General features: G+C 47.8%; 1 protein-coding gene across 1 annotated transcript; it reads left to right on the top strand.

The window, feature by feature from the left end:
- Positions 1-36,707: 36,707 nt before the first annotated feature.
- Positions 36,708-56,723, top strand: LOC142817556 (uncharacterized). The gene is made up of 7 exons (XM_075894599.1): positions 36,708-36,843; positions 37,432-37,673; positions 42,108-42,223; positions 43,405-43,534; positions 44,490-44,663; positions 52,913-53,038; positions 56,502-56,723. Exons 1-7 carry the CDS (start codon positions 36,708-36,710, stop codon positions 56,721-56,723), a joined length of 1,146 nt encoding a protein of 381 aa, XP_075750714.1.
- The last annotated feature ends 15,366 nt before the right edge of the window (positions 56,724-72,089 follow it).

The following is a 72,089-nucleotide window of genomic DNA, read 5'->3' as shown; positions in this document are numbered from 1 at the left end:
TCTGCAGCCGGTACCAGAGCTCTGGCGTCAAAAGCTATGGGTGGAACCTCTACCCCGTAATATGAACCCTGACCTCCATCCTGGCCGTAGACTAGCACGCGCCGCGGCCCTTCATACGCGACACTCCGATCGTCCTGGTGTTTTCTACGTGGACGTCTCGGGTCCCTCCCCCTCGGGTCACTTCACGGCTGCCGTGATTACAGAGGGCAAACACGTAGATGGCCTCTCCTTTCGAGCAGACACAGTAACGCACGCTGAAGAGGTTGCCATAGCTTTGGCCGCCTCTAACCCTGCCTCACGCACCATCCTGACGGACTCGCGCTCGGCCTGTTCTCAGTACCTTCAGGGTTCCAATGCTCCGCTGGTGGCTAGCCTACTACAGGCAGCCTCTTGGCGCTTTAACCCTCATCCCATTCGTATAGTGTGGACCCCAGGCCACTCGGGCCTGCCCGGCAACGAGGCGGCAAATGCCGCTGCCCGCGCTTCTCATGTCCGGGCCGTTGCCCCTCCATGTCCCGAGACGGAATCTGGCAATACCAACCTGACGCGCTTTCGCGAAATTTTGGCTTATTACCGGGCTTCGCGCCGCCTCTACCCGGACCCCGCACGCGGTTTGGAGAAAGCGGACGAACGACTGCTACGCCGCCTGCAGACGAACACCTTTATAAGTCCGGCGGTCGCCAGGCACTTTTTGCCGGAAATCAATGGCACCTGCTCGACCTGTCATGTGCTCGCCGACACATATCACGTCGTAGCATCGTGCCCAGTTAATCCCGTCCCTTTCTCATCCCCTTTTCCTATCCCAACTAGAGAGGCTTGGGAGGAGCACCTGCTCGGCTGCTCTACCTTGGCTGCACAACGCTCCTTGGTGGAGCGCGCACGGGCAGCTTCCAGCTCCACTGGCGTCCCGGAATAGGGTCTTGCCACTCTAGCACGCCGATGGGCCACGTCGGCACTCTCTAGTAAACTTTTTCTGAAATAAATGTTTTTTACCACCACCACCACCACCTGCGAATATATATGGCAGGACCGGTGCCTGGCGTGGCAACGCCGGCGGGACGCAACAAAATCAACGCCAGCGAGTCCACGCACCGCGTCCCGTTAAAATGTATTGCAGCCTTGACTGTGGCATGTAGTCATGTTCTCACATGATGCGCATCTCATGATTATCATGCTTGCACCAGTGACATACCTTCGTAATCTATTGGCGACACGAAATAGTGAATTCGGCATAAGTGAAGCTCGCGAAAGAGCCTCGAGCGCATCGTCAGTGTGGCATATAGTCGTGTTGTTACATGACACGCATGTCGTGATTATTATGTTTAGATGTGTCATTCACATATGTCGTCAGATCACGTCGCGTAATACCGTGTTCTGTGCATGTGAAGCTAGCAAGACGGCCGTGAGCGCATCATGAGCGTAGCACGTAGTCATGTTGTTACATGGGACGCATCTCATGTTTATCATGTTTGTTCCAGTATCATACCTTCGTCATCCATTTACGTACTTTAATACCAACTTTGGTATATGTGACGCTAGCGAAACGGCCGTGAGCGCATCATGAGCGTGGCATATAGTCATGATGTTAGATGACACGTATATCATGATTTTCATGTTAGGGTCTGTCGCTTGTGTTCACTATGGAATCATGCCATATCATACCAGTTTTGCAACATGTCATGTGAACAAAACCACCGCAAGACCTGCAGGACCATGAAGTGTAAATCTTGACATTCATGACATACATGTCATGATTTTCCTGTTATGACTATTCAAAGAAGTTCTTTATACAATCATGTTATGTCATCATGAGTTCGGCATCGATACCCTTATCGAAACGGCCAGAAGAGCGAAAAGTCGTAGGCGGCTAGATAGATAGATAGATAGATAGATAGATAGATAGATAGATAGATAGATAGATAGATAGATAGATAGATAGATAGATAGATAGATAGATAGATAGACAGATCGATAGATAGATAGATAGATACGCTCAAGGTTGCCAAAGTTCGCTAAGAAATGCTTGGCATTTAATATTATCATAACGCACAGATTGTAACATTAAATTTGAAGAATTCTATTGTCTGCCACAACGAGCGGTTTCAAGAAACGTCGTGCTCCGCTCCAGTCGCAGAGCGAAAATTGTGGACCGGCCGCGGTCTAAGTGAAAAGAAACCGCCATTAGGGGCGGTTGCGAACAGAGCAATAGGAGCGAACGGAACTATTTTTTTTTCGCTGCAATCATGGCATAAGAAACAGCATTTACCAGACAACAGTGCGCCTCTCTCTTTTCGCTACAGAGGGACGCCGGACGCGCTGAAACGCGCATGCGTCTAAGCAACGCAGCGCGGCGCGCGCCTGCGACTATATGGCAACACCGGCGCCTGGCGTGGCAACATCGGCGTGACGCGACAAAATGAACGCGCGCGTGCACGCGCACCGCGTCACGTCGAAATGTATTGGCGAGTTGACTGTGCATGTAGCCATGTTCTCAGATGACACGCATCTCATGATTACCATGTTTGCACCAGTCACATACCTTCGCCATTCATTGGCGTCGCGTAATACCGAGTTTGGTACATGCGAAGGTAGTGAAACGGCCGCGAGCGCATCCCAAGCGTAGCATGTAGTCATGTTGTTACATGACGCGCATCTCACGTTTATCAGGTTTACACCTGTATCTTGCCTTCGTGACCCATTCAGGTCTCGTAATACTACATTTGTTATAAGTGAAGCTAGCGAAATGACTGCCAGTGCACCATGAGCATGGCATGTAGTCATGGTATTACATGACACGCATCTCATGATTATCATGTTTCACTAGTCACATTCCTTCGTCATCCATTCACGTACCGTAATACTAAATTTGGTATATTTGACGCTAACGAAATGGCCGCGAGCGCATCATGAGTGTGGAACGTAGTCATGTTGCAAGACACGCAAGTCATGATTTCGTGTAAAAGTCTGTCACTTGCGTTTGCCATGCAATCATGTCATACCATACCAGTTTTGAAACATGCCATATGAGCGAAGCAGCTGCAAGAGCTGCAGGACCATGAAACGTAAATCATGAGATTCATGATAAACATATCATGATTTTCACGTTATGACTAGTCACATGTGCTCTTCATACAGTCATGTTTCACCATACCAACTTTAGTATTGATACCACTGTCAAAACGGCCAGGAGAGCTAAAAGTCGTAGGTGGCTATACATATATATATATATATATATATATATATATATATATATATATATATATATATATATATATAGAGAGAGAGAGAGAGAGAGAGAGAGAGAGAGAAACAGATAGATAGATAGATTGATAGATAGATAGATAGATAGATAGATAGATAGATAGATAGATAGATAGATAGATAGATAGATAGATAGATAGATAGATGTGCTTAATGTCCCCGAAGTTCGCTAATAAATGCTTCGCGTTTAAAACACGACCGATTACATTGAGTCATAACACGCTGATTTGTTTCCCTTAGGGAGCACTTCGGGCATGTTGCTGACAGGACCATTCTCCACCTTTCGAGGGCTATCAAGGGTAGGAAGTACACTCCATCCCAGCCTCCACATGAAGTCCTGGAGGTGGTCAGGCAGAAAAGATGCCGTCGGCGTGATCCAAAAGACACGACTAGAGCGAGTGCGTATTCCGGAGAGAGTAACGGGAGCAACAAGCAACAAAGCTGCTGTTGTGTCAACAATAAGATTGTTCAACACATCTAACCCAGGACAGGTCGACTCAACATGGCGATAAAATGTTACAACTGCTGCATAAAGTGGAGTACATCTTACTGATTGTGGGCCCCTGTTAATATATGCATTGAATGCCGAAGGTGAGTACCTAAATGATATTATGCGAATGCTCGCGCGGGGGATTCTTCTCCCTGTACAAGGAGCAAAATAAAGCGTAAGGGCAGTAGCCAGCAGCGTATGGACACTAAAAGGAAAGCAACGCCTTCCAGGAAACACTGGTGTGCTAATGCAACAAGAGAGATTAACTGTGTGTTTGGAAAAAGTTGTTAACGATTTCGAGTACCTGATACTCTACTATGGGAGAGAAAAAAGCCGTCACGAAGGCCTCACCCACAACGCGCAGCAGCACTGCCAATGAACCCCAAGCTCGTTTAAGAGAATTTTATTTCCGGATATATCATACACAGCTAATGTGCACACATACAAATGGACAATGGTGAACGATGCGTATGTACAGTGCAAGCTGTCATATACAGCGAAAAGAACCTATTGCATATGCTGTGACGTACAATGCAAAATTGTACAACAGAGACAGGACATTCATGACATCGAGATTATTAAACTTAAATAAATAGTAAGTCTATGTGAACAAACAAGGGGGGGGGGAGGGGTAATTCACAGTGTAGGGTGATGCTTAGCATCACCCTACACTGTGGGGACAATTTGCTCTCACGCTCAAGAACAATATTTCACAAACAGGACATGTTTCTAAGGAAGAACAGGAAAGTACACACTGTAATGTGACAGTCGTACTAGCTCTAGCCCACCTTCTCAATGGCGGAGGAAATCCAAACTCATGTCATTACCACCTGGTCAATAAAGAAACACAAAGCCGACGTTACAGAGCACCCTGCAGTGTACATATGAAGAAAACTATTGTTGGTATCACGTGTTTGTGTGTGTGTTATTTTAAAAGCATTGCTGGAAATGCACAAGTAGGCAGCGTTAAACTTCAAAGGTACAGAAAATGCTTTGGGAAACACATGTCCTTTAGACTAATTCATTCATTTACAGAACTTGATGCGGAACGGTTTGCTGCCTGGCTCCAAAGATTGAACGCTACTCGACGTTAGCGCACGCACACACGTTCGCACTGCAGAAGATAGGCCGCGGATTGAGTGAAAATTTTACGTGAACAATTCATAAGCCATAGAAAGCCAAAGCAAAGCATGTTGGTGCTGCGACTCTGGACAGGCTAAGACCCCCAGATAAAACACGTTCTTGCTTTTTCTAGGCGCCTTTGGACAGGAAAGGCCGAAAAGGTGGCTTGATGTGCTCGTTCGTCTCCGCTCCCTCCAGGGTGGAGACAAGTAAGTCGTGTGCTACCGTGGTCGCCATTACTTCTTCTCCAGTGCGCACTGCAAGCGCGCGGCTATGCAGCCTTTTGATCTCGAGTAAAGGCACTTTGTGCGGTAATTGCCTTATTAAACGCTAAATTGTTCACGGATGTTGGTAGTTAAGAGTTTTTAGGCAGGCATCTCAACAAATACTATTGAATGTTTTGGGTGTGAAAGCGTTGCAAAACGCATTGATCCTCACTGGCCGCGCAGTAACTGGGCTGCCGCGGCTGAGTGGTTCTCAGCTGCAGACATGACTATTCACTTTTATAGTTTGCGGATGAATATACTCGTTTGTGTGCATGCGTGCGTGTGTTTGTGTGTGTGTGTGTGTGCGTATGTGTGCGTGTGCGCGTGCGTGTGTGTGTGCGTGTGTGTGTGGGTGTGTGTGTGTGTGCGTGTGCGTGGGGTGTGTGTGCGTGGGTGTGTGCGTGTGTGTGTGTGTTTGCATGTGCGTGTGTATGCGCATGTGCGTGTGTATCCGCACGTGTGTTTGCATGTGCGTGTGTGTGGGCACGTGCGTGTGTGTGTTTGCATGTGTCTGTGCGTGTGTATGTGTGTGTGTGCGTGTCTGTTTTTGTGCGTGTGTGTGTTTGCGTGTGTTTGCGTGTGTGTGTGTGCGTGTGTGTGTGCGCGTGTGCGTGCGCGTGTGTGCGCGTGTGTGTGTGCGTGCGTGTGCGTGTGCGTGTGAGTGCGTGTGTGTGTGCGTGTTTGCGTGTGCGTGTGTGTGTGTGTGCGTGTTTGCGTGTGTGTGTGCGTGTTTGCGTGTGCGTGTGTGTGTGTGTGTGTGTGTGTGTTTGCGTGTGCGTGTGTGTGTGTGAGCGTGCGTGTGCGTGCGTGTGTGTGTGCGTATGAGTGTGTGTGTGAGAGAGAGAGAGAGAAAAGGCACGACAAGTTAGCTTTATTCAGGCAAGTTATGGATGGGGATCACTGTGTATTTGAAAACAGTAATAGAAAGTGAGATTTTGTGTCAAAATAAAATGTGGTGCAATAATTCATCTAACATTGAGGTTCAGAATATGTGCTTCTATGTACGTCTTACATTATTTCACCTCAAATCCTCGAAGTTCGACGCGCAGTAATATATTCGAAGCATTTCTTAGCGAACTTGGGTGACTGTGAGCGTATCTATCTGTCTATCTATCTATCTATCTATCTATCTATCTATCTATCTATCTATCTATCTATCTATCTATCTATCTATCTATCTATCTATCTATCTATCTATCTATTCGCTTACGACCTTTAGCTCTCCTGGCCGTTTCGATAACGGTATCGATACCAACCTTGGTATACCTTCTCTTGGCTGTATGAGGAGCTTAAGTGACTGGTCATAACATGAAAATCACGACATTTATGTCATAAATGTAGTGATTTTCATTTCATTGTCTTGATGCGCTTGCGGTGGTTTCGTTCATATGACATGTTGCAAATCTGGTATGGTATGACATGACCGCATGGCCGACACAAGCGACGGACGCTAACATGAAAATCATGACATGCGTGTCACGTAACAACATGAGTACATGCCACATTCATGATGCGCTCGCGGCCATTTCGCTAGCTTCACATATACCAAACTCGGTATTACGAGAGGTGAATTGATGACGAAGGTGCGTGACTGATACAAACATGATAATGAAGAAACGCGTGTTATGTAACAACATGATTACATGCCACACTTATGACGCGCTCGCGGCCGTTTCGCTAGCTTTACATATGCCAAATTTGGTATCAACTCAGGTGATTTAAAAGGAAGGTAAATGACGCATCCAAATGTGATAATTATGATAAATGTGGCATAAAACACATGTACGGCATTATTTACCTCCGCCTCTTAACGTTGTGCTGACTTTGAAGAGGCATATCAACATTCCTCATTCGTGCTTCGCATATCATCGATTCCCACTGTACGTTGGATCAGCCAATTTCTATCTATCTATCTATCTATCTATCTATCTATCTATCTATCTATCTATCTATCTATCTATCTATCTATCTATCTATCTATCTATCTATCTATCTATCTATCTATCTATCTATCTATCTATCTATCTATCTATCTATCTATCTATCTATCTATCTATCTATCTATCTATCTATCTATCTAGCTGCTTACGTTTGGGTGCTCTCGTGGTCACCCCCTTGACATGGCGTGAACCAAAATCAGCATGGGAGGGTAAGATGGTTTGACGAATATGATGTGCTGGTCAAGACATGAATAATTTCACAATATGTCACGTACGTCGTCTAACACTTCCCGGCAAACAGTGGCACATACCCACGGGCGGGTATGTGTCACAGCTGATTGACACCTCATATCTACCCAGGGAATCCAGTTAGTTATTCTTAATGAGCAGCGGTTATCTTGTCTGCGAGCTACATGCCTGGCCCTTGTTCATTTCCTTTTTCTTGATTTCAACTATGATATCCTTAACTCCCGTTTGTTCCCTAATCTACTCTGCTTCCTTCTTGTCTTTTAAGGTTACATCTATACCATTTTCACTTCTATTGCTCACTGCGTCATCCTCAATTAAAGCTGAACCCTTTTTGTAAGTCTCCCGCTTTCTGCTCCATAGCTAAGTACCGGCAAGATGCAGCTGTTATATACCTCCCTCTTGAGGGATAGTGGCAATCTACCTGTCAAAATTTGAGAGTGCTTGCCAAATGTGCTCCACCCCATTCTTATTTCTTTAGTTACTTTAATCTCGTGGTTCGTCTCCACGGTTATTACCTGCCCTAAGTGTACATAGTATTTTACAACTTGAAGTGCACTGTTACCTATCTCGAAGCACTGCTCACTTCCGAGGTTGTTGTACATCACTTTCATTTTCTGCAGATTAATTTTAAAACCCACCTACCTGCTCTCTTTGTCTAACTCCGTATACATGAGTTGTAACTCGTCGCATGAGTTGCTCAGCAATGCAAAGTCGTCGGCGAAGCGGAGGTTACTAAGGTACTCTCCATTATCTCTTATGCCTAACTGTTCCCATTCTAGGCCTCTGAGAACCTCCTTATGATCTTAAGTGTAACTAACTGGATTCCCAGAGAAGGCAAGCGGGTTAGGGGGAGACAGAAGGTTAGGTGGGCAGATGAGATTAAGAAGTTTGGTGGTATAAATTGGCAGCAGCAAGCACAGGACCAAGTTGACTGGCGGAACCTGCGAGAGGCATTTGTCCTGCAATGGACGTAGTCAGGCTGATGATGATGATGATCTACCTACGAATGATGAGAACACACTTGGTCAATTTTAACGCGTTGGCGTTAAGAAATACCCAACATTGGTAGCGTCGACTCGACGAACTTTAATAAGAAATGTCCGAGTCGAAGCTGGAATAGCCCCAAGCATTCGGCGTGGCAATGAAGCATTTTATCATACAGCTACACCAGGTCTCGGAACTACTTTTCAAATAGACGCTAATCTCCATGAAACGTCAATAGTGGTTGCCGTGCTGCCTAACTAATTTTATAATGATTACATATGTACTTTTTCGATACAGCCGTCACGTCGGGTTAACGTCAATTGTTATTTGGCGATAGGCGCTGAATTTCATTTAGGTAGCAGCGTCCGGGGCCAGCATCCTCGCGAGCATCGGCGCTTCATATCAGATTCTGGTGTTGCTAATACGCAAGTTCCAGTTGGCATCGTTGCGCAAATGGCAACAACTGGTTATAAAAACATACGCAACTCTTCAACGTAATTATGTGCGTTCGACATTTGTGCATATGTTTAGCGTAATTTCGTGACGTGTCGCTCAATAAACATTCGGTGGATTCCACGAACAGTAGGAAACGCTGATATGCGAAGCACGAACGAGGAAGGTTGATTTGTCACTTTAAAATCAGTACAACGCTACGAGGTGGAGGTAAATAATGCCGTACATGACTCCCGTGTCATCATTATCATGTTTGGATGTGTCGCTTACCTTTTTCTACTATTCACGTCACGTGATACAAAATTTAGTATATGTTGAGCTAGCGAAATACCCGCGACCACGCTATGAGCGTGGTATGTTGTCATGTTCTTACATAACAGGCGTGTCAGGAGTATCATGTTTCTACCAGTCATATTTTGTCATCCATTGACGTCACGTAACAACAAATTTGGTATTATGGAGCTAGCAAAACGGCCGCGAGCACATCATGAAGGGCCCAATATACGCCCATGCAGCGTTGACGCACGCGCAGGCTGGGCACAGCGACGCTACGTTAGCAAAACGCGAGCCCTCTATAGTCTCACGCCGGGTTCAGCCAGCGTCTGTCGGCGTTGATGATGATGAAAAACATTTATTACAAAAGAGAGAGGTATGGGGCCAAACCATGACCCTGCTACATGGTCGGCGTCCTTAGTCCGGGACACCACATGACGAGGCCCCTACTCGCGCCCGTCTCACCAGAGCCCGTTGAGACTCTAGTGATGAGCAGTTGAGGAGGGCAGTCTCCCATGCCTCTCGGGAAGGTGTAGGGGAAGGGGGTAGGTGGGGATTTTTCGTACATGCCCATACCATGTGGAAGATATCACACGTCTCCCCACAGTGTGGGCACCGCCCATCTGTGTTCGCATCGAAATGCTTTAGGATTGCAGGACAGAGTAGAGTACCTGTCTGCAGGCGCCTTAGAGTTCGCTCTTCCGCCTTACTCAGCCCCTTTGCAGGAGCCGGGTAAAGACGGTGAGTGTCACGATAATAGGTGAGAATTTCTTTGAACCGCAGCAGCGGTGTATTGGCCTCCGAGTCATAAGAGCCAAGGTGAGGAGCCCGGTGGGTAAGCGCTCGGGCGGCCGCGTCAGCGGCCTCATTACCTCGTAGGCCCTGATGGCCAGGAGCCCATACGATGCGTTTCGGGGCTGGATCAGCGAGAGCCCGTTTTAGAATTTGGCTGGCTAGGGGGGATATCTCTCCCAGCAAGTAATGAGTACATGCTTTCCTGGAGTCCGTGATGATAACTTTCGAGTTGGGGTCCACAGCAGCAAGCGCTATCGCGACTTCCTCAGCGCGCTCTGGATTTTGTGCTCGGAACGAGAGCCCATTGACATGCTTTTCCCGGTGAACTACAGAGGCCGTGTAAAATCCCGTGGGCGAAGGCCCTGCTATATCTACGTAGAATACACCAGGTCGGGAGCCGTGTTGCCTCTCAAGCGTCCGAGTCCGCGCCTGTCTTCTGCTTTCGTGCGTGTGCTTATCCATGTTACTGGGGAGTGGAGCGACCGAGAGCATATGCCGCCACAGTTCCGGAATACGCTCCGCCTCCTCTGCAGTGCAAGTGTGTTGTATATGTAAGCGGTTTAGCAGGCGGCGCCCGGGAGCCGTCTGCACGAGCCGCGTATATTGATTCATAAGGTGGGCCTCCCGCAGCTCCTGGTAGGAGTTGAGCACACCTAACGCCTTCAGTTTGGCGTTGGAAGTGGCCACCGGGAGATCTAGAGCTCGTTTAGTAGCCTTCCAAATGATGGCATCTATTCTTTCGTCTTCTTGCTTGTTAGTGCGAAGGTATGGGACGGCGTAGAGGATCCGGCTAGTCACGAAGGCATGCGCGAGCCGAAGCGCGTCCCTGCCCCGCAGACCACCCCGCTTGTTCGAAACGCGGTGGATCATGCGCCCTACCTGTTCGCCTATTCTCTTGAGTTTCGCTATAGTGGAGTCCGGTCTGAGTCTGTGGTGAATGAACAGGCCCAGAATCCGGAGCTCCTCCACCTCTCTGATGGGAACCCCAGACAGGGAGATGTGTATGGCTGACTTATCTCTTGGCTTCGCTCTAACGTGCAGAAGCTCTGATTTGTTTGGAGCACATTGGAGTCCACAATCGTTGGCATACGCCTCGACTATGGATGCGGCCTGCTGAAGGCGTTCCTGCATTTCACCAAGGCTCCCTTCAGTGGTCCAGATTGTAATATCGTCGGCATATACTGCGTGTTGTGTGCCTTCCACCCCGGCCAATTCGCTTGGAAGGCGCATCATAGCAATGTTGAAAAGGAGTGGTGATAACACTGCTCCCTGTGGGGTACCCCGTGTTCCCATAATGTACGGGCCATATTCCTCGTCCTCGATCCGAAGAAGTGCCTGGCGTTTAGAGAGAAAATCTCTGACATATGCAAAGGCCTTAGCCCCGCAATCAGTGGAGCTCAAGTTAGCCAGGATGCTGCTGTGTTTAACATTGTCGAAAGCCCCCTTCAGATCAAGGGCGAGGATGGCTTTATCATTGTGTTGCATACTTATGGGCTGTATGACGGCCCTATGGAGCTGGAGAAGGACGTCCTGTGCAGACATGTGTGGGCGAAACCCAAACATGGTGTCTGCAAAGAAGCCCTTGCCCTCAAGGTATGGGGAGAGGCGATCCCGTACCATCGTCTCCATAAGCTTGCCCGCGCACGAAGTCAGTGATATGGGCCTCAGATTTTCCGTATTCACGGCCTTGCCTGCTTTGGGGATAAAAGTCACAAGTGACGTTTTCCATTCGGAAGGGAGTGCACGGCCGTCCCAGATCTCGTTCATGTATTCCAATAAATGGAGGTAGGCTGTGTCAGGGAGGTTTGCCAACAGCTTTACTGTTATGCGGTCCAGCCCCGGAGCCGTACCCCTGCGCATTTTAGCTAAAGCCGCTTTAAGGTCATGCAACTCAAAACGGGCATCGAGTTGGTGGTTAGGCTTACCAGAGTACGTGTACGCCGGCCCAGGCGGGTCCTCCGTACGACAGAGATACCTATCGCACAGAGCATCCGCAAGCTGTGCCGGAGTGCCTTGGTACCCTTGCAGAGCTCGCCGGAGCTGCTTCTGCGCCTCCCCTCTCGTTTGAGAGGGGTCTATGAGACTGCGAAAGAGACGCCATGTCCCCTTCGAGCTCATCTGACGAGCTGCGGCGTCGCAGCGGGCTATCCAATTTGAATCTGAGAGTTGGGCGGCATACGCTGCAGCTTGTTCCGTGAGTTTGGCTATGCGGATACGTAATTTGCGATTAGTCTTCTGCTTTTTCCAACGTTTTGTTAAGCTTCGGCGCGCCTCCCACAAGTGTAGGAGGTGATTGTCAACTGCGGGGATTTCTTCGTTGGTTTGGAGGGTAGTAGTAAGTCTTTTCTGAATGTTGTTTACGTGTTGAGCCCATTCTGCATAGCCTCCAGAAAATAGTACGGGAGGGATAGTCTGATTGCGAAATTGGGTCCAATCGGTCAACTTGGCTTGACCGCATTTTTTATGAGCTGACTTTTCCAGGAGTGTGACCCGGAGAAGGCAGTGATCACTGCCTAGAGAATCGCCCAAGTTCTCCCAGGTAGCATCCTTAGCGTTTTTTACGAGAGAGAGGTCCGGACACGTGTTACGGGTTACCGAGTTCCCCACTCGAGTGGGGTACGCCGGATCCGTGAGCAGCGTGAGGCGAAGGGTGGAGATAAGCTCCGCCAGCTTACGTCCTCTGGCCTTCTCGTAGTGATAACCCCAGTGAAGGCTGGGAGCATTGAAGTCTCCCACGATCACTAAGGGGTCCTTGTCTGCCAACTTGATCGCCCGGAGGAAGATTTCGCTAAAAGTTACGTGGGGCTTATGCGGGGGGCTGTATATATTTAGGATGTGTATTGACTGGTCGCGACGTCTGAGAGGCAGTACTCTGACCATTGTGTATTCTTGTTCAGTACTTAAGTTTAAGTCGACCTGAATCGCGGTATATGCCTTGTTCACCAGGATGCATGACGAGGGCCCCCCCTGGAAAGTGCTATAGCCAGAGAATTTAACGTTCAAACCGGGCTCCTGCAAAGCAAGCAAGGCGGGCATGTTTCCGAGGGACTGCAAGTAGAGCTGGAGGTGCGACTGTTTTTTCCAGGCTCTAAAACCCCTGCAGTTCCATTGTATAATCTCAAATTTTTGTAGATATTTAGCTTGTTTATTAGATCGGCTAGCCATCTTTTAGTATTTATTTACGGTGCAGAGGACCGGTCCGGACCTGGAGCCGGCCCCGAAAAGCCTTCTTCTGCTGCCTGACGGGAGGCCGGCTTGCGCTTAACCTGCGGGGAGTCGCTCTGAGTGGTGTTTTTAATTTGGGCGATAACCCAGGGCTGCATGGCTTTAAGAACTGAGTTAGAGACCTGCGCCACAATTTCGGGAAGTGCTTGCGTTAAGGCTGCCGTGAACATGTCCTGAAAGGACTCGCGGACTGCCGACATGATTTGAGTGGGGAGGGCTGCCACGCTCGCCTCTAATTGCTCGGTTTTATGCTCTAGGGACTCGATGCGACCGATGGATTCGGTAATGGAAGCTGGTCCAACTACCGTGTCCGCGTGCTGCCGCGAGACGCTAGTGAGGCGGGATGTGACGGAAGAGCCGTCATCCCCGTCCTCTGCCTCGGCTTCCTGCACTGGCTCGGATGACCCAACCTGCTTCGCTTCTAATTCCTGAATTTTGCGCGCAAGAATTTGGTTCTGGCGCCTGAGCTCCCCTATCTGCTGCTGTAGGGCGGTTTCGGTAGGGGAGGGAGAAGAGGAAGGTCCAGAGACTGCCCCACCCCAACAGCTCACCTGTGCTCGGACGGGTGTCAAGGGTGGGAAGTCCTTGACCAAGGCAGGAGGCTCCAACGGGGTCCCAGGCTTTACATTGGTGGAGTGCCCGGTGTCGGTCTTCTTGAGTTTTGGCTTATTCGACTTGGTGGCTGGTGCTTTCTTGGGGCCAGTCTTGGGCGTCGGAGCCTGTTTGTTCCCCCCCCCGTTGTCCTCGGCTTGGATACGCGTGGGGATCCCGACTTGACCGGCTGCCGGAACCGTCCAGCACAACCGGGAGCTTCAGTCTTGTGGCCACCGCCGCAGAGGAGGCAGCTCGGAATGCACTGGTGTTCCGAAGGGCCGTCAGGAGTAGCTGCAGGTACCTGAACGCCGCAGCTTGTGCAGCGGCCGGGCTGCGGGCGCGGGCAAGTATCTGCTCGATGGCCCACTGTGCCACAAAGTGGGCATGCAGGCACTGTCTTCTTATACAAGCGAACAGGGAGCCGCTCGCAGTTGTATAACACCGTCCGTGGCACCTTGGTCCCCGCGAAGGTGATCACCGCAACCGGGGTGTCCCCAAGCTTGCGCACAGACACTATATTTGGCTCAGCACTGAGCTTGCTTTTCACAGTTTCGGACGTTTCGTCTTGAGAGACATGCACGATGCCCCGACAGAACTCACCGGAGAGTTTGGGATGTCCCCGGAATGTTAGGTGGCGGCCCCCGACTGGCAGCTTAATGTCCCGGAGGAGTCTCTCGGCGGCGTCCACTGATTTGAGCGTGCACACAAGTACATTCTGATCCCAGAGGGGCCACACCGCAAGTCCCACACTTGCGTCGGCTCCGACGATGCTGCGGACTGCAGCGCCGGCTTGTCCAGGACCAAACGTGGCCTTGAGGTCGAGCGTCTCACGCGGTTTCAACACCACTATGATGTCGTCTTCTTCGATGCGCGGCGTGTTCTTCGGCCGCCACTGGAGTTGCTTGGCGCGCTGCGAGGCGACGCTCGGCGCGTTCTTGCCCTGTGCTTGCTGAGGGCGAGACGCTGCTTGTTGTTTGGCTGCAGGAGCCCTGGCGTCTCTCGACGCCACTGCTGTGTTCTTCCTTCCGCGCCAGACGCGGACCATATCCTCGAGGTACTCTTCCTCGGTTGGTAGAGGTGTCTCGGTTTGAGCGGTATCCATCTGTATTATCTGTAGGGACTCCGGATCGTAGCCGGTGACTTGATTTGGAGACGCCATTACCGGGGAAACCCCGGGCAGGGCCAGCGCGGCCCTTACTGCGGTTAGGCTTAACTCCGCGGTGGTTTGGCGAAAGCTTCAAGTGACCAAAAAAGGGTCAAAAGACGGCCCACCTTGACAAGACGTGATGTCTTCGGTTGCGGCTGACGTTCTTGGAGACGGTGGTAGAAGGCTTGCAGGAGAATGACTTGATGTGACGCAAATAATTGCGATATTTCACAGTGCCGACGTGGTATGCGACCGCTCCCGTCGATCGACGCCAGCGCCCCCCTCCGTCTGTCGGCGTGGACCGACCGCAACCGGTGCGGAATTCGACATGCTGCATTTCACGCCGATGCGTTCCCCAAAACACACTGTGTATGTCTCTTTTCGTGACGGGGGGGTGCCGGATGCGCTGAAACGCGCGTGCGTGAAAGCAACCCAGCGTGGCACGCGCCTGCGAGTATATGGCTGGACTGGCACCAACATGGCATGGTAACGCCGGCGGGATGCGACGAAATCAACACCAGTGAGCACGTGCACCGCGTCACGTCGAAATGTATTGGTGCCTTGACTGTGGCATGTAGTCATGTTCTCTCATGACACGCATCTCATAATTATCATATGTTTGCACCAGTCATATACCTTCGTCATCCATTGGCGTCACGTAATACCGAATTTGGCATATGTGAAGCTAGCGAAACGGCCACGAGAGCATCAACAGTGTGGCATGTACCCATTTCGTAACATGACACGCATGTCGTGATTATCATGTTTGAATGTGTCATTTACCTATGTTGTCCGTTCGCGTCACGTAAAATTGAGTTAGGTACATGTGAAGCTAGCGAAACGGCCGTGAGCGCACCATGAGCATGGCATGTAGTCATGTAGTTACATGACACGCATCTCATGATTATTATGTTTGCGCCAGTCACATACCTTCGTCATTTATTCACGTACTAAATGTGGCATATGTGACGCTAGCAAAACGGTTGCGAGCGCATCATGACCATGACATGTAGTCATCCTGTTTCATGACATGGATGCCATGATTTTCATGTCAGGGTATGTCGCTTGCTTTCGCCATGTAATCATGACATGCCATAGCAGTATTGCAGCATGCCATGTGAACGAAAGCACCGCAAGAGCTGCGGGACTATGAAACTTAAATCATGAAGTCCACGACATACATGTCAACATTTTCATAATATGACTGGTCACATATGTTCTTCATACAGTCATGTTATGCCATACCAAGTTTGGTATCAGTACTATTATCGAAACGGCCAGGCGAGCTAAAAGTCGTAGGCGGCTAGATAGATAGATAGATAGATAGATAGATAGATAGATAGATAGATAGATAGATAGATAGATAGATAGATAGATAGATAGATAGATAGATAGATAGATAGATAGATAGATAGATAGATAGATAGATAGATAGATAGATAGATAGATAGATAGATACGCTCAAAGTCGCTGAAGCTCACTAAGAAGTGCTTCGCATTTAAAAATTGCAGCACGGTCACTTTACATCCGCATGCATGTTTCGCATAACGTCGATTCCCAGATACGTGGGATCTGTGGAATGTTTTTGGACGGGCAGCATAAATGTCCCTATTTTTTTAATATAAGCGCAAAATGCATCTGGTGAAGCAAACGCAATAAAAATGTGACGACAGCGCCCACAGATTGGACGGTTAGGTATATAGTTCGCTAAGACATGCGAACTTCGGTGACTTTCAGTGTATCTATCTATCTAGCCGCCTACGACTTTTAGATCTCCTGGCCGTTTCGATAATGATATCGATACCAAACTTGGTATGACGTAACATGACTGTATGAAAAACATTTTTGACTAGTCATAACATGAAAATCATGATAAGTGTGTCATGAAAGTCATGATTTAAGTTCCATAGTCCAGCCGCTCTTGAGGTTATTTAGTTCACATGGCATGTTAGAAAACTGGTCTAGTAGGACAAGATTTCATGGCGAACACAAGCGACAGACCCTCACATGACAATCATACCATGCGTATCATGTAACAACATGACTACATGCCACGCTCATGAATCGCTGGTGGCCGTTTCGCTAGCTTGACTTGTACCAAATTTATATTAAGGGACGTGAATGGATGACGAAGGTTTGTGACTGCTGCAAACATGATAAACATGAGATGCGTGTCATGCAACAGCATGACTACATACTACGCTCACGATGCGCTCGCGGCCGTTTCGGTAGCTCAACATGTACTAAAATCAGTATAACTCGACGCGAACGGACGACACAGGTAAATGACACTTACAAACATGATAATCACGACATGCGTGTCATATAACAACATGACTACATGGCACACTCATGATGCCCTCGCGGCAGTTTCGCTAGCTTTACATATGCCAAATTGGGTATTATCTGACGTCAATGGATGACGAAGGTATGTGACTGGTGCAAACATAATAATCATGAGATGCGTGTCATGACTACATGCCATAGCCAAGGCACCAATACATTTTAAAGTGGCGCGGTCACGTGCTCACCAGCGTTCATTTCGTCGGGCTACGCAGGCGTCGCCACGCCAGGCACTGGGCCTGCCATATACTCGAAGGCACGCGCTGCGTTGCTTTGACGCATGCTCATTTCAGCACGTCTGGCGTCTCTTCGTCACGAAAATAGGGAGACGCAGTGTTGTCTAGGTAACGCATGGGTGCGATATGCCAGTCATGTACGGCATCATTTACCTCCACCTTGTTACGTTGTGCTGATGTAAAAGTGATATATGAACCTTTCTTATTCGTGCTTCGCATATCATCGATTCCCACTGTACGTGGTGTCCGCCAATTTTTTCGCTCTCGTACGATTTCTCCGGCGACCGATAGTCTTACAAGTGGATCACGTGTCCTGGTACTGTCTACACTTTCCTGGTACAGAACAATACTTCGGACCTCGCTGACGCTTCCGTGCGGTTGCTTCTGCCATCGCCGAAAAGCAGCGCCGGACAGCGAGCGTCTTGTTACAGCGTGCCAAGCTGACGGCAAGGCGCTTAACAACACGAACAGCTGATACAGCTCACGGAAACTCAAACGGACGTGGACAACCACCTCCTCCATCTTTGGCAGGCCCGCCGCAGCCTCACCAAACGATGGAAAAAACAGAAACATAACAGACGCCTCAAGAAACGCATCCTAGAACTCACGGAGCAAGCTGCGGAATATGCTGCTCAGCTAGCCGACACTAACTGGGTGGACAGGTGCAACACGGCTGCATGCCAGATGTCTGGTCGCAACACGTGGCGCCTGTTTCGCGCTCTCATCGATCCAACACAAACACGCACGGAAACTCAACGTCACTTACATAAGGTCATGCACAACTTTACAGGAACGACAACACAGCTGGCAAACACGCTCAGGGACCGATACCTGTGCACCACCAAGGACCCCCGGACGGCCGCATACTCCTACGCAGGCAAAAAGAACACGCAGTTGGACACCCCGTTCCAGCTCCACGACCTCCAGGCGGCCTTACGCAAGATGAAGCGTGGCACTGCACCAGGGCGTGACCAGGTTACGGTCAAACTGTTGGCCAATCTTCCCGACGCAGCCTACGCCACGCTCCTCAAATACATCAATAGCATTTGGGACGGAGAAACTCCTCTCCCTCTTGAATGGAAATCAGCTCTCGTGACCTTCATCCCGAAGGCAGGTAAACCTATTGACGTGGAGAACCTTCGCCCCATCTCCCTCACGTCTTGTGTCGGCAAGCTGATGAAAACGATGGTGCGCGACAGACTCTCCGAGTTTCTAGAAACACAGCACACTTTTGCGGACACCATGTTTGGATTCCGCCCTCAGAAGTCAGCCCAGGATATACTTCTACAGCTCCACCATGACATATTAGATCCTGTTGAATGCCCCCACAATGACAAGGTAGTCCTGGCCTTGGATCTTAAAGGAGCATTCGACAACGTGAAGCATGAGGTAATCCTTGACCACCTCAGTCGGACCAACTGTGGTTATAAAACATTCAATTATGTTAGACAGTTTCTTACAGACCGTCGAGCCTACATACGCATACAAGATGAGGAACATGGGCGTTACGTCATCGGCTCGAGGGGAACTCCTCAAGGCGCGGTCCTCTCTCCTCTCCTATTTAATATAGCCATGCTTCATCTTCCCCCCAAATTGGCTTCTTTACCAGGGATACATCACGCTCTTTACGCGGATGATATCACGATCTGGGCCACGCAAGGTAACCTGGGTCACATGGAGTCATGCCTGCAAGCAGCAGCGACTGTAGTCGACGACTACGCAACCTACTGCGGACTCCAGTGTGCCCCGGCTAAGTCAGAATTTGTGCACGTACGTCCCTCCCCTCAGGACACAACTCAGCTCCATATCAGTCTTCCCTTGGGACCGATCCGTGAGGCCAAGGAGATCCGCGTCCTTGGCCTCTTCATACACCACCAACGCAAGGCCGACACCACAATAGCCAAACTTCGCACGGTGGGAGACCAGGTGGGCCGTATGGTCCACCGGGTCTCCAACAAGCGGGGCGGATTACGAAGCAGGGATGCAATGCGGCTTGCCCATGCTTTCGTAACGAGTAGAATACTCTACTCGACTCCCTACTTGCACCTACGCAAACACGAGGATGATCAACTCGAGGTCATCCACCGTAAAGTTATCAAGCGGGCTCTCGACCTCCCTATCACCACGTCCAACCAGAGACTTCTGGCCCTAGGCGTGGTGAATACCTACCGGGAACTTCGAGAAGCCCACCTCGTTAACCAATACACGCGCCTTGCACAGACCCATTCCGGTCGCCGCCTCTTGGACCGAATACACATCAAACACGATTACTATATTGAGGAAAGGGTGAGAGTGCCAGAACCTTGGAGACGCGCCCTCCGGGTCCGACCCCTTCCCCGCAACATGTCCAAAGAAAACCACAGTGGTCGCCGCCAGGCGCGCGCGGAAGCGTTGCAGCGACACTTTGGTCAAGAGGAACACGTGTGCTACGTGGACGTTGCCGGCCCGCACCATGGGGGGTGGTATACTGCCGCAGTCATACACAACGCAAACACCGTAAACGGGCTCACTTTCAAAGCCTACAGCGCAACACACGCGGAGGAGGTTGCCATCGCTCTGGCTCTCACCTATCCCTCTTCTAAACATATCATCACCGACTCACGAGGGGCCTGTCGGAACTATCAGCTAGGGTGGGCTTCACCGCTTGCTCAGCGCATACTGGAACCTAGCTGCCGATACGTTAATCCAACTCTGCGAAATCTGGTTTGGGCACCCGGTCACCAAGGACTCAGGGGTAACGAACAGGCCGATCAGGCCGCCCGCGCACTCTCTTCCCGGGCTATCTCCCTGTCTTTGAAAGCCTACTCGCAATCAGACAATTCGGCCCTTTCATTCAAAGATATTACCAATTACTACAAGGAGGAGCACGGGCGCTATCCAGACTCTTGTAAGGGACTGCATCGCGCTGACGAGCGCCTCCTTTTAAAACTGTTTACCAATACTGTACTGTGCCCGGCGGTGCTAAAACATTTCAATTCATCCTTTGATGGCACGTGCCAGTTCTGTGGTGAGGTGGCTGACACCTTTCACATCGTGTGGGCGTGCCAGTCTAATCCATCTATCCCCCCCAACCCCAATCCCACGAGAGAGGACTGGGAGGCGGCCCTGCTCGGCTGTCAAGACCTGAAGGCCCAAGAGGCTCTGGTTCAACGTGCGCGGGCGGCGTTGCTTGCCAATGGAGCCCCGGAATAGGGGTTCCACCTAGTGCTGTGAGGGTAGGAGGCCAATAAGGCCCCAACCCAATCACCTCTCTGTAACCATTTAATGGTTATTAAATGTTTTCACTACCACCACCAAGGCGCTTGCCGTCAGCTTGGCACGCTGACGTCAAGCGCCTGACGTTAAGTTGGTGTCAAGCGTCAGCTTGGCACCAACTCTAGAGCGCGTGCCGTACGTGCACCCACTGTGGCGAAACACACTGAATAACCTGCATCTCTGCCGCGAATATACCCATAGCTCCCCGACCTTGCCGCCAGAGCCACACTGCGGTGTTGTCATCACTTCGCAAACTTGAGCTTGGGGTCCCTACAAAGCTTCATTTATTACATCTAACAAAGGGTGAGAGCGAGTCAGGGTATGGAAATCACTATCACCGTAATATAAATTGCGAAGAAACTTAGGACGCCCACACATGTGATATATTCTTGGCCAACCTTCCAGTGTGGGCACGAGCCATATGTGAATGGCTATCATTGTCATCGGCATCCCACCAGTGGTCATGGAAGACGAAGAGGAAGTGGGAGACGTTTAAAACGGCTTGATACCTGATCAGAGGCAGCATGTTCAGCAGTCACTCATCTTATGAAGGTACGTGAACAACCACAAATCGATTGCCATGTTCCTTATGTGTAAGTTATTCGTAGCAGTAATTTGAAGACACTCCACGCAGTTGAATCACATCATGTTACGGCCTACACCATGAGCGTATATCATGTCACACAAGAATATTGCTTTGAAGATAGCGCAAATAAATACAGTTACCGCGCAATTCTTCATTAGATGCATAAATGACGTAATAAACGTTACTCTGCGTAATTAACTAGGAACGACTTACACTGATCAAAGTCTTTTAATGGCATCTCTGACTGCTCGTTTTATAGTGCCCTAGAGCGCTCTTTTGAGAGAGAAAAGTTGCGTCTTCCCCTTTCCTCAAAGCGCTCTCCTGAGATAGAGAAGTACCTCTTTTGCTTTCTCTCGCTCTCTATCTCTCTCACTCTAGTGAGCGCTCCAGAGCGCTGCGAAATGATTAGTCAAAGTTTCAGAGATAGCGTTAGATGCGAAGCATCTTATAGCGATGGCATGTCCCAAGTTGTCATCGGCGTCCGCATTGACACTGCGTATGCTCAACTCTTCTCCTTCCTTCTCTCTAGCAGCTGTGCGTTACTCTCTCCACTTTTCTCCTACCACCTGCTTGTGCTCGCTCCCCCCTCTCTCTCTATAGGCATCCATCCCAGTGACACTGCCCCTGCGCATGCGCGTCCCCTCTCATCTCTCGCCTTGCAATGATTAGGCAGTACCGGTGGGAGATTGCTCCTGTGCGTTGTTGAACAACAAAAGTTCAAAACGCACGCGTTAACCAAAAGCAGAATGCGAGTCTCAGTGTTCATTCGGAGTCTTCTCTCATTGCCCATTAGCAGTAGTCAGACGGTAAGTTGGGCCAGTTGGTTAGGATCCATCGTGAACTTCTTTACAGCGCAACACCAGAAAAAAAAACACAGGACGTGGAAGGAGCAAAAGAGAAAGAAAAGACGGCGCTGACTCAGAACTGTTGTTTATTGGAAAAAACAGGGTGAAAAGTATATATATAGGTACTAGCAGCCTACATCACGACATGCGCACAATACGAGGTGCACCGAGGTGGCGTTGTCACACTCATGGCAATAAACAACATTGGCCTAAACAACTTAATTCTTTTTCATGCAGTGTGATGGATGGTTCACTAATGCACTTGCTACCCCTAATCTTTATATGATATGCCTCAGCGATTTCTCTTGTTAGCTGGTTAGAATGCTTGAAGATGATGGTGGTTCTCTCAAAAATGGGACGACAACCGCATGTTCCTGCAGATGAAGTCGCACGATCTCTTGAAGAGATAACTCAAGGAATGAGTCTGCAACGTTTGGCAGCTAGCGTAAAGAGGGAGAAATAACTGGAGTTGTGAGTTTTCTTTACGGGGAAATCGCACAAGGAAGACATGCCTTTCAGGGCTATAGTCTCGAAAAAAGGTCGCTGGCAGTTAGATGTTTCGCGTTTTCTGCAAAAGAACCTAGCACGCCTGAATATTGTTTACCCTTTCCGCATACCGAATTAGAATTCTGTGTGCGAGTACCACAACAATAACTCGATGAGCCTACGTAGCGCCTTCGGTGTCGACGTGGAAAATTTATATTATTCCCTTCCGCATCGCCAGGTTATGAAATGCGTAAAAGCCTGCATTGTGTTTGACAACGATGAAGAATCTTTCATCGATGGTTGTGGTATTTCTTTACAATCATTTCTTGAACTTCTGTCATTTTACCTTGAAAGTACCTTTGTGTCGTGGCGGGGGGATCTCTATGTACAATAGTCTGGTGTCTGCATAGGGTCATGCGTGGCCCCTATTATTATTGGCATTATTTTAGGCTACATTGACAGGTATCTGGAAGGTCACCTTAGTAAGTGCTGCAGTGCTGTTTTTCGTTACGTCGACGATTTGGTAATTTTTCCCACTATGACATTCACCATCAGGACATTGATCACATTCTCAAGTTGTTCAGACAGCATGGTATAGGCCTCACTTTCACTCACGAAGTCTGTAAGGATTACGAGCTACAGTTTCTTGACCTAATCTAACCTTTGGTAAAAATCAATTGTGCTGGAAATATGACCCAAGATCAGTGAAACCTATCTTAAACTACAAGTCTGGCCATTCTAAGATTGTGAAGAGAGAAATTTCAAAGACTATCTTAAATGCGTCGCCCTGGAAATCCTGTGTGCACGTGTCGAATACTGCTTTTCATAACCAGGTAAAACGCTTAGTAGATGCTCGGTATCCTGACAAGGTGATTTCGTCTGTGTGTGAGGCGATGGTTCGGAGCGTTAAGCTCGTGAAACACAGAGGAGCTCAAGAAAATGCTGATGAAAAAAAAAAAGAGCCGTTTCTTCTTATGTACACGAATTGGCGCATGGGCTGAAAAACGCAGGCTCAAGGTACGGTGTCGACGTTCTTTTTTCCGCCAAACAAAAGGTAGGTCGCCCGATGGTTGATAATGCGCTGAGGAACAAACAAGCTAAAGGGAGATGCGCTCTGAATCATAAGAACAAGTACATCGCATGCGTAAAAAAAAGCTGTGCATTTAACTCCATTATCGTGTGGTAGGGAGTACGTGGGACAAACGAAACGATGTGTGAATGTTCGTTTAAGGGAGAATGAGTTATCTCTTCAAGGAATCGCGCGATTCCATCTGCCGGAACATTCCAGGTCATGCGGTTGTCGTCCAATTTTTGAGAGAACCACACACTTCAAGCATCCTAACCTGCTAACAAGAGAAATCGCTGAGGCATATCATTAGGGGTAGCAAGTGCTTTAGTGAACCATCCGTCACACTGCATGAAAAAGAATTAAGTTATTTAGGTCAATGTTGTTTATTGCCATGAGTGTGACAACGCCACCTCAGTGCACCTCGTATTCTGCACATGTCGTGATGTAGGCTGCCAGTACCTATATATATATATATATATATATATATATATATCTTTTGTTTCTCTTTTTCTCCTTCCATGTCCTGTGTTTTTTTCTGGTGTTGCGCTGTTAATAGGTTCACAATAGGCCCATTAGCAGTAATTGGCCGCTTGCAGTAGAAAATACCGGTCCATCACTGCGCGCTTTCCACCTCCCCACGTATTCTCTAATGCGCAACGCCACGATGAGCGCTAGCGTCAAAGCCGCCGCCAATGTAAGCGTTAGCGCCCGCATCTTCACATCTACACATGGTTCCCTTTAACGCAAGATGGCGTTATTTTTTTCGAGTAGACATCTAGAAACAAGAAGCTACTGCAAATCAGTGGTTACGAGAAGTCAGAAATCTGTTGTATCTAGATCACATTACTTGAAACACTAAAAAGCGAACAACCTAACCAAAGTAGAGTATTTTGTGTGTGTATACGCAGAAGTGATTTCAATCGGAAGTGAAGAGATAACGTTTCGACAATAGGATTTGTTTGACTGATAGGTGCAACTTTTCTGCTATGCACAACAGAAGTTGGCTTGTCGAAATATCAGCTTCAGCAACCACTCCATGTTCCGAGGATTTTGAGTTCAAATATCCTGTTATATTTGTTACATTAGTCGGCTGTATAAGTGATAACAATTATAAATATGCTACTTCTACAGCTCAAGGGAAGTAAAAGAGTACGACATCTCTATGTCGTGCCTTGAGAGGGAATATTGTGTAGTAATATTGTCCAAATGACTTACCGCGAAAAACAAAACAGCCCTGAAAAAATTAATTCCATGAAAGTTGATTGATTGATTGATTGATTGATATGTGGGGTTTAACGTCCCAAAACCACTATATGATTATGAGAGACGCCGTAGTGGAGGGCTCCGGAAATTTATACCACCTGTGGTTCTTTAACGTGCACCCAAATCTGAGCACACGGGCCTACAACATTTCCGCCTCCATCGGAAATGCAGCCGCCGCAGCCGGGATTCAAACCCGCGCCCTGCGGGTCAGCAGCCGAGTACCTTAGCCACTAGACCACCGCGGCGGGGCGAAGTCCATGAAAGTATAAGGCTTGTTATGTGTAGTGCTATAAGATCAAATGCAGTGCAAGTCGACAAAACAATTTTGCAGCTGAAGCTGACACTTAAAATTGCAAACAGGTTGCATGACTTTGCCCACAGTTCTTCGATAAACTCCGGAATAACGTCTCACCAGTGCGTAAGCACCAGTATTCTGTGTTGATAACATTACGAGTACTTCTACCAAAGGTGCAGTTAAGCGCTATAAGTCTGCTCGGGATATTATTACTGTTGCACTATGGCGGAATCGCATCGTTACACACGGCCACTCTTAATTCTGAAAAACACTCATTGTTGGCCTAGTTGGTACATTGCATCAGAAAAAAATTCAGCCAATAAAATAACGAACATAAAAACGAAGAGACAAGTGACTAGACAAGTTCCTGTATTCTGACTTTCTGACTCTCAATTATCGCGTGCCATTTCTTTTGTAGGCACGGAGGGCATGGTGTCTTCCTCCTTCTTGACGCAGGACACAGAGACAACGTCGACGAGTGAAACCACGAATACGACAGGTACGAATCGATTGTAAGACACGTGTACTGCCACGTGATATCTTTTTGGTTATATGGAGAGTGACTATCTCTGAACAGTGCTGTATAGAAAAAGTGATTAGTGATTCAGAGTACTAGGTACTTTACTATAGAAGAGCAGAAAATTCCCAGGTGCGAACCTCGAACTAGTACGATTCGTTAATTGAAAAAAAAAACTTTCTGATACTCTCGTGCTGATTTTTTCGTTGATTCACACTACAAGGGCTAGTTGCAATTTTTCTACGTCTTAAAAGCTTACTTTCTCTTGCTGGCACCTGCAAATATGATTACTCAAATATATACACGTACATGTCTCATATTCTTGAAGCTCAACACAAACACCGTGTGCATTAGCGACACCATCAGCACCTCACAGACTTGCAGGTTTGGTTGCCTTGCACCAATTCGACCACTTTTCGCTGAAGAGGGGGGGGGCGAAAAAAACACCTTGGGTAATTTTCGACCTTTTGGCTCCTTTGTTTCTTCACTTTTGATCACGTAATCAATGTCTGGTGATTTCGCAGACGCTGTCATGCGAGTATGCGGCGTCACAACAAGGTAGCCATGGCATAATTCCAGGTAGCAAAATTTGCTGCTTTCACTGCACGAAAAATGGCGGGGACTCGGGATGTACTGTTGCATAGACCGGTAATTATTAGTCAATAAATACTGCTGAATGCTACAATAAACCGCAAGTGATTGTGACCACACGATCAAAAGCGCTCAGCCTTTGTACATTCATTGACCTCAGAAATTGGATATCTGACAAACTGATTGCGTAATTACAGGTATGATGTGTCACTTAGAAAAATATAAAATTTCGTATCACATGAGAAACTGGTACGCAAACAACTGTAATTTGCGCTTATATTACCGCAACTCTGATGTTGAGTACAGTCGTGCGGTTCTCATTCTTATCACTACGTGGATGTTACCTCTACTCCTATAACCTATAATTAAAATGCATTCGAGGCTTCTCAATTTTCGTAAAAGTGTCATAAGCCCCGCTGCCGTGGTCTAGTGGCTAAGGTACTCAGCTGCTGACCCGCAGTTCGTGGGATCAAATCCCGGCTACGGCGGCTGCATTTCTGACAGAGGCGGAAATGTTGGTCGGCCGTGTGCTCAAATTCGGTCACACGTTAAAGAACCCCAGGTGGTCGCAATTTACGGAGCCCTCCACAACGGCGTCTCTCATAATCATATGGTGGTTTTGGTACGTTAAACCTCAGACATCAATCAAATCAACAATACACGATGTACAGTTGTCAGCAAGCGCAACACGCACTCTATTCAGCGTGTCTTGAAACAGTTTGACGCTATAGGGCCGCGCGACTTTGGATTCTGTTCCCTAGACGTGTTACCCATGCAGGCCCACATGCTATCCAAGCATATCCAGGTATAGTATAGATAGTGCTGGCATTAGTCAAAGTATGCCACGACTTAGGTTATGCGCTCGAACGTTTGTGTAAAGCTTGCAGACTTCTTACTGTACACTGTGGTCCTTTATGTTAGGGAACACGCGAACGCATGGCCTGCGCTCTGCGGCGTCTGCGTACAGCACCATCAACCGACAAGTGAAGAAAGCACGTTCGTTTTTGGCGTCATCAATGGCCAAGCAAGATAACGAGCCATAGCCGGTAGACAAGCGCTACTAGATTATGTTTCCGCGGTGAGCAATATCGGGCAATTACTGTAGCTTGAGTTGTGGTCGCCATAAGTGTGGCGTGAGCAGAGATAGAGTGCAATCTAGCAGCACTTGTCTATCGGCCTTAACTTGTCATTTATTATTTTTTAGCAACAGATGACGCTGAAATCGAACGTGTTTTCCTTTGCTGTCGGCTGATGGTACTGTATGCAGCCGCCGCAGAGCGCAGGCCATGCGTTCCCTTCCATAAAGGACGACAGTGTACACTGATTGCAGCGAACAGTGAATCTGACCATCGGTAGAACGCGTCGTCTTTTATACAGTAGCTACCGAACCTTCTATAGCGTTATCGCTTGCAGATGCTCCCATAATCTCTTGTAATAAGCTTCATTATACGCTTTCTGTGCCGAGTCGTTTCGGATGAAACCTGAATACATCAAAAACGTGCGTGATGATACGATTGCTAAAGCCAGCAATTAATGCTTGAATGCGAACAGTTTTGATTGTGCAAGCTCAGGCTTTACTTATATGCATGTTCGCCTAAAAGGTGTTGCGTTTTGTAATTTACTTTAAGTGTACCAGTCATTCTTACCCACGCGCTGCTACTCATGGCTACATTTGATATATTTGGCTAAATTATAGTATTTTTTGCCAATTTTCTACACTTTTCGACCAGGAAGCCCTAGTACACCGACCATGATGAAATTTAACACGTTCAAAAATCACCAACAGAAAGCATTTCAGGCAGCCAGCTCTGTATATTTAGTGCGATTGATTGATATGTGGGGTTTAACGTCCCAAAACCACCATATGATTATGAGAGACGCCGTAGTGGAGGGCTCCGGAAATTTCGACCACCTGGGGTTCTTTAACGTGCACCCAAATCTGAGTACACGGGCCTACAACATTTCCGCCTCCATCGGAAATGCAGCCGCCGCAGCCGGGATTTGAACCCGCGACCTGCGGGTCAGCAGCCGAGTACCTTAGCCACTAGACCACCGCGGCGGGGCTTTATTTAGCGCGAAGACGCGAGTGTTTTGCGTGCATTAAAAAAAGCGATAAGCAGTATTTCCTCCCCTTAGACTTGCGTGATCATAAAATGGTCAATAAATTTGGTTGTGTTCTTGTTTTTATTGTTCACAGCACTGTCGTAAGTACGCACGCATTAATAAGTGCGCACGCAATCTTACGTGTATTCACAGTTGTAAGAGTGCTTTCTCACAGTTTACAAATTCGCTAAAACTTGCCAGTGTCCTCAGAAAACGCAACTGAAATGAACGGGCCAGAAGCCCTGTGATGGAAATGACGTGGAGTGATTCCAGGCTGAATGTCATTTACGTCACATTTCCTTGTGCATACATTGCTCTCAACAAATGTTGCAGGCCGATATAGCCCACCACTTGTCTTCGTCCCGTCAACGCTTTAGCCTGAGCAACTTGCCGCTTGTTTGAAATTAGCCAACGTGTACCAACCACTCAGCTTTCAAGCGAGGGTGTTTTCAGCAGCATGGCTGCACAAAGCTGTCAAAGCAATGTTCTCGATATAAATGAAGGTCATGGAACAGTTATTGTGGCTACAATTTCTGTTAGCTGTCTTTGCTGCTTAGTTCAGGTTGAGTATGTGAGCTTTGGCACTATACCACCAGAGCAGCCTGTAGTGGCTATTATGTAAAGCTGCTAAGTTTGGGGACAGGGGGTTCGAATCGCGTCCTCGAGGCACATTAATCACTGGGGGGGGGGGGGGGGGGAGATGGCCTTGTATTTGCATGTTTCACTGCAAATGTCGTCGAAAGACGATTGTCTTGCGTGTTGAGAGAGTGAAGAAAACGTATATTTGATGTTCTGCGCGAGAAAATTGGTGAATCGTATTCTGGAAGCGCTGCGTTAGTGTCTCGATCTGTGCAGCGAACACGAGCGCCATCTGGCAGTTATCTTCGAAAACGAAGGAAGGCATGCGTGCCCGCGGAAAAAGATGCGCGCCTGTCTCAGAGATAATAAGGTGTAGAAGAAAAAGTGACTGGGAGGTGCCACCACCAAGTAGTCTTAGCAAAGTGATCGAAACACTTGCATTTTCGAGCAACGCGTTGCACTGTCAGCGCAGCGTGATAAACGCTGCGGTCCTTAGAATTACTTGCGTGTGCCTTCTCTGGTAAAAAGGCACACTTACAAAACATCGAGGTGTTGCTATGGTGCAGCAGATATGTGCAATAATTGCTTTTTAATTGACAATCGCACAAGTTTGACCACTGAAACTTGAGAAATGTGTGGGTGCTGTGGATGGGGTAGGCCGTTCCAGGTATCGTTTGGTGCCATTAGGGTGATCGTTACCGAGGACAAACAGAAAGACAAACCTCAGGAAGCACGTCACGGTACTTTTGCTGTTGAGGCCCACGGAACGGCTTTTTGCTCTACCATACCTTTTTTTCTAAACAAACCCAAAATGTTTGCGTCGAAGGTCCCCAAGAAAGACTATCATGCTATCGTCTTTAAAAATGAATATTTTGGGAGTATCTATGCTGCGCAACAGAGATCGTCATCTACTTCGAGCACTTTCCTCGCGCTATCACAACGGTTCCGGTAGTTCGCGGTGGTGAACAGTGGGCTCGTTGTCAGTCTGACATAGCATTCTCGAGAGGAAAGGGGCCAGCGCCGGGTTTTCCAGAAAGGAAGCGCGAGCGAGGGAGCGCGGACCTGTTGTTTTGATCGGTGCGCTTGCCCGGCGATGGAAGGTTAGACGGTGATGATGATGGCGGAGTGTGGACCTAAGGAGCTTCGCTAGTGATAAAGACCAATTAAATTTCACCATAGTAAGTGAAATCTCATTTGCTGTGTTTGCTGGACGATGTGAGTAGCCAGGATAGGCACGAGACCTCGCGGAGCAGGTCTTAACCACGTGCATCTTTCTGCGTGGCCTCTGTGAAACCCGTCAATTGGTAGTGCATGAAGCGCAATGTTAACCCAAGAAATGCATTGGAATGCACGAACGCCCAAGTTTTAGCGCTTCTACCTGACATCGAAGGCAGGGATTAGGGTTGTCTACTTATTTCTGTTTCTCCTTGAATCAAATGGTGCCATAGCAACGAGCATATTACATTAATGCCTATCAAATAACCAGCCGCTGTCAACCACTTCAATACCTAGCTGTTTTTAGGAGAGAAGCTCCTTAAGGCGTGGGCTGAGCGTCGCGTCCCGTCGTAATCTTATGTAGTCACCTCTCGTTTGTTCTTGAACCGGCCATAGAGGGCGGTACTTTTACATATAATGAAATGCATATACGCCGAAAAATGCAAATGACACGATACTGGAGGACTTGTAGTATGATAAATAAAAATGGCAGCATATCCACGGAGTGAATAATGGAGAGTGGGGCGAAGAATTCGTCCGTCCATTCGTTCTTGCTTCCGTCCGTCCATGCGTCCGTCAGTGTGACCGTCCATGTGTCCATCAACCCGTCCGTGCGTGCGTCTGTTCGTGCGTCCGTCCCTGCGTTCGTCCATGCAGCCGCCCATGCGTCCGTTCATGCGTCCATCCATGCATCTGTGTATGTGTCCGTTCGTCCATCTATTCAACACTCCAAGTACCACCATCTCGCATCTTTTCATCATATATTCCCCACATAGAAGCACCACCATCCAGCGGACATTCCAAGGACTAAACGAGAGGTGGCACACGCACACTTTCTTACGGCTTGCGCTTCGGGTCCACTTCCCACTTTTAACCACCTCGAGTTCGTGGTATATGCTAGTTCACTGTATTCATGGCACTGCGGCCGAACGCTCGCTAAACCTTTCGAAAACCAAGGAGGTTACGCCCAGCGAGTATGACGTAGCAAACTTTTTCAGTCAGATAGTGCTCAATGTACATGCCAATGGCTGCTAATGGGAAATGAAAGGCAGAGAATTCGGCTTTTACTTTCTTACGGCTTGCGCTTCGTATCTACTTCCCACTTTTAACCACCTCGAGTTCATTCATGGTATATACAAGTTCATTGTATTCATGGCACTGCGGCTCAACGCTCGCTAAACCTTTCTAAAGCTAAGGAGGTTACACCCAGCGAGTATAACGTAGCAACCCTTTCTTGTCAGATAGTGCTCAATGTACATGCCAATGGCTGCTATTGGTGATCGCAGCCTGCGCGTTAACTAAAAGGCGAATGCTCCTGTCTCTCATTCCGCATTAGCAGCCATTGAAATGTACATTGAGCACTATTTTTTATTGTTCAACAACGCACAGAGGAAGTCTCTCACCGGCACTACCTTGGAAGTCAAAATGTTATACTTGTTACATACTACGGGGGATGAACGGGTGCCGCTATAAGGAGCTTCGCCCCTAATAAAAATCACAGCATATCCATGGAGTGAATGATAATGAGTGGGAAAAAGCGTCCGTCATTCCGTTCATGCTTCCAGCCATCCGTTCTTTCTTGCTTCCGTCCATCCGTGCGTCCAAACGTGTGTTCGTGCGTTCGTCCATTCGTTTATCCGTACATCCGTCCATTCGTGCATCCGTCCATGCGCCCGTCCATCCGTCCGTTCGTCCTCTCGTGCGCCCATCTGTGCGTCCATCTGTTCATCTATCCATCCGTCCGTCCCTGCGTTCGGCCATGCGTCAGTCCGTTCCTGCGTTCATCCATCTATTCATTCGTGTGTCCATCTGTGCATCCGTTCATCCGTCCATACGTCCGTCCCTGCGGCCGTCCGTGCGTCTATTCGTTCATACGTGCTTCCATCCATTAGTGCATCCATCCTTGCATCCGTCCGTGCGTCCATCCCTGCGTTCGTCCATGCATCCGCCCGTCCGTGCGTCAAACAGACAGGCAGACGACGAACGGACGCGGCCAGCGGATGATTCACGGTTTGCCGATAAAAATTATGATAGGCTTAAGGTGGCGGCGGCTCGCGCTCGAAGAGGAAACACCGATGTGCGAGCGCGTGAGAAAATAGAAATGACGTCACACGAAGATGTTGGCGATCGCCTGTTCGTCGGCGGCGCCCTACGCTAGGGGGCACGGTGTGGTGAAATAAAAGCCGTCTTGGCCCACCCGCGAGTTTAGAAGGTCGGCGGATGGACAAGGCTGCAGAGTGCATGCGCGCAAGGCGGCTGCGGCTCTCGTTCGAAGACGGGACCCCGATGTGCGAGCGCCCGAGACAGAAGCGCGCCGTGAAGCTGCGCGGCAGCGCAGACATGATCCTGGCGTATGAGAACGGGAGGTCAAAGCGGCGCGGGCAGTGGCGTGCGGACCCAGCTTCGCTCCACTCTCCGTCATTCACCTCGTGGATACGCTGTCATTTTTTGTGACTACCTCTAGCGACGTTTAGCAGTGCTTTCATCACCAATTGACAGCACTTATGTCGGTACTTTGAGACTAAGCACATATAAAATTAAGTGGCTGAGTGGAGAGTGACGGCGCCCTTGAAAACGCAGGTCGAGCGTCAAGTGTTACATGCTTGGCATCGTCTTCGTAGTCATGGCGCTGTCCGGGACGCTGCTCTACCACGCCTTCGGCGCTGAGAAAGGTGCAGAAACCGGGCTGCTTATGGCGATAATTTTTAACGTGTCACTTTCCTTTCAGGATGATAGTTGTAGTATTACTAGGAATGCGTCATTCACATATGTGGGTAAAGCCTGGGAGAGTACCGAGAAAGGCTTCAGAAGAAATCTGAAAGCCACACAACGCACGCATGCATAGGAAAGCTATCAATCGGCGAAGAAACCAGACTTAACACCGTTTCTTGTTTCACAACTTCTTTTTTTGCAGTGCTAGCTAGTACACATTTATTTCTTTTCTTTATTAACATAATCCCACCCCACAGTAGCATCGCTCAATTCCAGCCAGCACAATTTCTGTACTGGTTTATCTGAAAAACTTCCTTATTGAGCTTTCACTCGACAAGCTCGTACTATACCATCTTGTCCAGGGTAAACGACTGTAATTCGCCCAAGGGGCCATACTCCTCTGGAAATGCCAGACTCTTCGATTATCACCCCGTCATTTAGTAGGAGGCAGCTTCTGGGATGAGCTGGCTGGGTATAGGTGAAGTACCCGTAGTTCTAACAAATACTTTTTTTTTCATCGCGTCCACATATGATCCATCATCTTCTGTCAGTATCTCAACTTCTTGCTGATGTCTCTTCTATTAGCTTGAGTACTTATGGCATCATCGTCATTGTTGCTCTGCTCAGGAGGCGCTAAGAATGAACGTCCAACAAGAAACTGCGCTGGACATATCGGAGAGGGCTCTTTGGCCTCCGTATAAGTGTAGGTCAGCGGTCTTGAATTAACAACTGCTTCTACCTCTAGTAGCATCGTCTCAGTTTGTTCGCTGCTGAGCTTGCTCTTTCCCAGCGCACAATGAAGCCAGAAGTGGCGGGCGTAACAATAATGAAATAATGAAATGAAACAGAGTAGAATGAGAAAACAAAAACATTACAGCTGATCATGTAGGTGACGTTAAATGAAAGAAGTGGACACGGGCAGGCTATGTAATACATAAGCCTTAAAAATGGTGCTCAGCTGGAGCTATGGAACAAACGAATGGGAAAAGCCGGTCACGGCAGGGAGTTAACTGTAGCGGTGAAAACGAAAAGCTGGCAAGAATGAAACGGAATTCATGAAAACACTGGCCGTGCAAACACGAACACTGCAGAGAAGCCGAGACGCCACAAACGCCAGCTTTTGTGGTGTCTTAACTTACGTCTTGTGCCCTTGTTACCACGCTTTGTCTCTTTTAAGGGACACTAAAAATAAAAAGATTTTTCGATAATTCGTCGAGTACAATGTCATTATCCCAAAAACATTGGTGGCGCTTGGTTATCGTGAATACGCGCGAAAAGAAAACGCGAGACAAGACGCTACCTTGAGATTCCAGCACTGAATACCATGACGTCAAAAATTTTGAAGACATCTGCTGGGTCCTCGGTGTTTTTTACAATTATACCCAGAGAAAAATCTGGCACTAGTGAGCTGCTGGTTGCAAGGTAATGACGACATATGTGACCTTCGAACTTGGCTAAAATTTGTATACCTCGAAGACGCGTCCGGCTTCACGTTAAAATGAGTGATTTCTTGATAAAAGGGCCTGTAATAAGCTGTTTATTGTTGTTGCACAGAAACGTGTTGTATTAAACACTGGAACCTTCGACGTTTATCAACAATTTTATGAAGCTTAAGAAGTAACCAATGGCCGCTAAACTTGGAAGGTAGACGCGACAAAGCGAGCGTTCTTTCCGCCACGTTTGTCATATGTTTTCGTTTTTGTTTTTTGCTGTTGGGTTGGGCAGTCAAGGTGAGGGGACTTTTATTTAAGAATATATTGCGCGTGAACGAGATCCGCTTACAAGCGTTTTGTTTCAGAGAAACTTTATTTACGCAGTCGTATTCGCTTTTTGAGCCGAAGCCTCACTCAACACCAGCTAACACAAGCCTCGCAGACACATATACTATCATTCCCAGCGCTGTAACATCGTCCCTTAAGAAATTCGTATAGACGGTGGCGCTACACTTCCCTTTAGGTATTTGTGAGAAACTCTATGGCTGAGTCATACATGGGTTTTAATAGATAAAATAGATAAAGTAGAACAATTTCATCTGTGGCTGTTGTACACCTAGCATACGATGTTTAAGAATATGTCATCCAGTCATAGTCGCGGAAATACGAAAAATACATATTGAAAATTTCGACATTGTGCGCGGGAACTACGTGATGCGATATTTATAATTGTGATTGAATCTTGATTATATCCGCTAATAAGAAACTTGTGATAGTAAAGCATATACCATTAGAGTGAATACAAGTGAGGGTGCAAATGCAGGCCTGCGTATGCATTTGCATACTGTAGTCTGTCAACCTAAAGCAAGTCATTGTGTCCTTTTAACCTGAACACTTGCCAACTTTCTTAGCTAGCTTCCTTAGTATGATGACAATGGTAATCACGATAAAAATGCACAACACCTTATCATGACTAAAACTTCGATACCTTGATGAATTCGGAACCAAATAACCGCCTTATAATCGCAGCCTGGCTTTCTAACGAGGTGTTCCACGAGAGGGGGCCCACGCCCGGGATTGTGCAGAAAGCAGTGCCAGCGACTACGGTACGCGAGAGCACAGCACCTGGATCAAGAAACAGCCGCACACACTGTAAGTCCTCAATGCCCCATGGAACAATTTTCCGCTCTCCCATAGAGGATAGAGTACCATGTACTGTAAATTGTTAACCAATTTTTTAAACACCTAACAGAACCTCACCATGTTTGAGGGCACGGGATGGCTTTATGCTATCGCATAGTAGAGCACCAAGTACTCCAAACCATTAACCACTTTTTCTAAACACACGGTTCCGGGAAAGCGTTCTGCTCTCTTATGGAAGAGTACCATGTGTTGTAAGTCGTCAAACATTTTTAGGGGCGAAGCTCCTTATGCCGTGGGTCGTATGTCCCATGTCATCGTAGTAGTCGAAGTAGCCAGTTGCATTGCATTGCATGTCAATAAAAACGGTGTCACAGCATATGCACGGAGGGAATGATGATGAGTGGGGCGAAGCGTCTGACCGCCTGTCCATGCATCTATTTCTGGCGGTCTGGCCTCGTACTTCTGAACGATGCTGAGCTTCCAGACGTCGGTGAACGAGGCACTGACGTTTGCCGATTTCTCGTTGGTGTTACGCAAGTGCACTCGTATTACGACGAAGACAGGCTGCAGAGAGCTTCACCGCACTCGTCATCATTCACCTAATGAATATGCTGCGGTTTTCTTTCTAAACACAGCCCAAATTAAATATCTATGACGTATCTGCACTGCCTAGATTGTTGCACGAGAAGGAGGGGGAGACTTTCCATTGCGGCGACAAGACCGCGTGCATAGCAGGTATGTAAGAGAACGAAAGAGTTACAGGCTAAGATAGAAGCTTGCGATCATAAAATCCATAGAAAGAACGTGTGCTTGCGTGGTTCTCATGTTTGTTTCTTTGCCCTTCTTATGTGCCGTACTGCACGTTTACCTAGACATGTTCACTTACAAACTCGCCAAGCTTGCAGCGCTACTCCTGAAGCTGACATTTCGACTAGCAGAGCTGTATTCTTTAAGGCTGCAACTGCTTTAGCCTCGATTTCCACAATCGCAACCTTTAAGAAGACAAGTACGCTTGTCGAAACACTACTGTGTTAACGAATTTTTAGTCTTAATTATACAGTGGTTCTTGTGCGTAACAGAGCTCTAGAATTCAATTTATTTTCCTGTTATCTGGCTGTAATCACCTAATGAAGAAAATCGTAACGACCCGGCTCGTAGCTCAATAGCACCAATCAGGTGAGTTCAGCTACCAAACTATGTTCACGCCTAAGTACCTTCTCTCGCAGCCGGTGGCACGATGCCCGTAGCGTGTGTGACGGGCGAGAACACCAAGGAGTTGGTGGTGCCAGAGGACGGCGTGTGCGACTACCTCGTCTTCGCTCACGTGACACTGGACGAGTCCAACAGCCACTTCGTCGGCACTGGTCGACACGGTGAGCTCCGATTAGGCCTAGCTACGAAACAGCCCAGATTACGTGGTTGTTGGTCTTAGCCATGTTTTGTGTTCTTTTGTTTTGGGTGGAAGAGAGAACACGAGACCACTTGAATTGCAAATGACGCTCTCGTAACTGTTCATCTCAGGGAAAATTCCGGTTCAGTGCTTCCAAAGTTTTAGGACGTCCTTACGTATTACTTACAGTTTTGCAAGTGAATATTCAAAGCCCATCTATATCTATCTATCTATCTATCTATCTATCTATCTATCTATCTATCTATCTATCTATCTATCTATCTATCTATCTATCTATCTATCTGTCTGCCTATCTATCTATCTGTCTGCCTATCTATCTATCTATCTATCTATCTATCTATCTATCTATCTATCTATCTATCTATCTATCTATCAAATGTTTACGTAAATTTCCAAGGACTGATCGACCAAAGAGCAAGTTAAGTGTGCGCTCACATTTTATTAAAAATATTTCAATAAAGTGCACCCAAGAATAGAGCTCAGGTTTATTACTTTATCGCTAATACAACAAAACAGGGTATACTACCTACGCGTACATCCTGTGCTGCAGAAGGGGCTTTCGAGGCTTTCTTGAAAGCCGCCAGGCTGAGCTCGGCGACCCAGTTCCTGCTGTCGGTGAGCCAGCGCGACAGCGCCGACTTCGCTTCTCAGCTCGGGGACGAAGCCCGCGCGTCCAGGGTGTTGGGCCGTTATCGCACCACTCGTATCCGTGGTTACGGCTTTGCCCGTTACGACCTTCGCGACACGGAACCTGACCGAAAGCAACTTAAGAAGCTACACAGCCTGCTCAAGGTATTCAACAATTCTTATTTCTTCCGACAGTCAATGAGTCACTACGCATAAAGGAATATTGTGGGTACCTTACTACTGTAATATGTCGGTAGCGTACACGGAAAATTAGTTTTCACCATTCGCTGAGGCACTGACTTCGCAGGTAAAACATTTGATGCTGAACGAGGTATACACTGTTCGCAGTTCTAACGGGCTTAATACGAAAGTGCCTATTGAAGTTACTGATCATTGACACGCACAGAAATCCTATAGGGCATAATTTCGTGTACACACGGGCGAACTCGCACACGTCTCATCGTTGATTGAAAAAATTGCCTTTACACACAACAAATCATGACATGAAAAAGAGCGCGGATAGACGGGAGGACACACATTGCGTCACCTCACGCCATATTTTGAACGACGCTGCAGTATTAGGTCCGCATTAACAGAGCACACAAAGGGTCGGGCCAAGTTTGCTCATTCGGTCTTTGGAAGCACTGTCGAATATTTGAAGGCTCAGTGCAGTAACTGTCAATTAGCTAGATTTTTCGCTCGGAATACCTTTCCTTTACGGCATTTTACCAGATTGCGCGTACTGATAACTTCTGGTGGCATGCTCAGTTTTTTTTTATTACAAAACTGTGCTACAGTTACTGCGAAGTACGAAGTTGGGGAAGAGACTATAAACGAAGTGGGCACTACAAGCACCAACTATCAACTAAATTCTTTTAATAAAGCTTGGACTGCCAGGAAAGGGAAGTATTGGTTTGTAGCACAGTTTTATTGCGATACCAATTAGATGGGCAGTCTCGGCTGTTTTTTGCCGTCGTCACCACCGCTGCCGCCGTCATCTAAGTATATGTGTATGTATGTGTACATATACGGGAAAAGTTGCGCTAGCCTCCCCTTTCTGCGGAGCGACCATCGCCTTTCCGGCCGGGGTCGATCTGAGCGCACGCCTATCTCGGGAGTGAACAAGGGGGGTGGGGTGCTTATGGTTGCCGCGCTAAACGATCAGCGTGTGCAGGCGAAAGCTTCTATTTTAATCATGAAAAACCAACTAGCAGAATAGATCACGTTGCTCTCAGCCTTTGCTCACCTGTCACTGACAGCTGGCCTCTTCCCATGGTTGCAAGGGTGGTACTCTCTTTTGGCCAGCTAACGTAACCCAGTGCGTTACCACTTTACGAGCTGTAAGCCGGCAGTGAGAGTGACATTCTAATCGGCACTTTCAGCGGACTGATTTTGTTCTCCGTTCCCCGTTCCGCTTAAACGCTCAACGTTACGAGAGCTCAACGCGCGTTTTTGGTTTGAGCCAAGCGTCGTTCGGTCAACTTAATCACAATGCCACCGGTGCACGAAAGTTGTTGTAAAGGAAAACAAAAATTGCTCCTACCTTGCAGCCAGATACAACATTGTGCTTTAAATGAGTGTGAATTAGTTTACTGTTTGACGCATGAGCCTTTTTTATTTCATTTTTTGTCCCCTTCACTTGGAGCTGAATAATAGTCGAAGCCTTCAAGGCAGCCCAAACGCGTTTCAAACGCCCTGCCTTGAGGCAGCGCGTTCATTGCGTTACATTGCGGCAAATCGAACTAAAGAGCATTTCTGAATAGTGGAAGAGTGGCTATTTTTAATTTTTAAATTATTACTATGGTTACCTAAAATTGCCTACTATCTAAGCTTAGCGAAGTTCCTTTGACGGAAGTGCCGAATAAGCATGTCGAGACGCCCCTTTATATATGGTCCGAAGTGTCAGCTCTTGATCATTCCTTGGAACTTCACACCACATGCGAGGATTCTAGAAGGGATTGGCTGCGACGGCTTCTCGGAGAAGGCACAGATTCTTGTATGTCTTGACGAGCCATCTGAGCTTGCGTCTTTGCCAAACAACGACCGCGTTTTCCGGGCAGCGCGTACTCGTGGTACACGCATAGAAGACACAAGATGATTCCATTTCGTTTTGGTCGCTTCTCCTCGCGTCACGTGATCATTCGCTCGCTACGACGGTCCGCTCACACGCTCAGTGCCTGACTGTATAGCGCATGCGCAGTGGCGCAACCACCGACTGCCTGAGTGGAGCAGGAAGCAAAATACGGTAAACTAAAACTGCTTTAAGGGTCCAATGCAGACGGGTGGGTTGCTTCGCACCAACCAGCTACTACCACGTGGCGTCAGCAGGTCTAGCTAACATGGTGGTCCTGTCGCGGGGCTAGACCTGCCAGACCCTACGCCGGGTGGCGTTCAGCACTAGAATGTTGTACTCTCACTCTCAGCTGACAGCTGGCCAAGAGATGACGTGCTGCGTTACGTTAGCGGGCCGAAAGGGTTTTCCTTATTCGCCGCCATGGTTACGAGGGTGCCGGCTAGCTGGCTGACACTACTAGGAATGTGTGCACATTAGTACCCTATGAAGAACACGGGGTATCGACCAAAAACTTCCCGTTGAAAATGTAAAGAATGGGACACTTCATCCCTACGTTGTAGATTAGGTCTTCATCATTGGAAGCCATCTTTAGGAGCGGAGCTTCTAAAGCAAGATGTAGATAATTGATATGGTATGTGAAAAAAACTTTATTATTGGTACATTCAAATGGTCGTTTTTGAGCACTCCAGAGGCTCTGAAAAGTGTATGCAAAATAGTCACTAAACAATACTAAGAAAACAATTGGACAAGTACATGATAAAGAAGGAGGGACATGACCTGCACACCTAATTGTTCTAGTTTTGCTCCTTAAAGCTGCTGAATTATACACTTTCAAAAATGGTCAGAGCGATCGTAGCTGACCACCCAAGTTTGCCGTTAGGTACGTCGGGGAGTGAGTACAAATTGTAGTGGGCCACGTCGGCAAAAAATTACAGCATATCCGTGGAGTGAATGATGATGATTGGGCAAAGCATCCATCAGTCCGTCCACTTTTCCGTCCATCCATTCCTTGTTGCTTCCGTTTGTTCGTGAGTCTGTCCGTTCGTCCATTCGTGTGTCAGTCCGTCCGTCCGTCATTGCGTCCATCCGTCCCCAGGTCCATCCATCCGTCCATGAGCTTGTTTGTTTGTGCATCCGAGCGTGCATCCATCCGTCCGTCCGTTCGTGTGTCCATCTAGTGAACACTCGAAGTACCGCCAACTCGCATCTCTTTATCATATATCCCTCATGTAGAAGAACCGCAATCCAGCGGACGTTCCAAGGACTGAACGAGGGGTGGCTACCTACTACTACTACTACTACTACTACTATGTGCAAAAACTTTTACTACTACTAATACCTACCTACCTACCTACCTACCTACCAACCTACCTACCTACCTACCTACCTACCTACCTACCTACCTACCTACCTACCTACCTACCTACCTACCTACCTACCTACCTACATACATACATACATACATACATACATACATACATACATACATACATACATACATACATACATACATACATACATACATACATACATACATACATACATGCTTGCATACATACATACATGCTTGCATACATACATACATACATACATACATACATACATACATACATACATACATACATACATACATACATACATACATACATACATACATACATACATACATACATACATACATACATACATACATACATACATACAAACATACATACATACATGCAAACATACATACATACATACATACATACATACATACATACATACATACATACATACATACATACATACATACATACATACATACATACATACATACATACATACATACATACATACATACATACATACATACATACATACATACATACATTGCGGACGCACGACCCACGGCTTAAGGAACTTCGCCCCTAAAACGCATCCGTTCCATTGTTTATCATGAACCACAGAGACAGAATTCTTCCTCTGTGTCAGCAGCCAAACCACAGGTGCGTATCACCTAGGTTCAACTTGGGCGTGCATGCGCCCATGGAGCAGCTGCACGCCCGTGCAGTCACCGTGCCGAATGTGAGCGACGAAAAGTCCGCTCAGACCTGCCGGAGTTTCCACAGCCAGAATCACTTGTTAGTTCTGGCGCTAGAGTTGGGACCTCAATGCTTGGTCTGTGAGACGTTGTTAAGTGACATTACTCTGTCTGCGCCAAATCAACACCTATAGTATCACTCAAGAAGTCCGCATTGAGACATTAAGATGAACCTGCTTCGCTATCTTTTTTAAGCTTTACACAGTAAGGGAAACTGTCTTGTTCCGTCCCCTTTAATTCCTCTTCAGTTTCATTTCACTTTATGTCGTAATTACTACACAACACCTAAAACTAGCCAGACATTCTTCGGTTGTGGGTTCCTTCCACTACGTCGCGTCAAATGAAGGAGCATCCCACCCATATCTTATCGCACACTGCGGAGGGGAGGGGGGGGTATATTGACAAGCTACATTTAAAGGGAATGCCCTATTCTCGTGTGCAGAAAGTGCGGCACCTTGATGGCGGTGAAGAGCTCGTTGTTTTCATGGGAGTTCGTTTCATCCTGGAACCAGCAACTCGACCCAACCGACTCAAGGAGCTAATGAAAGATATCTCAAAGTGCGTGGTCAATCGCATTTCTCTCACGGAAAATGAACGTATGGCTATATACTAGAGTAGTAATTTCTTTATTCGGATCGGGAACTCGCTATTCGAGTTGGTTCAGAACGCCCTGCAGTTCAGACTGAAAACAAAACCAGCCACTATAACAGCCATCAGAAAAATGACACAATCAGGGTTTACTTTGACTGATCACACTGCGCAGAAATATGTTTTGCTGCTGAACTGACGATTGATTACTCTGCCAAGTGTTGGCTATCACTGTTGCATGTCAGCACCCCTATTTGCAAACGTTGTCTGCGAATAAGGTTGCTACAGTGATGCTGTGATGATAATAATAATTCTTGTCGTTACAGATCCCGAATTAAGATGAGGTATGTAGTAGTAGAGGGTTCAGAAAGTTTTTACCATGCGAGACACGTTAACATGCACCTGAATCTAAGTACGTGGGCTTAAAGTATACTAAGGTTCATCGAAAATGTGGCCGCCGCAACCGGGATTCCAATCCGCCACCTTTAGGTCAGCAGTCGAGCCCCTTAAAGGGGCTCTGCAACACTTTTTGAGCATGGTCAGAAAACGCTGCCGATCGGTAGTAGAGGCTTCCGAAAACACGCGAACCAAATGTTATAGCGCAGCACGTGGCCTGGAGTTTGCAATAAATTATCAAATTCAACTAAAAATTGCTTTCTCTTCCCTCGACAAATCACGGAATATGCGCAAAAATCAAACGTAGATGACCCATCTATCAGCCATTTGCTGATTTGAACATGGCCTACTTGGTTGTTACAGAAATTGCCGTGAGAGGCCACAACTTGTCCACGCGTGCGCGCGTGATTGCATTTAGAAGCCGCGTATTCGATGAAAAAAAAAGTGCTCCTGGTCACGAGGTGAGCGTGACATTTTTTTGTTTGCTGCCCCTCTCGCTCCCTGCTTATCTTCCAGCGCTTTCGTCGGGACTAGAGAAGAAAGAATGTGATTTTAGCGGGTGACAAATACTTAAAATTTTTGTAGCGTTGAATTTGTGAGGCAATACGCTTTTCCAGTGAGTTTTTCTGTGGTTGCTCATAGAGTGTTTCCGAGTCCTTTTACGATTGACATGGTTGTAGTGGTGCGAGTGGTGTGCTGGCAAAATTTTCGGCTTTGTTGTTTCAAATTTCTTACTCTTTTTCTCTGTTTTGCAGGTCGATCACATTCCTAGTAATTATCACCCACGTGACCCCAAGCAGCCCAGTGGGGCCGGCACCATGCGTGGTAGAGCCCATCACCAGCTGGACCAACTCCTCCTTCAACAATCACAGCCACTTGTCCTTGGTGAGAACGGTGGAAACCTCTAGACCGAAGCTCGTCGAACACTGCTTAAGACGGGACGAAGTGACGACACACACGTCACTCGTTCTGCCACTTCTACTTCGGCGTGTCTTAAACATTGCTCGATTACTTTCTGCTAACCAGTGAAGGACACTTATGACGACCGCTTCACGCATCCAGGACATGAATAGATTGAGAGCAGTATCCGCGTGGGTGCTACGGTTTTCTCTCTTCACTCATAAGCAAGGCCCGTTACTCCAACCACCTCAGACACGAAAGCATTTTCTGGGCATATCTACATTTCATGTCAGTTGTCCTTGAGTGTCGGGTGTTACTGGCTTGAAAGTAAAGTAACATTCACTTCAGTTTTACTCGAATAAGTCACAGTTAGCTATTGCATTGATTCGAAAAATACACACACTCACAGTGCCAGATACCCACTAATAAATTGCTTCTTTCTCTACAAAATCTCATTTATTGAGCTGGAACAAGCAAATCTGTGAAACAAAACGTAATATAGATTGACAGCATGCATGGAATTTCGCACAACCGAATGATTATTGTCAGTAGGAAAGCAAGATGCCCACCTTTAATTTCATAGTAATCTTCTCCTTCCTTCTAACCACTAGTGTATAGTTTGAGCACCTCGTGTAGCCACAGGCTTCCTTACATCTGAAACCGGTGCAAAAGGTGGAGGTGATTAAAAGCGACAGCAACCTTTTTTAAAAAATCAGACCCTAGTGCAGGTCCACAAAGAGAAGCAAAGACTAGATATGTGACAACTATAGAAGTTGCAGGTGCTGGACCAACGCCTTCATGATGACTGTGGAGAAGTTCGATAGCCTCTCATCCAGGGTCGCAGGTCTTAGTTCAGCAGTGTAGATTAGGCGACCGGACTCCACCCCCCCCCCCCCACCCCTAAGGCTCTTCTTTATTCGACCTGTCTCAATGCTTGCAGAGCGAGGCGGCCGAGTTGGTGCGACGGCAAACGGGTGACGCTCAGCGGCACCAGTCGTTCTTGCTCTCGTCGTCTATGGCGGTCGTGTACTACAACATCGAGGGGGACACCGCAAGTAACGCCGAACTCAAGGACGTCCCGTGCACGGGTGCCTCCGTCTCCTCGTACGCAACGGTGAGAAGCTAGAGTCTTCAGCGCATTGTAGAGTGGCTGATTCTTATACATCGACATCTGGTGACGATCTAATAGTTTAGCAGAAGATAAGCCTCAGAAAACCACGGCGGGCCTGCCCTCCACCAGTGGCACTCCTGTTGCTAGCACCAAAGCGGTTTAACATGGCGAATCACAAGGTTACACTTGCTGGTATATTTAGGTTCGTTGTTTCCATCTAAATTACCTTTTTCACAATTTCTAGTTGGATCACTGGTTTATATCATTAGCGTGTAACTGGAAATTCAAGCTTCCAAATACTGACTATACGGGCAGAGCACTCGGAACATCCATCAAACGGAACATCCATCAACGTGTGAGCATGCGTATGTGTGCCCATGCCGGTGCGCACGCTTTAAAGCTGCGCTTTTCTGCTTTTCGTTCATATTGCAACAGTGATGCTGATGCGATGATGATGATTATGTCCCAGTGCTCAAGCGGAGGGGTGTGTACGACGATGAAAAAAAGTACCAGAAGAATATGCTGGTAAACAAAGTATTGGCCAAACTGTCATTGCTTATGTTACGTTGTACATAGTAAACACACTTCTCCCGTGCATTTACATAATTGAGACCTTCCACAGCATTAGCGAGAATATTCGCGTTTTCAAATTAGAAGTGGCTCAAAGGTATACTTGTACGATAATTAACCCGTCTTAGACAAGCAAGAACTGGCACTCCACAGATATCAGCGTATATGACTGGCTGGCACATACGTGGACTGTGGTTGCACACTTTTCAGCGTGTTAATAAATTTTACTACATTTGCAGATAATATAGGATGTCCCCAAACCACGATATAATTATGAGACACCATGTGCTCTTTGAGATTAATGTAAATCTAAGTAGCCTACGCGGCTCTGAAGCATTGCGCCCAGATCGAAGTGTGGCCACCATTGATGAGATTCGCACTCGCAACCTTCGGGTCCACAGTCGAACATTGTGACAACATGACTATCATAGCGAATATTACCATAGGCTAAAAAATGCCTACACCTTCCTAAAGGGAATCGTGAGGAAATGCGGATGCATTTTTTTGCGCCGAGAAAGTGTACCGTTGCCGTCAGACTTTCTCCTTCACCGACTTCTGCCATCGCCTTGGGAAGCGTCCAGACAGCGAACGGTTGAGAGTGAGGAGCGAGCAGATGGGAGAGTGGGGCACCAGTGTTCTCGGCTCTGCGTTGGCGTTTCCACGGAGCAAGAATATTTGAGGAAGAGAAACTTCCAGGCGGAGAGACGCCCTAGGTGCCGACCAGTGCGGACGTGCGAAGATCGGCTCCTGCTTTCAAGAATGCTTTCCTGTGGTATTCACGAATTTGTCGCCGAGTTTTCAGTCCCATCGTGTGCCTAAGTTCTCAAGAACTCAGCAGATACCACCTTTGTGCTGGTGAGTGGACTTTTAAACCGTTTTGGGGGCATTTTCACACGGCAGCGCCCCCGGGGGATTTAAGCCTAACAACCAAGGAGGCGATTGTCGCCGATGCGCCGACCCGGCGCCAACGTGACGCAACGCTCTGCGCGTTCCAGAACCTGCAACTGAGAATGGAATACAAAGTAGATGGAGAGGACATCTCTCCAGAGGATTGCACGGAAGACATGGGTTGGAAGGAAGCCGAAACGAGACGCTCAAGGAATAAGCAAGCCACGGTTAGCGTTCCTGCTGCCAAGGGTTCGACCAAGGCTGGCGTTGCGGGAGACGCTCGAACCAGTCATAGTAGGTATGATACCAAGCATACAATCGTGCGAGCTGGACGCATGCCGCCACTACCCAAGGACTTCAGCAAAATTGTGCTACGACCACGTGGAGGATTAAATATCTCGAGGATCGACACTGGAGCCGTGGCAGACGCGATAGTACTGGCGGCCGGCATCAAAGAGGAGGAGGCCATGCAGGACATCATCTGTTCCAACTTGCAGCAGAACATTATGGTGGCGAGCACTCCGGACCAAGAGAGAGCTTCAAGATACCTCAAGGTCAAGCAAATTGACAGTGGAGGCATAGTTTTAGAGGTTAGCGCGTACGCCACGGCACCCCACAATACTTGTAAAGGAGTGATTCGCGGGATCCCCGTAAGCGATACTCAGGACATTTTGACCCGAGAGACTGTGAAAGCGAACAACCCGCTCGCGCTGCAGGCAAAGAGAATCAAGGACACCGGGACAATCATCCTAGCGTTCGAAGGACACACGGTGCCCAGATTCGTGAGATATGGACCTTCACTTTTGCAGTGCTCCCTTTACCGCAAGAACATCGATATTTTTTACGTCTGTGGAAAGCTGGGACATCGGTATGACGTCTGTCCGAACCCAGCTGAAACCATCTGCAGAGGCTGCGAGATCAAGAACTCAGATAGCCTGCACCAGTGCAATCCAAGATGCAGGCTGTGTGACGGTCACCATCCCATGGCAGACAAAGAGTGCAAGAACAGGTTCTTAGTTCCATACGTCGTCAGACGCATACGTTGGGAAAGATCGCGCGCAGCCGCAGAAGCCCGGGACGCATCAATCACATCGAGTCCAGACATCAACGACAAGCAGCTTATTCCAGCCTACGGGACCCAGAGCATCCAGAATACTCAAGAACAGCAAAGACGGCCCCACTCCAGGGGGAGGTCGCGTTCCAGAAGAGGTTCTAGACCCAAGGCCCGCTCCCTATCATGGGGGCGCTCGAGTTCTCAAAGTCACCATCAGGGTCGGGATCAGCCTGGGCGGCACCCGAATGGCCAGCTGCCTGGTGTTCAGTTCGAGATCACGGCTTCACACCCGGGGAGGACGCCTGCAGTTGCATCAAAAGGCAGCTGGGCTGAGCGAGTGCGCAATGGCGCGGCAGAGGTGATGACAGGTAAGCTGCCAGAGCATAATAGAATTGCACAGCTAGAGCAACAAAACGCGAGACTTACAAAATCGAATGAGAGGCTATCAGCTGAGTTAAAGGAAATAAAAATTCTTCTCACTAAGCTAACCAGCGCGCAGTCTTCACAGCCAATGCCTCAGCCAGTTGATGTCCCTGTGGCTGAAAACGTTGGGGACTCGAGAACCACAAAAAAAGGGCAGTCATGGCAGAACACGTGGAAGCCAACCAAACGAGCATGATAGATATGAAAGAGGTCCTTGACACGCTCAGCAAAGTAGTAGCCAATCTTAGCGAGCAGTGGGTAGGCTACAGTCAAGCGTGGCCGCACTGGAAGAGCATATGACTTTGCGCATTACAAAGGTCGAAGCATATCTGCACAATACAGCAAGGCCTCCTCATGCACCAAACTCACCCCTTCGGCCCCCAGTACTAGTAATACCAAACCTGTCGACAGGTGCAGCATCAGGCTCTGGCCGCCCATGTAATAACCATGATCGCAGCGTTACGTGAAGCATTTCGTATCTGGCAATGGAACTGTAGAGGTTACCTTAAAAAGAAGGCAGCCCTACAGCAGTATATCAGGAGCAGCCAAGAAAAGCCTCATATTATATTATTACAACAAACCCTTTCACCGCAAGCAACGTTGCCTGGATTCCGGCCTGTAATAGGGAATACTGAAGGGAGGGGAGTCTGCACCTTCGTATGCAACAAACTTACGCATGTAACCCACGACCTCAAGATAGAAGCAGGCCGGTTGAAACACGTCATGGTAGAGATCGTGCCAGGTACCAGCTACCGTCAGAGCATTTTAATTCTTAATATATACAGCAGTCCAAAGGAACAAAAGCAAGGGTTGAAGGCGGTTCTAAAAAAAGCTGTTAATATCGCCGGGGAATGTCCACTCGTCATAGCAGGTGATTTCAACGCCCCTCATCATACATGGGGTTACAAGTACAACACTGGGAAAGGAAATCGACTTTGGCAAAGTGCCAGTGAACTTGATCTCACCCTAATCACAGACCCCAGCCTACCAGCAAGGCTTGGTACATCTTGCTGCAGGGATTCCACCCCGGACCTTACATTTGTAAGGAGCACCAAGAAGGCCCAGTGGATGAACCTTGCTGTAGACCTAGGGAGTGACCACTGCATTCTTGCCACTACCTTCTCCGTGGAGCGTAAAAAGCAGAGAGAATTCCACTTCACAGACTGGGATAAGTTCAGGAAGATAAGGATGGAAAGGGAACAAGACGGCCACAGACAAGGCTTGGAGCAGTGGGTCAAACAGATTAAAGATGACATCAAATTCGTCTCCTCCACCATTACCACAGATTTTCCGGTTGAAAGAATGGATAGCCGGCTCGCTCATCTTCTTGAGGCAAAGTAAACCCTACTGAACCATTGGAAGGGTCAGCGCCTGAACCGAAGACTGAGGAAGAAGATAGCTGAGGTAAACAGATCAGTCAAGGAACAATGTCGCGCACTATCCAGGCAGCAACGAGATGAAATCTGCAACTCTGTCGATGGTCAGGTGCGCAATGGCAAGACATGGAATATGTTAAAGCATCTACTCAACGAAAACACCACCAAAACAAATCAAAAACATGTTATCGCTCAAACTTTGCACAAAGAGATAGGGCGCACTACAGAACAGCAAGTTGTGCAGCGGCTCGTGCATAAGTACCTCCCAATCAAAAGAGGATTGGCACCACCAAGTAGACAGTACCAGGGCAGGCCTAATCCAGGTCTTGAGGGCGACTTTAACATCGAGGAGATCAGAAGAGCCTTGCATGATCTCAACGGCAGGTCAGCCCCTGGCCCGGACGGTATATCAAACAAGGCCCTTCGTAGCCTTGATGATGATTCAATTGAAACCCTGAAGGATATGATCAATGCAGCTTGGAAAGAAGGCAGGTTGCCAGAGCAGTGGAAGCTGGCCAGGACGATCCTTATTCCTAAGCCAGGAAAGGCCCCTAACTTGGACAACATGAGGCCAATATCCTTGACATCATGTATCGGCAAAATTGCAGAACATGCCATACTGCACAGGATAGACACGTACTTAGAAGATAACGACGTATATACACACAATATGGTTGGATTCAGGGCAGGGCTATCCACACAAGATGCATTGAAGCTTAGCAAACACCAGGTCATCGACAATGAAACGAGAGACGTGAGAGCCATTCTGTGCCTAGATCTAGAAAAAGCGTTTGACAACGTCCAACACTCATTCATACTCGTAGCAATTTCCAAGCTTGGTCTGGGGAAAGCCTTCTATGACTACGTATGGTCCTTTCTTAAAGATAGGAAAGCCGTGATGAAAATTGCAGATATTGAGACCGCAGCAATCGAACTTGAAGCAAGGGGCACGCCACAAGGGGCAGTGATTTCACCAATGCTGTTCAACGTTGCCATGATTGGACTGTCAAAGAAATTATCGAGCATTTAAGGATTGAAGCAGAGCATCTGCGCAGATGACATTACCATCTGGTGCACAGGTGGAAGCGAGGGGCAGATTGAGAGCGCCCTGCCAGAGGCGATTGACACCGTAGAAGAGTACCTTCGTCCTTCTGGGCTCGAATGCTCCTCGAGTAAGTCAGAACTTTTTCTGTATAGGACTGCACGCCGGGGACCAAAACCCAGGGGATGGAAGCCGTTAAACCAGATAGACATCCACCTCCGTACAAATCAAGAGGATTCCATCCAGAGGGTCGACTCCATCAAAGTCCTGGGCATGCTGATAGAGTCTACCGGCGTCAACAGCAAATCTATAGCCAAGTTAACTTGGAAAACAGACAGTGCGGTGCACCTCATACGCAGAGTGGCCAACAAAAGAAATGGGATCAAGGAAGACAACCTCATCAGGTTGATGCATGCGTTTGTTCTAAGCCACTTCACGTACGAGGCAGCAATGCACAACTGGTCGAGAGCAGAGTCCAAGACACTGAATGTGCTCCTCAGGAAAGTTATCAAGAAGGTCCTGGGCCTACCCATACATACCAGCACCGAGCGTCTGCTTGAGCTTGGCATTCACAACACGCTCGAAAAAATTGCAGAAGCCCAAGAGAGAGCACAGATTACAAGGTTATCTACAACAAGGTCGGGGAGAATGATCTTGCAGGAGCTAGGCCAACACCCAATGGCAATCAGGCACAATTACAATGATATCCCCGACAACATCAGGGAGAATATCACGGTGTCTCCTATACCAAGAACGTCGGAAGAAGAGTAGCGAGGGCCAGTACTATACTTCGTCAAGTCTCAAACGTGGAACGAGGGGTCCTATTTGTTTACGCGGCTTCCTACGCCAATGGGAAAGCGTTTGTGGCAGTGGTGGTCGATGGGGCTGGCCATGTCATCAACTCAGCGAAGGTCAAGACGAAAGACTCAATCATTGCAGAACAGATGGCCATCGCCTTAGCACTCAAGAAGGATAACATTGAAGTTGTCTACAGTGATTCCATGGCAGCACTACGGGCGTTCGCCAAGGGGATGGTCTCTGAACAAACGCTGTGAATACTGCAAGGAAAGAACATAACGCATCATCTTCTGAGTTGGTTCTCAGCTCACCTTGGGCAAATCAACGATTCCCCTCCCAATCTCAATGAAGCAGCACACGAGGCAGCGCGAGAACTCTCCAACCGCGCCTCCCCGGGGATGCGTTCAACCGGTGAAGGGGATAACCGGGAAATTCTTACAACATATAACGAGCTCACTAAACATTTCTACCTGTCTAGAAGGATTTTCCCTCCACCTCACAATAATCTAACCCGGCCCCAAGCACTTACATTATGGCTTTTGCAAATGCGGATGTACCCTACTTTGAAAATGTTACACATCATGTACCCTGACCTATACCCAAGTAATCTTTGTCCACATTGTGGGGAAATAGCTTCATTAGAACACATGCTCTGGCAGTGCACCCAATTCGCTCATATATAGAACATCACCTCTGCCAGATGGGAGGCGGCAATCCGCAGCTCATCCTTGGCAGATCAGCTCTGGGCTGTCCACCAAGCCCGCGAGGCGGCTGAGGAGCTTCGCATCTCAGTCCCCACATGGGAGCTGCCCGCAGCACAGTGATCTGTGTTTTGGAGGACCAAATAAAAGTTTATCCAATCCAATCCAAATTCCCAGGCCGCGCTAGCGGGCGATGGTGCCGCGATAGCGTCAAAGAGCCGTGCGGTTTACGCTGAATCTCACCAATTATCCTTCCGGCGTGTTGCCATTTTTTACATGCACTTCTATGGAGGCTACGCATAAAAATCTCGATACCTCCTCGTACATTGTAAACGTTTTCAGAGTTCTGTCTGTAACATTTTCTCCTGCACACTTTACATCGCTCTTTCACCAAAAACAACCACATGCAGTTGCCGCAGCAAAAACAAAGCGATTTTAGGTGTCATGCAAGCCGTTAACGAGGCAGAAGTGTTTAATCAAATATTACGTCATAGCTTTAGCTAGCGAACATTTTTTCTAGATTCACCACTTCTCTCTTATTGCGCTCGTTAGTGCTTCAAGCAATTTGCGATACTGAGCGTAGATGCACTTTTCACAAAATCTTTCTCATGCAGGGAATTCTTATACATGTAGCGGCTCAACGAACACCGAACAACGCGAGTGGTGACTCAATTTTTTGAGTCAAGAAGGAATTTTATCGCAAACGTGCTCCGAATCATTCCTGACAGTTTTCTTTCGTGTGAAGCATTCTTAAAAACAGTACGTGAAGTGAAGAGCCCAAAAAGGTTCTTTGTGCCGAACAGCACACAGCCAGAAGCGTTAGGTTAATGCTTAAATAACAAATGAAATACGCACTTAACACAGCATTGATGGTGTTCCTACTTACTAGCAGCCAAGCTGAGAGGCAGCCTCACAAGCGATTACCACGACGCACTCCAGGCCCGTTATCACAGATCTTTTATGGGATATCCCTGCTGTTGCCCGTAATACATTGCCGCAAATGCTCATGAACACGGAGTGTGACAACGTTGCCGTCATGTCGACGCCATGTGCACTTCTCTCGCGTCCGATTCATGCCTGATGCCCGCACGACGTTATCGCACCGTACAATCGCAAACGATAAAGAGGGATTCAGGCCGCTATCACATACGCAAAAACACGTAGACGTATAATGCACTAGAAAAGGTACTGTAGTAAATAACTAGTAGTGTTTCCTTGAAGCAGTATACGTGATGTGTGTCCATCTTACGGCTGGGGTGAAGCTACGTAGCTCAGTCGATTTTGGCCCGAGCTCATGACCACCCTTGCCTTTTTTATGTTACTCTATGCATATACTACGTCTGATTTGCCGTTCGGGGACACGCACATCCACATTGGGTCATCCTATGTGACGTTTGCAGGTGTGTACCACCGAGATGGGCTGGAGGTTGGGCGCGGAAGGCATCGGCGACCATGTGCGCTACGAACAATTCTCTGAAGGGGGCAAGTGGCGCACGTACAAAACGAGGCCACACCTGGCAGCAGAGGTGAGTGTGTCGCCACTGGAGCCAACTTGCGACAAGAGATCTTGTCTTCAAGGCAAGAAGACAAGACCCCTTCTAAAAACGTTGGCTCCAACGACACTCTGCGGTCAGAATTTCGTCTCTCTTCAAGATTTCGTCGTGTGGCCATGTTATCCCTAGAGTTTAAAATGCCTTAATCCTGTGTAATTAGATATATGTGGACGTATAAGAACTCAAAGGCATCGAAATACCCGAAGTCCTGCACTATACACCCCGTCCCTTATAATCATATCGCGGTTTCGGGTCGTGAAACTCCGAGAGTTGCATTGTTTTCTCTTGAATTTCTGTCACACTTGCTTCTTTTTCTTTGTCTTCCCACTTAGTGGGTCGTAGAGGTCTTGCAGTGGCCAAGCCAGGTAAAAACACATTTTCATTTCCTAAAGGGTGAAATAGCACAACCTCCATTGGGTGTCACATGCAATGGCTTCAGATGGCCCGAGCATTACGTCTTGCATATAGCGCCATATACCAACACATTAATATTTGAATCAAAGAAAAATATTCATGGCATTGCATAAGTATCGCTGTTTTGCCGACGTGAGCGGCTCGCCCGTGTCGCTGGCATGCCGGTGACTACGCAGAGTGCTTCGCCGTCATATTTTACCGGTATCGCTAATAATACAACCAGAGACCACAGCGGCGGGCCGCTCTACCACTGATGCCACACGCGACGTGTCTGCATTAGGTCACATGGATCTCCCGGATGTGGCGCTGAAGGCAAGAGTTCCGCTATTGCGCTCTTTCGAATGTGCAAATGCGCGAGATGAAAACATTACCAACTTTGCGTACGTCCTTCGGAGGCAATGTATCAGTTATCATTTCCATCTCCGCGCTTCATCCGTGGCTGGGTTACTGCATTTGTGTTGAATTTTGGTATCTGCGGTTAGCATACCCTAGTTTTAATTTCTGAACACAAAATTGTTACTTAGAATTGATGTGTGGAGATTTAACTTGTTATGCGGCTGTTGAAAGGAAACTATTGAATACACTATAGTAAAAGTCTCTGTCTTCACCTCCGAGTTGTGATGAGAAAAAAACCATACCTCAACATCGAAACAAATCACCACAACAAGATAATTTTCAACCGTGCATGCGTCTTAAAATCTTACGCCTTGACAATATACCAAAAAGTTTAATTACCGGGCACTGACGTCTTGCACAATCGAGGTAGCACCGGTATAACGCTAACACTCGTTACGCTCAGCAATATACACAGAAACGCCCACTCTCCACTACGCACAATATTTTCGCGACACGTTTGCAGCTACAATCAGATGAATATATGTCGTAAGTAAGCACTGTCTTAATATGACCTCATATGTTATACTAGAGGCAGCCAAACTATCTCAAGCAACAATGGTAATGATTGCCTTGACGGTGACCTGCCGATAGTTATATCGCGAGAACAAAACGGCGACACAGAGACAAGAAGGACCGTTTTGTTCTCGCGCTATAACTATCGTCATGCCATAAAAACTAGCCCAAGCTGCCACACTTCTAAGGTGACCTGCAAGGCTGATGTAGCGGGTATCATCAATGACCTTTAGACCATGTGACAGAAAGTAAAACATGGTCTGGTTCGAACAGAACTGAAGATACAAAGTTTAGAACCAAATAAGCCATTCAACGACTGATTTGAATTGATATGTTACGGTTTGAGAAGCGTGCGGCTACGCATACGTGAAATTTCCCCGATGATGTTATCTGCCAGTGATTACAGTGTAAAAGGTCGTCCACATGCGAGGTAAAAACCTCACCAGTATTCCAGACCACCCATACACAGCTCTGAAAAAAATATAGTTGTCGGCACTAAGATTAGGCGTCATATAACAAACATTAAGTGTAATTACGCATTCACCTAATACGAGTGGGCAGCAAAAGCAGTCTTTTTTTTCAGTCAATGAAACGATATTCCTTCGAAAGGTTTTTGGACCTCGCATCGTGCGCGCTACCTCCAGGTACCTCCACGGTCGGCCGAATTAGAAGACTATGCAACCCGCTTAGTTTTGCATTGCCCCCGTAATCTTCGCGCATCGACCAAGCGACGATGGCTTGTAATAACTTCATGATGCGACATCATAATGACCTCATGCTGACGTTACAAATTCTTGCACCTGGGACGTCACATCCTACGTCATCACGGGGCGTTATTGAGAGAACAAGATTTTTTTGCATCACTTGCGCTGACGCTGCAAAGCACCACCAACTCGCATTATACAGCGCAAGATGCATATGGCTAGGAGAAACGAAAAACCGTTCGACATCGGTGTCACGAATGGTCTCAATTGGCTGCGCTATCGATTACGTCGTTCTCAGCGTTGTACCCAAGCACGAGCGCCATTGGCTGCGTTGTGAGCAACGTCCATGCCGTCGCAGCCGTGGTGCCGAGCACGCACACTCGAGTTTCTCTTGAACCCTTCCACTTGGGTATACCACTGACAACTTTAGAAGAGCGCCGACAGTAGCAGCGTGAGAGAGCCCGGATTCCCCGGGGTGATGGTGCAGTCCAGGCAAGAAAACAGGCCTGGGAGGCGGAGTTCCGGCAGTAACTGCGTACCGGCGATCCGGCAGCCTTCTAAACCACCTAAATCATGAGCGGGAATGCAAGTGCCGGTGACGGGTGGATCCTGAAATCTACACCACCGAGTTAGCCCGTGATGTCAAACGCTCACAACAATGTCTCGCCGAACAAGCTGCGTTGCGGGCTCGAAGGCGTCAACGTGATCATTACGGTAATGCGTTCACCGCGGCGAAGGCCCACTTTGGTGGGAGTTTTCCAGCGGAACTTTAGCTTCGGCTGAGACGTCTGTGACCACCTGTGGTTCGAGAACAGTCACTGTGATTGGACGCATTGCGAAAGGCATTTAACCGCCTATTACAATTCTCAAAGACCGTGGTCTTGCGACGCACAATGCGCGGCATGCATGAGAAATAAACACTGTAGTAAACCCAAGCCAAACTTGTGTGTACCCTCATTAGGAAGCACGAACATGTAATTAACCCTTGTGAAAGGCTACAGTGCAGCGTCGGGTTGAACCCCTGCTAAACACCAGGCCACACGTTCAAGCTTTCATTGGTTATTGATTTGTATGGAGTGCTTGGGCGTTAATTTTTTTTGTGTGTTTCATAAAGCAGCTATGGCTTCCAGCTACATATAATTTCGACTTTAGTGGAGTTTAGTAATGATGTGGTGTTAATCTTACATGAGGTCAACCTTGTTCTTATAGGGTAGTGCCAGGAGTATCTTCGTCTACATTTTTCGTAAGGTTAAAGCGTCCGTGTGTTTTTTATAACATGGTTGGTGAAGAACTGTTGCGTCATTGACATTTCTCCCGCACCGACATTACCGTGACCATCTTCATTCAGACGCATCACACAGATAGTCAGTGCGAAGTGTTTGCAACATTCCCGTTGTGTACATGCGCAGATGCGAGCCGCACTGGACATGCAGTTAGGCTCTCGAAGAGAGGGTCTTGGCTGGGCCTTCTACGACGTCGACCTGGACGACGGCGAGGGACGATGTGCGCGCACGTGGAAAGTGCGCAGTGTGCACGAGGCGCGCTTCTTCCGCCTCAAGGATGCGGCGGCAAACTTCCGCGAGTTCAAGAGCGAGTTCTACCACACCGCGACCAGATACCGGTTCCGGTGAACCGCCGCCATCCTTCAGCACTCGGGGATACCTCGTGCCTATGTATCGACATTTATTGCGTTGTGAGAGCTAATATAACTGCGGCGTTGCTTTGCTTCATCATGCTCTTATTGCTGAATGGGAAGTCGTACGTGCATATTCTCAGGTCGTACAAGTATCAGCGAAACACTTTCTTTTAATTTTTATTTGTTCTGTGTTCGTTAAATTTTAAACCACGTCATAGCCGTGAAGAAAACGATGTGCTGAAGTCTTGGTGGACTCTGGCATAAAACAACTCTGTGTTAAAAGAAAGCCTGCACACTTAAAAAAGTTGTCACACTTAAAAACTGCTACATTTGTACTTTAACATGCTGAAAACATGTGTGTCGCTGCCTTGCAATGGTTATACGGCACTTCATTTTTTAACAATGAAGTGTTTTATGGCGAGGTACACCAAGCCTCTGCGGCGGTACTTCCGTCACAGAATTGACGTTGAAAATATATACTAAGCAATTGCAGAGAAACAAATTAGAAGACATGCATCTGCCGCGAGAAATTGAACCAGCAACCTTTCGATTCCCTGAGCGCAGCTCTAACCACTGCGCCTGAAATGCTAACGGCAAGCCATTTATATACACCATACAACATTTGGCAGTCTTCAGAGCTTCCAAATTTTAGCGCCTTTTCGTTATCAGTGGTGAAATGGCGTGACGTGCTCACGTTGGGAGGTCGTCGCCTTCACTAAACGCCGCCTCCACGGAGCATGGTCTCCTCTGCACGCGCGCTTATTATACTCGTAATTCTGGAGAGGATGAAAGTCACTTTGTACGCATCCGCGGCTGCGATACAAAAGGAGCGCGCTGCTGACACATCATGCAGGAAGAATTGCGACAGTTGTTCGCGCTTGTCCTGTGTATGCCTGTGCAGTTGTGTCGTGCGCCTTTGTTTCTGTTTGAACAGCGCACTTTAAAGGGCCACTCACCAGGTTTGACAATTTTGAGCTGACAAGCGCAATGCGTAGACAGGGTGTTCACGACGACGTCTGTCAAAATTTGCAACGCTACGCACCGCGAAAATGGGTCAAATTTCAAGATGAACGCTGCTCCCCCTTCCTTTCGGGGGTGTGCGCCCAGAAAATGAGGACATGACGTGCACGTCTCAATGGCCCTACGTACACGCCAGTGCAGTGACGTTGGTCCTCTACGTAGACGACTGTGCTCTGACATTGCCTACAGTGGCACGTGACATAACGAAAATTATTTAAGACAACATGCGTAGTTCATGCAATTTGTTACTTCAAATGCTCAATAAAGCTTGAGATAAATAATGAGACGCAATAAGGAAGTGTGCTTGTCTTTTTTCCCATTTTTTTTCTGCGCGAAGAGTTTTATATTTTAATACCCAGAGGGGAATCTGGAGCTAGTGTCTATGCGGGCTCCGTCAGTGGAGCTTGTATTCCCATGGGAATCATGGGAAGTACCGGCTTCAGATCCGCTTCGGATCGATGATGTTCTTGAAATTCCTGACGCTTCTTTTGTGAGGGTAAAACAAAGTGATATTAACCTATGTTTCATTGAAATTTACTTCAGTGATTTGCAGGCAAATTTTATTTAAAAACCTTTTCGTGATCAGGCGGCAGAAGTGAAACCTGGGCACATTTAACCGACAGGGTATGCATCGCTCTGCCATTGAGTTCCAGATTTGGCAAAAGATTTAATGAATTATTTTTTAAAACACTTGAAAACGAACATGCTTGTTTTTCTCTCAAAAGTAGGTACTTTGTTTATAGAAATGACAGTACAGTATTAAGTGAGAAACACTTATCCTTTCGTCTTCTGCGATGCTAGGTGCGTCTGTCTAAGTGATCCGCCCCCAACACACCTCCGGTTTTGTTGTGAAGTCGAGTCAGCGGAGCTTGACGGTGCGTCTACTTAGCTTCTTCACAGTTTTTGAGTCATTTTAAAACGAGTTCATGCTGGACATGCTTGTAAAAACATGAACTTAATAAAATATCGTGCACTGGCATGAGATGATACATCTATGCGCAACGGTGAGTGGACGACGCTTCGTTTGACCTCAAATACGACTCGCAAAGATCCAACGTCATAGCAAATCAGGATACCAAGCAGTCTTTAGCCTTTTCAAACAACAAAGGCACTGCTTCAGCCCTTTTCACCGCACTCCACTACCCGCGCTGTGCGAAGAACGAAATGAACTAAAAAATGTTTGTAGACATTTCGCTAGCTAACCATATCCAATACACAGTCTGTACTTCCCATAATTCCCATGGAGGTACACGGTCACAGTACCAGATTCCTCTCCAGGTAATATTGTATGAAACTGCATGTTTCTTCGTGAACAGCAATGGCATGCGGGGCTAATGTGCCGGCGTTTTGCATGTGTTCGTGTCGCCGTGGTTAGTGCATCGAGCAGACGACAGTCATGCAAGCGAAAGTAATGCACCTACGTGCTCACGCACTCATCGTTCTCATCTATTCTACCGCGTCTAAGCCAGCGTTTCCAAACCATCCCGCCGAATCAAGCAGTACACCACAAAAGAACGCTGGTTAACAAATAAAAAATAGAATTATGTGTATCGCGTGCTTGGGGGTTGGGCTTGTTCGAGCACGTCATGCGCACGCGACCTCTTTGTCGGATGCCGGAGAGGGTGAGAAAGAGGATGCCGGAAAGGGTGAGGAAGAGGGTGAGGAAGAAATTGTTTTCTCAGCTTATAATGAACCGATTGAAATGTTTGTGCCATAATGCTCCTCAAGCTAGATTCACACGCGAGGGCGAAATCCCGCTGCTCCCCGGACCAAGTTGTCACGTGATTAGTTTGATCCGGCACAGCAGCAGACACGTCGCATGCACACAGCCGGAGCTACACTCGCGGAATCCTCGTACATACTCTCGACTCCCACGCTTACGCAGTGCGCTTGTTCCGCCTTTATTTTCTAGTTGGGGCTGTTTGAGACAGGACACAGCTGACACCAGTAAGATATTCGTATCTATCTGCGGTGACTGTTCGTATCTGTTGCGACTTTGCGTTTTTGAACGCGTGGGAAAGTCCTGCCTTTTTACGTGCACCTCAAACGCTAAGCGGCGTCTGCGTTTACATGAAACGCTGATGGTGCACCTCTGTCACTTTCCACAGCGTTACGAGACGCGCGCCATAACGAACTACTTCGTGTAGTGCTACATGTGTAGAAGCTCCGCCTCCGTAGCTTTCCCTTCAGTGCCAAGAAAAGTTGTCACCGCTTTTAAGCCAGCTGCCTGCTTCCTAACCACGCTTATCCAACCAGTGTTGACAGATTTTACGCTGAATCCTCTGGATCGAGAGCAGATGACCGTCAAACGAAAGGATCGAAAAAAATTGGCAGCATATCCACGGAGTGAATGATGGAGAGTGGGGCGAAGCATTCGTCCGTCCATTCGTTCTTGCTTCCGTCCGTCCATGCGTCCATCTGTGTGACCGTCCATGCGTCCATCCACCCGTCCGTGCGTGCGTCTGTTCGTGCGTCCGTCCCTGCATTCGTCCATGCATCCGCCCCTGCGTCCGTTTATGCGTCCATCCATGCATCTGTCTGTGTGTCCGTTCGTCCATCTATTCAACACTCCAAGTATCACAGTCTAGCATCTTTTCATCATATATTCCCCATATAGAAGCACCGCCATTCAGCGGACATTCCAAGGACTAAACAAGAGGTGGCACACGCACTTTCTTACGGCTTGCGCTTCGTAGCTACTTCCCACCTTTAACCACCTCGAGTTCATGGTATGTACTAGTTCACTGTATTCATGGCACTGCGGCCGAAAGCTCGCTAAACCTTTCTAAAACCAAGGAGGTTACGCCCAGACGAGTATGACGTAGCAACCTTTTCCGGTCAGATAGTGCTCAATGTACATGCCAATGGCTGCTAATGGGGATCGCAGCGTGCGCGTTAACTAAAAGCCGAATGCTCCTGTCTCTCATTCCCCATTAGCAGCCATTGGCATGTACATTGTGCATTATTTTTTATTGTTCAACAACGCACAGAAGAAATCTCTCACCGGCACTACCCTGGAGGTCAAAATGTTATACTTGTTACACACTACAACAGCTACGAGGGACAAACAGGTGCCGCTATAAGGAGCTTCGCTCCTAAAAAGCTACGCAGAGAACTGCTTTCTACGTCGTACAGAGAGACATAAATTTCACTTACGTATCCAGCTACCGCCCATTTTCTTTGCAAAAAGCATTCTACCAGCTTGTACCCTATTCTCTCTTACCTTCTGCCAATATAATTTTCACCTTTGTGAATGCGGTATCACACCCCCATGCATGAGCTGCAATAAGCGGGAAAGCTCGCTTCTTCTCTTCATGCAGTGTTCAGACACGCAGAGCCATGTTTGTCCCACGTACGAAAGTTTGCACGTGAGCGAAATTCGCTACACCACTCATGTGGCACATGATGATGATGATGATGATGATGATGATGATGATGATGACGACGACGACGGCGACGACAACTATGATGTCTCTGTCATTGCTCATGTCTACCAGCGACATTTAGCCACGACACGACAATAATACCTTTTAGAGGTTTCAAGTAAAAAGTATCGGTACCAAAAAAAAGCAGGAAAACCTACTTTTTTTCAAAAGCAGAAGTGCGATGTGTTCTTATAGTTGATACATTATAGTTGATACAAGATTACCTTTATTTTGAATGAAAACACAGTAATAGTAAAACGAAAAATGATATTTGTTTTGAGTTACTTCATTACATCCTGATAATGCTTATACGAGCAGAAATTTGAAGTTGCATTTGTTTTGTTTCACGAGAGAAACTGCAAACCGCATCATGAGAGCTCCTGTGGCTGAAGCCCAGAGCCGAAGCACCAAAGGTAAGCAAGTATACTGATTGATTGATATGTGGGGTTTGATGTCCCCAAACCACCATAAGATTATGAGAGACGCCGCAGAGGAGGGTTCCGAAAATTTTGACCGCCTGGGGCTCTTTAACGTGCGCCCAAATATGAGCACACGGACCTACAACGTTCTCTCCTCCATCTAAAATGCATCCGGGATTCTATCCCGCGACCTGCGGGACAGCCGCCGAGCTCTTTAGCCACTAGAGCACCGCGCACGGGTCGCAATACAGCCCTAGGTAGGCGAACTCGGTCATAAGTCGACTTACTAGGACTAACTCAGGCTCTAAACAAGTCATGAGTCTGAGTATGAGTGAGTCTTGGCCAAGGACGATTAAAGAAAAATTGCTGGAGTGGAAGCTCCCGCAATACCTTGCCAGCAGAAGTGAAGCCACCTTTTGCCACTGCCAAGATGGCGAGAACATGTTCTTTTCTGATACTGCCAACTTAAAGATCAAGTGGCTTTGATATTTTATGTAAATGATAGGTTAGTTCTATATTAAAAGATAGTTGTTCCCGATGAAATAACGCGCAGAAACGCGTATGGATAACTGAATCTTCAAAGAACTTTGCCTCCAATTAAAGGCTCACTGAGAAAAACTAGTTATCGTAAGGCGCACTCGGAACACTATGTGACCCGAAAAAGGGTGCTGCTGGCTTTTACTTCCATTGAAACGAGCGACTGTACAAGCGCCTTCGAAGGCGCTTGTCTTCGACGTTGTTGTCCCTACGGGGACTAGTGCCGAGACCGTCGTTGATGCGACGGCCTCAATAGTCGGCCTCTCAGAGGTATACTGCGTGCAGCATCAGGGAGCTCGAAACTTCCAAGTCACCGTTAAGAGCATGGCCTCCATGTCTCTAATCGTCAATGCTGGCTGCCTGGTGATCGGCGGCGAGCGTGTTCAAGTCGTTCCCGTTGGCCCACAAGTGACCAACGTCGCCTGCCTGTTCCTGCCATCGTTCGTCTCAAACGAAGCTCTCGTCCAAGCGTTATCCCCATACGGCAAGGTGCTCACTGTCACCAGTGGTTTGATGAGCGGGCGACGCGGCGTACTCACTGGAACGCGGTATGTTCGAATGGAGATGAACGCCGCTAATCCTGTGCCGAACTACCTGCGCATCTCCGGTCACCGTGCTACGTTTGACTACCGTGGTCTCCAGCGTGTATGTCGAAGATGCGGCTCAGGGGACCATCTACGAGCCCAGTGCACAACACCGTATTGTGGTCGCTGTGGTGTGCACGGTCGCATTAGTGATGGATGTGACCGCCCATGTCGACGCTGCGGGGACGGCCACCCAACTGTGGTTTGCCCTGTCCGCCGCTCTTACTCAGACGCTGCCGCTGGTGCCTTTCCACCACTGACACCGGCAATGGAACCAACTACCGACTCGGGGGACGCAGAGGAGGTCACCGACGCTGTGCTGGCCTCACCCCTACAAGTTCCTTCAAACGAAGCGCACAACGAAAGCGCGATGGTCGATGCGACGCTTGGCGCGTTGGCCTCCCCGCTGGTGCAGGAACCGTGCGCTTCGAAAGACGCAACGCACTGCCCTGAAAACGGCGTCGGCGTCTCTTCTTTGACGCCACTTGATGTTCAGTGCACAAATGACCCCAGTTATCAGGCTGCTGCTGTTGGAGTTGGCCCTACGACCCCGGTTATTTTGGAAAACAGTGGCGAAAACACCACAGCCTCTTCTGTTGCGGCCGCTCCGACCATTTCGACATCGCGTCGTACACGTAAAAAATCGCCCACACAAAGGGTGCCTACACCGGACTGCCGAGACGCGGACAGTGCTGCCAGCATCAAGAATGTGGATCCAAGCTTGCCGGCGGCTCAGTCCCTACCTCCTCAGGACACGTCTTCGGAAGACGGCTTCAGCCTGGGACTGGATAGTAGCATCGGACTGTCTAGCCTTGCCGATTTTGACGTTGAAATGGGAGCTCCACGTGAAACAAAGCGAGAGCACACTTCCAGCTCTTGCTCCGATGAACGCAGTGATGGCCGTGGTAAATCCCAACGGTCCAAAAAACCTCGACCCTCTTCTGGAGGGTCGAACAGTGCGTTGTAATTTGGTCGAGCAAGTGTCCCCTGGACACTTTCCAGGACACCGTCTAGAACTACGCGTCCAGGTTAGTCTTTACTTTTCATTATGGCTACTACACTGCATATTATTTCATTGAACGTTCAGGGTTTTCGCAGTCCGGCAAAGCAGGCTGAAGTGATTAGTGTCGCCCGCGCTGCAAATTGTGATGTTTTGTGCCTCCAGGAAACAAATTTTTTCTCGCTGTCCGACGTGCTTGCTTTTAAACGAAGGTTCAACCTAGATTGTTATTTCTCTTTTGCTACATCTCGTTTTACGGGAGTAGGTATTATTATTTTTAACCGAGCTCTATTAAGGGATCATCATGCTTTTTACGATGGCGTGGGCAGGGTTTTGGCTTTAGACTGTAGCTACTTTTCTTTCAGATTAAGGATACTGTGTGTGTATGGGCCAGCGCAAGCTGGACAGTCTAATGACTTTTTTAGAGACCTGGATGTGTTTTTTCTTGACGGTCGTGACGTCATTTTGATTGGCGACTTCAACTGCGTTCTAAATACGCGAACCGATGTACAAGGTCCTGGCTGGGGCCGGTCTGCTTGGAATTCACGCGAGCTTCGCCGCCTTGTCCACCACTTTTCATTACTAGACGCGCACAATGTAGTGCACGGAAATACCTTTGTTTGGACATGGCGACGTGGACGATCCTCCAGCAGGCTCGACCGGGCTTATATCCCACGAGCGTTAGAGGCGTTTGTCTCTGATTTACGCGTTCCGTCCTTCCCACCTTCTCCTGTGTACGTATCTGATCATCGGCCTATTGTCTTGAAGCTCGAAGTTCCATTTTCTTTCTCAGAAAAGCCATGGCGTCTTGATGTTCGCGTCCTGCAGGACGCGCGCTCAAGATCAGATTTGTCACGCGCAATACGTGTGTCGCTCACGGCGTCTGGTCCTGAAGATTGGGATGCGCTTAAAACACAGTGGCGCCTGCGCTGCGCAGTGGAGGGGCGTTCGCTTCGTCGACGCGTTTCTGAAGAGCTTGCTGATACCGCGATGAAGTTACGCATTGCTTTGCGCACCGAGACGCCTTCTCCTCTGATGCGAGCGTGGCAGCGTGAACTGCGTGAACGCTTTCAGCGCTTGACTGCTGCTTCGTCCCTGGCGGCAGCAGCATGGCGCTGTAGACACAACCCATGTGCACATCCCGAGGTGCTGCGCTACGCGAGACATTCCTTTTTTGGGCAATCAGAGTCACCTGTCTCTATGACAGCACAAATACCACCTGCGCAGCGGCTTCCTACGCGTGATCGATCTGTTTTCTTGGCGCATTTTGAAGCAATGTCGTGTTCGGCCATGCGGACTAACTGTGATGAAACACCGCCAATGCTTAGAAGTTTGCCCCGTATTCCTCAAGAAGTTGCAGATTGCCTGCACATCCCTCCGTCGGCTGAAGAGGTAAAGGTGGCACTGAAATCTATGAAACGTGGAACGGCCCCAGGGCCAGACGGTTTACCTGTTGAGTTTTACTTGACATTTTGGGATGAGATTGGTGCTACAATTACCGCGGTAATCCGGCGATGCTACGAGGACGGTGTCTTTCCATCAAGTTTTCGAGATGGACGCATTGTGCTTATTCCAAAGGGTGATTCTTCCTCTGTTAATCCTGAAGATTGGAGACCTATCACGCTCCTCAACGTTGACTATAAGATATTCGCGGCGGTAGCCGTTCAACGTTTGAGGGGTCTGTTGAACACCCTAATAGGTCATCACCAGACTTCATCAGTGCTTGGACGAGAAATACACAGCTTGTCATATACGACACGGGATATCATAGCTTATACTTTGTCGCGATCTGCGCGTGGTATCCTTGTGTCTTTGGACCAGGAAAAAGCGTTTGACCGACTAGAGCACGCGTATATCTTTAAAGTGCTCACAGCCTTCGTCTTTTCTCATTCGTTTGTGGAAATGATTAAAAATACGTACACTGGTCTGAAAAGCACACTAGTTCTGGATGGTTGGGAAAGTGCTGCCTTTTCCATAACACGTGGGGTCCGTCAGGGTTGTCCATTGTCTCCTATGCTATTTGTCCTCAGCCTTGAGCCATACTTGCGTGCTCTTGACGCGGATTCACGTGTCCGGGGTCTTGCGCTTCCTGGTAGCGGTGTCGTGAAAGTCACAGCTTTCGCTGATGATATAACCCTGTACCTTTCAGATGAAGATAGCCTTTCACGCAGCCTGCATGTATTTTCCCAGTATGGCGACATTTCAGGTGCAGCGTTGAACATCTCCAAATCCCGGTATTTCTTCATTGGCTCTCCAAACTCCAGGCTTAGCGCCGGTGTTCCCATTCAGCCGGCCGCGTCCCTTCGTATTTTAGGTATTTCATACAATCACTACGGCATTTGCGAATCTGTTTGGTTAAACGCTCTCGAGGAAGTAAGACTGAAAATTCAGGATGCACAGGATTTTGACTTCCCGCTTCTTGAGCGGAGGTACCTTGCGCAGACTGTATTTTGCGGTCGCATTTGGTACCTTTCTCACGTCGTGCAACCATCTTTACGTATCGTGCGATCACTACAGTCTGCTTTGTGTTCCTTTTTTTGGTCAGGCGGCACTGAGTTGGTCTCTCGCGCGGCACTGGGACAGCAGCGTGCTCAAGGAGGTTTTGCTTTCCCTTCAGTGTCCATACGCTGTCGGCTGCTGGCACTGCGTTTCCTTTTGCGCCTAGTGCAAGGGGAGGAATCTCCCGCACGAACGCTTGCATACTACTTTCTGGGTACTCACCTTCGCCATTTGATGCCTAATGCGCAACTTAACAGGGGGCCACAGTCAATAACACTTCCTGCGTTTTATGCAACAACTGTTGCATTTTTTCGCCATGTCAAGTCGAGCTGTCCTGGCATAGATGTTTTGAACAACCACATAGTTGAGACAACTGCTGCTTTGTTGCTTCCGTTGGTCCCGCCAGCCCGCCGTGCTCGCTCTAGACGGGTGTCTTGGAGCTCCTTAACGGCTTCTTTTCTGCCTGGACACCTTCGGGACTTCATGTGGCGCCTGGGATGGGGTGTACTTCCCACTCTCGACCGCCTCGAAAGGTGGAGAATAGTCCAGTCAGCAACATGTCTGAACTGCTCCCTTCGGGAAACAAATCAGCATTTTCTGAGGCATTGCATCATTGCTCGCGTTTTTTGGAGAGCCGTACATGCTGGATTTCCCTGCCTCAGAGTAAATCGCTTCGTTTCTTCTGGGCGTTGTTCGCGAGGCCGCTTCGCTTGTCTTCTCATTGTTGCCGGCGCTTTCTGCCTCTGGCGCAACCGCTGCGAGGCGGTTGCAGCGGGCCGCCGCCGCCGCGCGCTCTACCCGATCCTAGAACGATTGTACTCGGAGCTGCTGTCTGTTTTGTCGGAGGAGCTCTTCTTCCTCGGTGAAGAGGAATTTCTTCGGCACTGGTTTTGCCCTTTTGTGTCGGTCTATGACGGACGAGTGAAACTTGTCTTTCGGCCGGCCTGGTATTGGTAGGCTGAACTGTCGATGTGCCGGCAAAAATGGCATGCCAACATGTAAATATGCAAAATGCACATATTTATGTTTTATTTGTCTTTTGTTTACCTTGAAGTATTTTGTGGTTGTGTTTGAGTGAACCATCGAATGTACATGTTTTTTCAACGTCATCTCATATCCATGTTCATGTAAATGACGTCTGTCTTGTCATCATCGTTAGAGTATGTCTAAGACGGAAATGTTCTGTTGAGTGTTATTGACGTTTGTGGCAATAAATTTTTTCTAAACACAGAAATACTATCTGTGTTGTCGGAGGAACTTTTCTTTCTGGGTGAGGAGGAATTCCTTCGACACTGGTCCCGCCATTTTGTGTTCGTCTGTGAGAGATGTGTAAGGCTTGTTTTCAGGCCTGCCTGGTATGTGTAGGTTAATTTTTATTTAGTACTCGTACAAATACCTTGTAAATAATATGTAAATATCTGACACATAGATCTCTACATTTCACTTGTGTGTTCTTCGTTTACCATGTATTGTGCATATGTAGACATTGTTTTTGTAACAATTCCTGTGTAGTTGTATATGTTGTGTTCCGTTTACATGTAAACATAACTTTTTGTAACAACTTTTGGTGTGTCTGTGGATGTTGTGTTCTGTCGCAATGTTCTGTTGGATTGTAATTGATGTTCACTGTCTGTGAGAATAAATTTCTCTAAACAAACAGTGAAAAGAGTCCATAGATGGTTTCAAGGTTGCAAGTGTTGTACCCACAAAAGCTTCCGGTCCCCTCGTTCACCAGCTCCTAATGTCGAAACTGAAAGCACGTTTTCAAGTTCTTTCCAAGCTTAAGGAAAATCTCTCTTTTGTTTTTTACATAAAAGGACCGCGCCTAAAGTGCAAGGGAATCTTTTATAACTTTTATGTAGCTCAAAAGAACATTTATTTGAATATCTTTCGCCAAATAGGGGAAAGATACTGTAGAAAATCAGTGGCCTTTTTTCTAAAGCTCTTGTTTTCCACCGGTGCATTTAAGGCACATCGGAGGACAAAACCCGATGTCATGAAGGGCCTGCGTTTGTAAACAGTGAAAGGGTCTATATAGACGATGATGTCTACAAAGTGCAGTCTCACGATGGTCAAGTCGGGCCTCACCCATCATCTTTACCGTCTCTTATATATCCAGCTCTCTTGCTACAGTATATTATAGACGGCCACGTGGTTTTGATCAGAGACGCGAAGCGATGCAATCACATGACAGCAGAACACGTGAGACATGACATGACAACCAGGGTTCATAAAGTGCTCCGAACTTCTAAAACCTATCTGAAGAACCCCCGAAGGCGATTATGGGTGAATTTTTCAATCATTAGTTCATTATTTTTCGTTATGACAGTCAGTGTTTTTTTTGGTAGGTTCAACCCATTGTATGGTGAATAATTCGTGGCAGACAACTTCATCCAGAGCATTTGAAGCATCTTTGTATTGTAATCTTTTGTTTGAAGAATAGCTTGTAAACACGATTTTTTTGTAGCGTTTTCTCTTTTGCAAATTACAGCAAAAGTTATCTTGAATAAAAAGCCAAACTCTCAGATATAGCCAGATTTTTCACCGAGGCTTTTCAGGGTAACTCAAATTAGGTGTGTCATTACCGTATCGGTTTTGTTCGTGGTGTTGTTAAGTACTGGTTTTCGTCAACTGGGCCGTGCGAGCTTCCCTGGAATGGCGTCATGCTCTCTCATAGTAAAATACCTTGTACACACTATCCTCTAAATGGTTACCAACGTCGTCTTGCAACTGGAAGAGCGTATTGCTCTCGCATGGTAAAGTACCTCGTACTCTTACCCCCGTTTTGGAGGGGAACGTCGTGGCAGACCGTATAGCTCGAGGCATCACCAACCGAGCGACGGCAGGCCACGACGTTGAACCACTTTCCAATTCGCGTGACATCCTCCTCCAACAAAGGAAACAACGAAAGGAATATGGGCTTCCACATAAGGACTTGGATAGCCAGCAAAGCAGGGATTGGAGACGAATACAAACCAATAGCTTTCCCAATTTGTACCATCTAAGTAGAATATATCCCGCAAGATATAAAGACACCTGTCCGTGGTGTTCACAAGTACCAACACTCAGCCACATAACATGGGAGTGCACCCAGAGGCCCACACACATCGACAGCCCACACATCACGAAGCAACCACACATGCTTCACAGGCAGTGGGAGGCATGACTTGCGGACGAGGACAGGCAGAGCCAAATAGCTTTGCTTGACCAGGTCCAGCGAGCCGCTCGTGCCAGCGGAGCCCTGGACTGAGGGCCCGACCAAACTGCCTGCATTTTAAATTTTTTTTTGAATAAAGTTTCTTCCTCCTCCTTACCCCCGTATTCAGAAACGCTGCTTGACCTTCACTTGCCACCGACTTCAATGCAGCACAAATGCGTTTCGAACGCACTTTCTTTAGGCGGTGCAAAGGCAGAACAAACGCGCAGACGCTTTTCAAACGCACTGCATTGAAGGCGGTTTTAAGACAAGTTCAAGTCAGGGAGCGTTTCTGAATACAGGGGCAAGTCCTCGAACATTTGTTCTAAGCACACTGTTGTGTTCAGTGTAGGGACGGCTTGTTGCACTCTCGTAATTGAGTACAGAGTACTCGAAATCGCTATGTATTCACCCTTTCACTGCTTACAAACACATGCCTTCCATGGCATCCAGTTTCGTCCACCGATGTAGCATCGGTGGGCAAGAAGAGCTTTAGTGAATAGCCCGGTCATTTTCTACTTTACTTCCCTCATTTGGCAAAATATATTTTATTAGAAGTTATTTTGAGCTACGTAACAAATACAAGAGATTCTGTTGAACTTCACGGACGTTTCTTTCATCCGAAAAAGTAAAAAAAATAGTACCCTTACTTTTGAAAACTTGAAAACGTGCTTTCACTTTCGACGTTAGGAGCTGGTAAATGAGGTGACAGGAAGTTTTTGGGGGCACAACGCTTGCAATCTTGAAAACGGCGTTCTGCTTTTCCGTAGTATAGTACTTATGTCGTTAAACTCACTATGAGGATCACTGAAGGAAACTGCTTCGGCTGAGACGGCTTCCCACTCTCCCATAGTAGAGTAAAAATACGCTAAATTGTTAAGCACTTTTGCTAAACTCACGTGCACCGTGAAAACTCATTCAGTTATACGGGACGGCTCACTGCCCTCCTACCTCTAGTGCCCTCTCTCTCCTCTCTAGTGGAGCACTTACACTACCATACAGCAATGATTGTCGTAGTTTATCGTCCCAAAACCACGATATGATTATGAGAGATCTTGTAGTAAAGGGCACCAGAAATTTTGGCCCCCTGGTGTTCAATAACGTGCTCCTAAGTCTAAGCACACGAGCCTCAAGTACTCTCGCCTCTATCGAAAATACGGCAGCCATGGCCGGGATTCCATCCCGCCACCTGCAGGTCAACAGCCGAGTTTCTTAGCCACTATAGACTGCCGTGGTGAGTAACATACAGTACTGTAATACCGTTGTTACACTGAATCTTTGAATGTCATTCGTATAGAATGACATTCGCCTGTAATGACATCATACGTCTGCTACACAACAATACACATTTCGAATCGAATGACCCGCACTGTATTAACATTTTTTATTTTAGAAAATCTATAAATTTAACAAGGAGAGGTGCACAGATGACTGTCGCAGAATGATTTTACTCTCGACCTTAGTGGCTGTTGTCGGTCATGACGAAAACAAGCAGGCGCCCCTGTCAACGTGTGTGCGTGTATCTGCAGCGGTGGCATCATCTCCACGTTGGGCGATAGGCACAGGTGGAAGCATTTGCTCTGGTTAGACTACGGCAGTTCCATTGAAAGTTGTATTTCCTTATGCACGCTTGCGATGCCGTGTTTTGAAGCGAACGAACGAGGAACGCTCTGAGGCTTTGTTCGATGAAAGGAACAAATTAGTCTTGCTCAAAAGCGTCGTTGGCAAAATCCTTCTATTCTCGCCCAAGCATCACAGTGCAAGCGACAAGCCTGCCAATTCGAAGGGGAACGCCGTGAAGCAATAAATACTGCGTAAAAACTGAAGTATCGTTCTGACCAGTTTCAAGTACGCTACATAAAAATTTAAGAGGCACTTCCTGGGCCATGAAGGTGGTGCACACACTCGCACTTCCGCTGTCAGTGCGTGGCCCTTCGGAACACGTTCCCTCGATGTTACATTTGATTTCATCTTCGAAAAGCTATACCTCTTCTCTGCTTCTCTGAAATGTAGTAGCACGTACACATCAGAGTCACCGGGTACACTGAGATCACACCTGCAATGCCCTTTGAGGGAAGAGCCTCTGGAAGAGGAGGTAAACATTCATTTGGTATCACATACATGGCGCACGATGTTTAGCGTGCCAGGCTGTACACTCTTGGTCAGGTGGCCAGGAGACCTTAAGCCCTTGCGGCAGCCTCCGTCATTCCATATAATGCACTTGTGTTTCCGGGCCGGAGCTGAGGAACAGTGATATGCGCAACCTATTAATTATTAAGATGCTGCGTTTTAGGGCAGCCCCAAAGTATATGGTAAATATTTGCGTCCTCTTTTTGGCAGAGTTTACAGCAGCTGGAGAAAACTGAGGGGTAAATGTGCGATATAATTAAGAGTGATAGAAACGTATTTGTTTGCAGTCGACTCCAAATTACGTCCCGTCTTTTCTTTAGAGTTGTGCGTGGAGGGTTTATCATTACATGCAAAAGAACAATTCGCTCTCGAACGATGTGAACTGCGGTCTAAATATTGTGGCAAGTCGTTACGGACTGTGCGGATGTGTGTAGTGTAAAGACCAGTGAAAGGAAAATAATCTTTCTAGTTTACATGAGTCCTGCAGCATCCAAAACAGACACTGAGAACTTCACCTGAAAACATTTTTCGTGGGTGAGACATTGAACAGT

This window comes from Rhipicephalus microplus, chromosome 5, assembly GCF_043290135.1.
Source record: "Rhipicephalus microplus isolate Deutch F79 chromosome 5, USDA_Rmic, whole genome shotgun sequence".
Classification (NCBI taxonomy): domain Eukaryota; kingdom Metazoa; phylum Arthropoda; class Arachnida; order Ixodida; family Ixodidae; genus Rhipicephalus; species Rhipicephalus microplus.
This window is presented reverse-complemented; position numbering and strand designations above follow the sequence as displayed.

Coding starts and splice junctions, on each gene's coding strand:
- LOC142817556 (XM_075894599.1), top strand. CDS start 36,708: ATGCCCGTAGCGTGTGTGACGGGCGAGAACACCAAGGAGTTGGTGGTG. Junction 44,664..52,912: donor CCGTCTCCTCGTACGCAACG/GTGAGAAGCTAG, acceptor TGACGTTTGCAG/GTGTGTACCACCGAGATGGG. Junction 53,039..56,501: donor GGCCACACCTGGCAGCAGAG/GTGAGTGTGTCG, acceptor GTACATGCGCAG/ATGCGAGCCGCACTGGACAT.